Below are 71,337 nucleotides of genomic sequence, written 5' to 3' on the forward strand. Positions count from 1 at the left end.
TTGAATTTTGAGACTAAAGTACCATGGCAAAATGGAATGCAATTCAATCCATGTCTTTTAAAATTTTTAACCAAAATACATCAAATTGATTTGATGATTGCATTGCCACTTTGTATATTAAAATGCATTTTGAAAGAAAGTATTGCAAATTGTAATATTAAATTGCATAATGAATTAGCAATTGCATAATGTAATGTCTTTTAGAATTGCATATTGCAGAATGCATTCTCATTTGAATTTTGGAACTCATATGCTTCCATACCTGGAGGAAGCAAAGTGGTGAAAAATCTTGAGAAAAGGCTTGCGTGCCAGGGGGTTGTGTGTCATGGTCAATGTGGCAGAATTGAGAGTCCTCTTTAGCAGGTTTACCAAGTGAATGGAACTGATTAAGGAACTTCATCCTTGAACCTTTTGGAGAGCTAGTCCTAAACAAACGTTATTGTTTTTTATAGAGGCAGTACATTTGTAATAGCCTATCTCCTTAAAGGTGCACTATGAGATCCTGCTTGATCTTAGCGAGATTTCATTTGTATCTCAAATCGTATGTTTCTCCCCTTGATCAGCTTGCTGTCTGTCCACTGAATACGATGTGAAAAAACCCGATATCAAAAGACAACACAGGGGCTGTGATCCTCAAAACAAACGTTAACAACAATAGGGGCGCAGGATGTGCACCAAAACAATAACAAACCAAAGATTCTAGAACAGAGCCAGATTGATCAGTTATTACGTCAAAAGAATGAAGCTCTGAGTTCGACGTCAGGCGCGCCACTGTGGTAAACTCAGCGCAACATTTCAGACACAGTTCAGTCATAAACCCACCTAAACAGTTGTTTTTGCCGTTGTCAGCTGTTTTTTTTTTTTTGTTTGTTTGTTTACTCGGTAATGAACTGCAAGATCTGGCCGTGTGAAAGGCACGATTTATAATTTTTTCAACTTTCCACTGAATAAGGAGGTAATAGCCTAGGCCTTTACTTAGTCAGATAGGCTAATGTAGGCCTATAAATGCGCTGGATAGATCACATCAATTCCCATTGGGAGATTCTGTTAAGCTAGCTAGCAGGCAAACTAACTTAGCTACGTTATATTATCATCTTTTTTTCTTATTTTCTATCCGTAGGCTAAGTTAACCTTTGTTTACGGCCACTGGCGCATTACCAATCACTATATAATGTATAGGCTAAGTCAAGTAACATGGTAGCCTACGACAACCACTATAAGCCTAGGCCAAAACGGGAGTCCAGAACAGGACCGAACAGGTGTTGTGAGTAATGAAGAAGCAGTGATCATAATCAAAATTGTAAAACACGCTGCATATGCTGCTTCCAGTGAAAGCTTGTCGTGCAGTCTGTGAAAGCACAAAAAAACACAAGCTTGATGCCTGTAGCGGTCGTTTGCAAGAAGCCTATGCCATAGCTTAATTTAAGACCGATCCAATTGCATCATGTTGTAGCCTATCTTTCGTTGTCGACTGACTTGAGAGAATAGGTTCATTGTAGCCCATATTCTCTTATTTCTCTCAACTGCAACATTGACAGACAGCCTAGCCTACTAACCACGACAGCCTAGCGTATCCTTGAAGTTAACTTGGTCTAACGGTAGTCTTTTTCATAATTGGCTGCTGTGCTCTGTCGCTCATAGACAGTAGGCTAAAGATGTCGCTCGCTCCCTTTCATTAGGCTCTAGGCCTAGGCTACTGTGCGCAAAGTGTCGAGGCCACATACAGTCGAGTCGGGACATAAAATAGTTTGACGAAGTTTAAGGCATGTTTAGTAGGATATGGCAGCGCTATCCATAGACTATCAGACTGTTTATTTAAGGATTTCCGATGTTGTGGAAGGAAATTCGTTGGGGTCCTCCTCGTCATATTTTAATAACAAATAAAGCTAATTTCCCTCACTAGACCTAGGCCACTGGTATTTATGGGGGATTAAAAGGGGGGAAATCGTTAAAACAGAGACGTTGATTATCCCTTACACAATACTCATTTGGACAACGTTACACAGCTAAGTTACAGCTAAGTTACGTTTAGTTTTGTTCAAGCATTACATCTGATGTTAAAGAGTGTTGTAATGCTAGTCTAACGTTCCGACAAGCACACAAATTGTCTACTTAGCTTGTTATTGCCCATCTGGAATCTCCTCTAGCTTTCCTGCCTCCATCTTCCATTCTTTCTCTTTTCGTTGTTTAAAAGAACTTGCGATATCCACGATGAGTATTTGAGTTAGTGATTTAGCGTCACATTGTGTTCTGATAACCATAATAGATAGCCGAGTAAAAGAAAACAACAAGTAGCCTACTTGCGCGCCTGCGTGCGTAATCTCTCCTGCTCAAATGAAATATGTGCGCGTGGATATACAGTAGCTCTGCATTAAGTTAATTTTGATAACGTGTTGACAAACTTCATATAGAAAATTGTAAATAGCCTGATGGCATGGCATGCGGCTAATGGGATACTGTGCATAGTTGGGAAGTTATGGTAGGCCAATTTGATGTGAATACACACGCACAAGGGTAATTTTCTTTCCTTGATGAGTAGTCTCAAGGTACGCACACTGCGTACGGCCGTACGCCTGCAGGCGCCACTGCTGGCTATAACCAGAGACACTTGCTTGAAAAAGACTTTGCTATAACTCAGCTGACAGTCAGTCCGACAGAAGGGGGAAGCATAGAACGTTGATGTCGGATTTGCAACAATTTATTCCGACTCCACAACGAACATTCTAAAATCCTGCGCCCCTTGCGTTTGTTTTGTTTTGGTGTTTATGGAACGTTAACAGAAGTGACGTCAAAAAGGATCTCATAGTGCACCTTTAATACACAATATCTCCATAAAACCCTCATTATGAGCCAACAATAGCAGGAGGAATATGGCCACAAAGCAATATCTGAGAAACATTATGCAAACTAAGAGATATGGTCAGCTGAAAACCAACAAACAGCAAATAAAGAACATAAAACACACCCTTGTTGCTTATAGTGTTATTTTATGTGTTTATTGTCCATGGTGTCCATTTGTGATATGTGTGGCTGAGGTTTGTGTGTGGATAGTGCTGTGTGTATGCTGCAGATGGTTCCAACGAAAGGAACAACATTGCAAATGGTAAAATGACTGAACATAAAAGTAAAGAAGACAGAATTACTTATTGAGGGAGTTTTACTATCATTCAAGAATGAAGGTGCGCCATGGTTTAGACCTTTTAACATACATGTAGTGTTCACATTAGGCAAATGACTGTCCCACATTAGGAAGCTACACATTTTCTCAGACAGTTTGGCACAAAGAGCACTGATGTACTGTATATATATTTTTTATGAATGTGTAATCTGCATTTTCTCTTTTGATTTGATAAGGACACCCCCTGAGGGTTTCAAAAAGGTATTGGGTGTGGATTTAATGTTGTCTTCACCTCGTAATGTTCTACAGAAGTCCGAAAAGCAAAAAAAATGTCCCACACAGCTATGGAGATGGCCTTGTCTTGGGGAGATGGGCTGCAAGCAGGGCCGAGGGTACAGTAGGGGCAGGTGGAGGTCTCATAATCAGGTGGAAGAGATGAGGACATCTAAGAAGGCTTCACACATCAGTGCGAATTTCTGTTTTTACATGCTCAACTCCCAGCACTCTCAACACACCATTTCTGTATCCGAATCTACAGCAACCAGAGATAAGAGGTAGCCTATACTGCACCTCACATGGACTAAACTAAATTATAATGTTGTGATTAGATATTGTTGTTAATGACATATTATTATATATAATATCATATTATATGTCATATTATATGACATATAATGACATATATAATGATGACTGCTCGTTCAGTTACGTCCCTGGGACCTTGTCCACACTTTTTATATGCAGTGGGTGGAGTTACAGTTAGGCTCAGAATGATTTTATGATTCTACACATTCAACTGACTGGCATAAGGAACTAGAAACCGACGAGCTAGCTGTGTTCAAATGACTCCAGGAGGGTTCACCACCTGATGCCAGCCAACTTAAACCTGTTAAGCCAGTCGTCTTGACTAGGTAAGTGTAGCATAACGAAATATTTTATTTATTCATTGTAACATGTTTCATCACAGAATAGGCCTACACGGAAATATATAAATGTAGGCTATTTAAAAGAATATATGCCTATATATATATATATATATATATATATATATATATATATATATATATATATATTTCTCCCGGAAAATTGCAGTAAATTGCACGACCGTCCAACTTAATTCGTCTCGTCTTATTATAAAATGTTTTCCCATTTGGCATAAACTCTGGTAACGCCTAGAATCTGAGGCAGTAGCCTAGGTCACGCGCACTTTACTGCGCAGCTCTCGCAAACATCGAATGTTCTGATGGTTGGCTAAATATAGCGATAGCGATTGATGATTTCACACCCCAGTGTCTGTATTTAAGTTATGTGTTGTTGATACACAATATGCTACTTTGAGTTCTCGAAACTTAAACTGACAAATGTTCAAATGTTGGAATTATAGGCATTAGGGGCCTAGCCTATATTAAAGTTGTTATGCTGTAGCCTAATTGTTTTGACGGGATTAGGCTTTTTTATTATTATTATTATTTTTTTTTTTATCTCTACATCAGTTTCGGTTTCTCACCTCAGCCTTCAAAACAGTGCGCAGAAATGGCGACGGATACTGCATCACTGGCCGGCCTAGAGGAAGAACTCACTTGCAGTATCTGCATGACTACGTTTGAAAACCCAGTTTCTCTCCCTTGTGGTCATAACTTCTGTCAAGGCTGTTTGGATGTGGCATGGAAAGAAAATGCCCCCCTGGCATGTCCTCAGTGCAGGCACAATTACTCTAGCAAACCCGAGCTGAAGAAAAACACTGTCCTAAGCGCTATTGTTGCGGCCATTACAATGAAGTCATCTTCATCGGAGTCAGACCATTGCAAAGATGTACCAGTCAAGCAGGAACCAGATGTTATCCAATGTGATACCTGCAGGGAGGTAAAAGCATTTAAAACCTGCCTTACATGCATGGCCTCGTTCTGTGAGGAACATCTGAAGCCGCACGAGGAAAATCCTGTTTTCCGCGCGCACCAACTGACCGACCCTTCAGGAGACCTGCAGGAGCGCATTTGCCAGGACCATCACAAGATCAAAGAGTTCTTCTGCAAGCAACATGAGTGCAGTATCTGCAGCACCTGTCTGCAGGCGCATCGAGGTTGCGACTACACCACCCCACAGGAAAGACGAGAACAGAAAGAGGTCTGTCAATTATTAATGTTTAGGAGACAGTAAACGCAAAGTCAATAGGCTACATCAGCTCTTAACTCTAAAGACCTTGGATTTTCACGTGGCTGCCATACAAACAATGTTACATATTAGGCTACATTAAATTTAGGTTAGACATTCAAATATAGGCTATAGCCTATAGGCAAATAAATATAATCAAATATAGGCAAATAAAGGCTATAGCCCTACACAGTAGCCTACCAGAAAAATGAGTAACAAGCAAATTGGTAACTGTGCACTTAAAGCAAATTAGTAACATGTTCACATATTGCAAAGCTTGTGGGTTACACAATGAATAATACATTGAATATTATGTAAGGAATACCAATGTGAAGGTTGTGTTTCTCTGTTCATTAGTCTGAGATAAGTGGTATGTTGAGTTTGCTTGAGAGGAAGATCAACAAGAACAACATTGTTATCGCCCAAATGGGGCAGCAGGAGTTGGAACTACAGGTAAGTGTGCGCTGATCACATTGTATGTGTTCAAAGGTATAAGAAAAGCATCTACCTGCCAGAAAATTGTGAAATTGTTTTGTAGGATGATGCGGTTTCTCGTAAGAAGATGGTGAGCACAAAATATCAGCTCATAAGGGATCTGATCGACAGGGATGAGCAAGATGCTTTGAAAGCTGTGGATAAGGAATTGGAGAGTGGTCAGACCAAGCTCCAGTCTCTAAGGAAGACATTTGGTCAGAATGTGGAGAGGATGAGCCAAACCAAAGTGAAGCTCAACGACCTTCTGTCAAGAGCGGATTCGTTGTCCTTCCTGCAGGTATACGGTGTGGTATCAAATCAGAAGGGGAGAAATGATACACATTATTGATCAGGAAACACTAGAATATAATCATGAAAATGTGCATTGTGTACATACTGAAGGACTGATATGTAAAGTTCTAGAAATGCTCTTTCACGGCATCTCATCTTTGTTTCAGGCTTCAGTCCAACTTCCCTTCAACACCAAATTTGACCCTTACTGCCCCCGTATGAACACAGACTCTGAAGCTGTGACAGCCTATCAATCCTCTGCTGTTGCTGTGAAGCAGCTACTGGACAAAATTCTGAGTGTACCAGCAGAAAACCGCATCTCACTTCTTGCAGGTATGTGTTTCTGTATATGTCCGCAGCCATCTTTCAAAATATGTTTGCACATGACAGCGCCATTCTTTTCTCTATGAAACTAATATCAGACAGAAGATAGGTGTAATGTAACTTCCTCCCACAACAAATACATATGTGTTTGAGCATACAATTGATGTCAATTGACAAGGTCAAATTCAAAGTCAACTTTATTTGTATAGCACAGTAGCCTATTATACACAATGGTCATTCAAAGTGTTTTAAAATATTATAACTAGTATTTAATCGGATGTCATTTAAAACCTTGACCAGCGCAGTTTCAGTACTGTGATGTTGACGAAAACCTGACTGATGGTTCACGAATAGTGAATTCATATTTGTGTAGTTAAAACAGTATTTGTGTAGTTAGTGTAGTTAGGTTTAAAAACGACCTTTTCAAGAACAGCTGCAGGTTTCTCTTTTTCAGTAAAGGTTGATTACAGCAGTATGTAATGTATGTAATGTATTTGCCATGCCTTTCAAATAATTCTAATGTTCAATTTTGCAGATTTTGAGATGGTTCTTGTCAAAGGTGATATTCCCTCATACTTCACTTGTTGTTTTTGATTAGCAAAACAACCAGACATTTTACAGTGCTGGACTCATCAAATCACCCAGTGGATTAAATCAGTAGGCTTAAAGAGCACATAGAATGGATGAATTGTATATTGCACTGTGTTCTGTGATGTTAAAATAGTATATTCAACTTTGATTTAAAAAAATAAAATAAACTCAATTGCAATTAAACTAATTAATTAATTAAAACCATATAGGCTAGGTATTGAAATGGTCTGTTTGACTAAATGGCGCCCTCTTTGGCAGCCCCAATTGAACTTCAATGGCTTTGCGATGTCTGACATCACAAGCAGGCTCTTTTCTAATTTGCCCATTTTTTTTGTGTCTATTTCTAAGTTCAAGATTTTCATATGAAGGAGGGCACAACTATGACTCATGTTCATCATAGCTCTTTGTTTATGCACAACCTCTTATAATTCATGAAAATCAAGAAAAAAATATTTATATTTATCTATGTCACCTTTAAGCATTGCAGCATAACATTTACATTGGCATATTTGAATCTGCAAGTTATTGACAAATGTACTTATGGGCCTACATTTGTCTTAATTGGCTACTTGTTCTTCTCCTCAGGAACCTCCTCGGGTTCTTCTCAGGCGGTGCATGGCAACCCAGGTGCTCCCTTTAGACCAGGTGGACAGAGGATGAATCCGACACATCCAAGTACGTCAACAGAACAGAGAGTCACCGTAGCCTACAAATTCATACACAATGCATGGGGCCTAAGAATATGGATTTGTATGAAGTATTGTAAACCTGGTGCACCATCATCACATGAAGCAAAAAGACAAGAAGCAATAAACAGGAAAACAAAGCATGTAGAATAAGCAATGCAATGCAACTTGCCATAGTTAGCTTCAAGCACCAGGATGTCCTTATATTGGCAAAGATAATAATGATATATTTTGGCATCACATTGCCAGGTTTGTCTTCACGTTAATCACTGTCTGACTCTTACTGTCTGTTTCTGACTGTTTCAGACAAGAAGCCAGACCACATGAGGGGGCAAAATGACCAAAGGGGAGAAAGTAAGACCTCGGCATCTTTTACACCATTCTGTCTTATTCCGTAGCCTACTTAAAGAGGACATAGAATGGATGAACTGAGTACTGTACTGTGTTCTCTGATGTTAGAATAGTATATATTCAACTTTGATTTATAAAAAGAAGCTCAATTACAATTAACAAGCCCAATTAAAACCTTATAGTTAGACTGGGTATTGAAATGGTCCTTTTGACTAAATGGGGCCCTCTTTGGCAACCCCAATTGAACTCCAATGGCTTTGCGATATTTGACATCACAAGTAGCCTAGGCTTTGTTCTAATTCGCCCATTTTTTTAGTGGCTTTTACTAAGTTCAAGTTTTTCATACGAAGGAGGGCACAGCCATGCCTCATGCTGATAGCTCTTTGGTTATGCACAACCTCTCCTAATTCATCAAAACCAACACAAAAATGGTTTCCATTCTATGTCTCCTTGTCTGCTTTGCATAATTATGCTACCTTGCAGCATTTTTAAATGGCTTTCTATTTGGACATTTCAGAATCAAACTGGCAACATGATAAAGGTACTGTATGTCTGGAAATGTGTGTTGTGAGCTGTTGGATTTGGCTATGAAATTACAATTTGGCAATGAAATGACAATAAACAGAATTGAAACAGTTGAAACAACATGTTTTCTGGAAGCACAAAATGTCATTCTCACCTGTAACATAATGAAATTAGTTTGCTCTGTGGCCTCTGTGTATAGTCAAACATACTCGAGGCTGTGTTTATTTGCCTTTCGGGTGGAGGACATTCATATGCTTTAGCAGCCATGATCTCTAGCCCTCATCATGATAAGACTAAACCTAGTGTGACCTTACCATATGAGTCCAATCATTCATCGTCAATGAAGAAGTCAACAGTAAGTCAAAAAGAAAAATGTGGAATGTTATGTTGGAGATTATGAAGTTTCTGTCTTCTCGCTAATACAGTAGGTTTTATTACAATATCCAAAGTCTGAATATTCCTTTTTTACTACTTCAGACAAGAAGCCAGATCCAAACAAATGGCAAAAGAAGGCAGAAAGTAAGACCTCGTCATCTTGCATGTTTTGATTATTAATTGTTTCGCATTGTATGCCTCTAACTCATTTCTTAAATGCATCCTTCTTAAATGGCTTATATTTCTGCAGAATCAGAGCACCACCATCGTGACAGAGGTACAGTAGGTCTGGAAATCTTTTCCCTGAGGTGTTTGGTAACAAAATAGCATTTACATTAGATCACATTTAGTCTTTTTGCGAAAGGCTTTTATCCCAAGCCTGAATGGACATGTCGGCCATACCAGTCATCCACCAGTCAGCAGCATTGAAAGCAGGCTGGACACACCGAAAGTGATTTCCATTAGCAGCCTAATTGACCCTTCCAGAGCCACGCCCTAAAACCGCCACAGGCCAATCGTGGCTTAGCAACCCGTAACTAGGCAAGCAAGGCCTGGCAAGCTTTCGAGTTTTTGCCATGTTAACCTATGGAGACTGCATAGCCTGTGGGCCATTAAGGGCATTTATTTGGATGTGTGGTGCCCCCAAACACGTGAAATCACGGTGAAATAACATGTTGAACTATAAAGACATGATATAGTTTGAAATACGTATTTTTCTAACTTTAAATTTTGCATATTGCGTGATATTTCCATAACCGCGAGATACGTTTCACGATGGCGGCAAAAAGTTCTTAACAGACATTCAACGAGACGTATGTATAACCCGTCAGCAATTCTGTCTAAAATAATACCTAGTTGAAGTACCAATCATGTTATGTTGTCAAATATTGACGTTATGGAAGTATAGCTTAAAACGTTATGCTAGTTTTGTCCCCCGCCCGTTTCATTTGTACTAGCCTGGAGGAACCATCGAAAACAACGCGTACCTTCGACTTTTGCTTAAATAACTCATGAACGGTTTTGTTCAGAGCTGAAAATGCAACTGTAGTTGACAGAGGACAGATGTAGCTCGCTAGTGACCAAATATGAGCTTTCAGTGTGGTGCGATGTCTTTGTAAATTACATTTGTTTAAAAAATCCCGTGTCTCCTCCATTGTAATAGACAGGCAAGGTGCGAAAGTTTGACAGGCGTAGCAACAGTAACTATGGAGGGCGGGACTTCTGGAAGGGTCAATTGGTTTGCCTGGCCTAATCACACATAATCAAGACTCCAACTATTTGTCTTCCAGGTGGCATTTTGTAACCACAGCAGGGCATGATAAGATAGCTTTGTGGCTCAGGCTGACCCATGATGCTGATATGTCTGATATGTCTTTCCTGTTACTGCCCCTAGATCATGGAGAGGCGGCACCCAAACAGCCGCCTACCACACCCTCTGGATATTCTCGGCCAGCTAATACTCCATCTCAGCGTGGAAAATGACCAGCTAAGCCAGTGGTCCCTAGTAGGGCCAGCTCACTATACCTGGCTCTAAGAGAGAGCCAGAGACTCGGAGTATGTCAGTAACCATAAATACAGCAGCTGCAGTTTACCTAAAGCCTACCTTACACTGACAGACTTTAACAAGATTCTTGAAAGTTTACCAAAAGCCTACCTTACCAACATCGCCTGATGTTGGTAACCAATCTCAGAACATCCAAGAAGTTTCCGTTGCCTTCTTGCGTCTACATTTGACGCCAAAGGATTTACACTGATGTCAATGGCAGCCCTTAGCGTTGCATATGAAAGCGCGGGGGCACCTCATGCGTCCTCGTTTGACGAGTTGGGTGAGCTATGCGCATTTGATAGACATCCGTGGCGCCCAATGAACGGATCTGGGCATTTTTTTGCCAGACCACGTCTCATTTGAGAACTAATGGTAACTAATGCCCCTCATTCAAGCTTTACTCAAAAGACTACAATCCGTCAAGAATCTTTCCCAAATCTTGTCAAAGTCTGTCAGTGTAAGGTAGGCTTTAGCTGAATATTAATCATTACATTTAATCATATGCTGTTGCAATCTAAGACCATCGTTAACTGTGTTTATATTGGCATCATGCCATATCAATATAAAATGTAGTTCAACATGGAAATAGCTTTAATGAAATAATACTAATAAAAACATTAAAAACATAAAAACAATGGTATATTTTATTCAAACTGTGCGACCTCTGAACTCTGTGTCTTTGCATACACAGCTCAAGTTGTTAACAAGCAATATCCTACAAATAAACTGCTCACAAAAAGAAAGGAAACTTGACTTTGGCCCATTATATCTCCCCTTTAGTAATACCAACCAGTTAAGTGTTTCATATCATTTTTAACGCTGATTTGTCACCTTTACAATGAGGTATAGCTTGTAAGCATAGGGCAATCATGGAATGAGCAACACAAGCAAGCGTGTAAGTAGTGCCAACGAAAAATGTGCCAAAATGGCCTGTTATGCTGTTGGAATTCACCTTTGTTACTTCAAGCATTGACGATTGCACTCTCCCACAGAAATGAGGAAAACAAAACATGTTAGGCATACATTTGTTCATTTTATACTCAGTGTCAGGGTCCTCAGTAGCGTGTAGAGGATCCATATGCAGCCACAACAGCTTGGCACCTTCTTCTCATGAAGGTCCCAACCTGGCTACATTCTGCTGTGGGATGGCATTCCATTCCTCGATAAGGATCTGTTGTAAGTCAGCCAACCTGGTTTTGTTGGTGACTCTGGCACGTACAGCACGCCCAAGCTGATCCCACAAGTGTTCACGGCAGGCCATTCGATCCTTTCCACTCCCAAATTCTGGAGGTACTCTCTGATGATCCCAGCTCTATGGGGGTGAGTGTTGTTATCCTGGAGGATGGCAATTGGTCCCATATTCTGGAGATATGGAATTGCCACTGGCTCCAGAATCTCATCCCGGTATCTAACTGCATGATGATTGCCTTCAATGATAACAAGGTCTGTCTTTCCAGTTAGGGAGATGTCACACCACAGCAGAATGTAGCCAGGTTTGTGACCTGCATGAGAAGAAGGTGCCAAGCTGTTGTGGCTGCATATGGATCCTCTACACGCTACTGAGGACCCTGACACTGAGTATAAAATGAACAAATGTATGCCTAACATGTTTTGTTTTCCTCATTTCTGTGGGAGAGTGCAATTGTCAATGCTTGAAGTAACAAAGGTGAAGTCCAACAGCATAACAGGCCATTTTGGCACATTTTTCGTTGGCACTACTTACACGTTTGCTTGTGTTGCTCATTCCATGATTGCCCTATGCTTACAAGCTATACCTCATTGTACAGTAAGGGTGACAAATCAACGATAAAAATTATATGAAACACTTTACTGGTTGGTATTACTAAAGGGGAGATATAATGGGCCAAAGTCAAGTTTCCTTACTTTTTGTGAGTGGTTTAAATTGAAGTCATTATAATTTTCACTCACATGGTGAGAACTGTGTGAAGCCTCTTCGTATGAACATTGAACGAGTGAAAAATAGAAAAAAATATCCCAGAAAGTCCCAGAAATATGACTTGAATAAAAGTTAGGCCTATTAACAATCAATTGCAGCAATTAACTGGAACCAATCACAAACGGGCTTCAACCAATCAGATCTTTGGTCTGATTGGTTGAAGGACTATCCAAATGTGTACAAAGTCATTTGTACAATGCCCGTTGATCATGCCTCTTGTGCAGTAGAAATACAGCGCAGACTCCCCAAGCTAATGTTCGATTTTGAAAGATTGAGCTTAGTCTGGTGATAGCCAGGCTAGTGCACTTATTCAGGAGGAATGGAAATTATTATATTAACCATATAATTAAATGGTATTTTTTTAATCACACAAGAGAATGATTTTCTGAACAATCATATAAACAGGCCCCACAGCCCCTACTACTTAAACTGTTGCGTTTATTTGATTTCATGTTTGTCTTGTTTTGAGGTCATTGAATTAGAGTGCATGCACATCTACAAATAAGATATAACAGCACACAGTTTTATAAACTCCCAGAGAGTGTTTAATTATAGGCTACAGTGTTTTGACCAGAGGTCTATGTAAGACCTCTTACACATGGCCATATCACACAAGACCTGCTAAACATCTGCCAGAAACTGTCCAGTTACCTGAGCCAGTTTGAAAGCAGTTGGAAAGAATATAAAGTTGTAAGACTTTGAACAATAAAAGCAAAACATCCATATCAAACATGTAATTCCTCTTCACAAATATGATAGGGGTGGATCTTTACTTGATCAAACATGTTTTCCTCTTCATAAATGATAATTTGCTGTGGATTTGTACCATATCAAACATGTTTTCCTATATGATACTAGTGCAGAGCCCGTAGATGAGGCATTTTTTGTTCGTATAACTGCACTGCACACACTCGTGCCATTAGGATGACACCCACCAAATTTGAGCGCAGTCGGATGAGTGGTTCGAGAGTTATGCGTGGAACAGACAGACAGAGTGACACACATCATCATCATCATCATCATCATTTTTATTTGTCAGACTCAAGGTCCATAGAAGAACACACAAACAGCCCTACAGTACATAAAAAAAATAAAAAAAAACCCAACAACTTCCCCCACACATTTTCATAAAAGACATTCATACCAGTACCTCCACATTGGTGACTGGTAACGAATTGTGCTATATCTGGGATTGGTCAGCAATATAGCAATGTAATTCTGTGACATATTTAGGCGACAGATAAATGTATACATTAGGTTCCTCAACAATGCTCTGAAGGTTCTGACACCTGCATTACAAAACAGGCCACTAGCACTACAGCTCCTAGGCTTCTTCAGTAATATCCTAAGGCAGTCATTATAAGCAACCTGTAGCCTCTGTAGACTGGCCTTTTTAAACTTTGCCCATAGGGCTGCAGTGTATAGTGGAGTACAGTATGCTTTAAAAAGCTGAATTTTTACTTTGTCAGAGCACATTTGGAATTTCCTTTTCAAAATATTAGCTTGGGCATAAAGCATGCGACACTGTCTATATATGTCATCATCATCAGACATCTGATCTGTGATGTAGTGACCCAGGTATTTTGTTTTCTTACAGACTCCCAACACTTGTCCTGACAGATAGAAATCTGGAAAACACAGCTCTTTGTCCCCTTTAGTTCTACATAACACAACATCACTTTTTTTGCATTGTATCATATTTCATCCCATAGTCAGAACAAATGTTCAGTAATTGCTGAAAACCAGCACTGCTGGGAGAGAGAATGGCCAAGTCATCAGCATACATGAGATGATTTACAAGAGTGTTCCCAATCAGACAACCAGTTTGGCATTCATTTAGTTGCTGAGATAGTTCATCCATGTACAAGTTAAAAAGAGCAGGTGAGAGTAGCCCCCCTGACGCACTCCATTACTTACACCAAAGGGAGTAGAGTCACTGTTACCCCACTTAACACACATTCTCTGTTTAGAGTACCAATAGGTCAGGATTCTTATAATACTTTCAGGTGCACCCCTTTGCTTCATTTTTTTAAAAGCTTAAAATTATTAACTCTATCAAATGCTTTAGAGGCATCAATAAAACCAATTAGAACAGAGGAATTCTGCCTCATATATGTATGTGTTGCCTCCTTCACAGCATAAATACACAACTCTGTACCAAGCTTTGCTTTGAAACCAAACTAATTTTGGCTGGTGGTCAGATATTGATTAAGGCAATCAAGTAAAATCTTCTCCAGGATTTTTGACACTACACTGGCTAAGGCTATTGGCCTATAGTTATCCACACTACCAATCTTACCTGCCTTGTCTTTGATGACTGGCACTAAAGTGACAGCCAACATAGAACTAGGCAGCAGTCCATGTGCCATAAGGCCAGTAAAACATATGGCAAGCAGCGCTGCAGCCTTAGGGGTGGCAAACTTGACGTGTTCTGCTGTGATGTGATCAGAGCCACTCGCTTTATTGTCAGCTAGCTGTTTTATTGCATGATGTACTTCACTGAAAGTAATTAGCGTATCCTTATTGGTAATATTGCTCACTTCATATGGATCACTCTTAACACAGTTGAATAAGGCAGAGTAGTGTTTCTTCCACAGCTCAGCTATATTATCACTCCCAGAAACTCCTTCTAGGACATCAGGATGACACAGACAGATGTTTCTTGCATTTATATAGATGATGTGTTTTTTTTACCATGTCAATCATGAGGTCTTTGCAGGAAAGCCATGATGCGTATCTATCAGAGTTAGAGTAATTACACATGGTTTGACCTAGTCACCTGACTTGGCCTTTGTGATACGTAAAGCCAAGACACTGACCACACTGAGTCCAGTCTGACTTTTTCTGTTGATCAATACATTTTTATTTTGATGTATTAAACTTTATCTTTATAATAGCCCTCACGGCTCAATGGCCCTGGAGAGCTGGGTCAGCTTCCGCTGGTCACTGATTACGTGCAGTTTTCTGCTGTTGAACTGCTCAGGACCTGGATGGAAGACAGTAAGATTTCGGGTTAAAGAAGGAAATGGGTGAGAATGTGGTTACCTTGTAGATGGTGAAGATGTGATGATTGTAAAGTGTCCAGCAAGTAAATATCAGATGTCCTGCAAGTCAACAGTACATGTGTACTTACATGAGGGCTTCTGTATATTGAGAAGGCCAGTGCCTTTCTTTGAACGGCCAGTTTCTGGTGAAATGGGTACTGTAAAGGGAAGGGTGGCAACATATTTGTTTGTTTGCATGTTTTCATCATAAACCCCTGAAGAGTGTTTGCCTCACAAATCATTGATAATAGGAAAGATATGGTTATGCTTACAGTAGGGCTGATTCCGGCAGTCTTTCACAACCTTTAAGGTTTTGGCAAATAATTTCTGTAATATTACAAAAAAAGAATAATCAAACAGTAGAAAGAATGATGGAAAACAATTTTACATTTTTATTTTACTTTTATTCTATTCAAAGGCACCCATAAGTTTAACCTTAACATAACATTTCCAGAATCATTTTGATGGCATATAAACTCATAACATGACAAACGGCACTTCTGCCATTGTCTGAGCGGTCTTCTGTAGATTACCAACCTCCTAACTTTTTAGTTTTGGGTGATTATGGGTAATATTGCATTCCCTCAATATTATATCAGAGATTTGTTCATACTTGATTGCAAAAAATGCATCTCAAGTTTGTTTATTTTTGTGCTTCTCAAACCAAAGGGGGACCCCGAGGGCAAATCTTCTTAAGGGTGCCTTTACAAAAACACAGGTTTAAAAAAAAAAAAAAAAAAAAAGAACTCACCATTTTCTCAAAGTTGACAAGATTGTCTTGTCTTGTTTTGTTCCCTTCATTTATGAATGTTAGGTCTGTTATTAACAGAAGATAAGAAGGTATGAAAGATTCAGACCTATAGTCAATATGACAAACAGAAAGTGGCTGTATGTAATAGAGTGCAATATAGTTAAGCTGTGTCAATATTACCTTTTAAAATGAGGGGCAGGTACGGGATATATGGCGGGTCCAGTTTAGCCACCACTTTCCTCAATGCGTCATGGTTTCTGAATGGATCCTGCGTTCAAGTACAAAATGTAGTAGGCTATGTTGCATTTATACTTGTAGGCAAAATCAGAAACAAACTTCATCTAAATCTTTTGCTCAATACACAGTAGAATTGACATATTAGTTCAGAATAAAAAATCTAGTCAAGTATATAGCACCTGATCGCTAAACAATCCCTCAGTATAATATACTTGTAAAGATATTTGACTGAACTCACCAGTATGAGCTCATATTTCCTGAACTGCTTCAGCTGTAGTTTTGGCACTTTCTGTGAGGCATTTGAGAGAAAATTCTCAAGATGTGTTCATAACTGAAACCTATTTTGTGCGAGTCATTTAATAAATCTATAGATCAGAGAGAATTCAACTTAAACCATACCTTCCAGGTGTTGTGCAGTCTGGACACTGCACTGTTTGTCAGGCCATACATTACAGCCATGAATGAGTTCATATTTTTTTCATGATATAGGCTGAAAAGAGGAGAAAACAAGGATCATGCATCTACTACCACGTAAGCTAAACACACATGTGGAACCATCTCACAAAGCAAGCTGTGAATGACAAGTGCCCATGTTAGAATTTTCATTATGGATCTCTAAAATAAACTGTGATCGAAGGAAACGGTTCCTTCTCCATAATAGTGTCTGCACGGTCAAACTCACATGGAGGCCATATGGATGAACTTCCTCATCAGCTGAGCTCGCTTGGAGAGCTCTGCACACAGACAGAGTTCTGTGGCCACCCAGTACACCACCACATTGAAGCGGCGTATGAAGCGCTCCAAGTTAGCTGTTGGACTGTTGGGGAATAGTTTTGACCCCAACACGTAATAGAGTAGCTCCGTCTAGTTGGATGGACGTGGTAGAAAGGGAAGGACAAGAGAATGGAGTTGGTAGATAGTGTAAACGGACCAATAAAAGAGTCGACATTCTAAATACGTAATGGTTGCTAAACAGTTTAGTGACTATATGATGTGCTCTTTGGGTTACCAAGGGATAAGTAAAGTATAGATGGTGACATGAAAAACAAAGTCAACCTCGTATAGTTCACAGACAGAGCTCTTGCCCTCCCTCCCCTCCCCTCTCCAGTTCCCCTATGGTTCTCCCCTCTAGTTCCCCTATGGTTCTCCCCTCGAGATCCCCTATGGTTCTCCCCTCCCTATAGTTCCCCTAAGGTTCTCACCTCATGCATGGCATTAAAGAGCTCCCAGTCATAGCTGGTGAGCTGGACTGCCAAGGCCTTGGCGCTCATGTTCTCCACTGCGTTTGTGTTTGCCTTTGGGCCGAGCTGTACCTGCAGGGGCGTCTGTGAAGATCACACACACACTTTAGCTCTCTGAATACAATACACTTGCAGGACTAGCACCATTACTGTTATTTTCTTTTGTATAAATCTCAACATTGCCAGGGCTCCCTCAAACTCAGATTTCAGACCTCACTGATTTCTATGGTCCATAGATTCCAACAGTGTGTCTGTATAAATGAGTGTAGATTCAGAGGGCACTCACCAGCTCAGCAGCCTGGCTGGCAGAGCAGAGGAACAGCCTCTCATTGATGCTCAGAAAGGAGACGGCCCTGGCATCCATCTTGAGCAGCTCCCTCACTGGAGTGGGTTACAATACAGGCATTTCAAAACGAACAAACTAACAAACCTCTTCAATAAACTGTTTGGTTATTTGTTCCTAGCTCCAGATCAGGTGGAATAGAAACAACACAACTCCTCTTCAACAAAGTGTTTGAGTGTTGGTCTCACCTCCAGTGGACTGCACCCTCACTAGCAAGCTGTCTCCTGCTGGGGCTTTCACGGCTGCCATGACGTCCTCGACAGAGGCGTGGAGGGGCATCGTCACAGACACAAAGCTGTGGTCCTGACTGTAGACATTCACCAGCACTGCAAAGAAGAGTCTCTAAGGTGATGGTCTGATCCGTTTAATTTATTTACTTTTTAATCATGTAATGGGAGCAACATAACTTTATACACAGAGGAACTGCAATCAGTAGGTTCAGTGGTCAGGAATAAAAAAAAACGCAACACACCTTTGTCCTTTATCCTGATTGGCTGGGTTGTTTGGTTTATGTTCCAAACCAGAGGCCGATTAAACACACGTCTCTGAGAGATATCATGAATCAATGATCGTTATAGGGCAGATGTCATTAATGATCTACTTCACCATAGAGTGAAATGAAGTGAAATGTACTTTATGTAAGAAGACTAAAAGGTAGTTTAATACATTTTAGAATATTGTGAGTTTTTCACTTACCCTATTTGAGGGCTGATTCTTCATCCATTGTCCATTGTTCATCCTGGAAAAAGCATTGAAGATATGATTATATCTATATTATCACTATTGCACATCTTTCAGGGGCTAAAGGAAGTGATATGCACATCGAGGATGTGTATCGTTGATTGTCGAGGTACATGACATCCCTGCATGGCACGCTGATATTGCAGTTATTGTCATGCGCCATATGCATGGGACACAGACAGAGGAGCCAACAACTTCCTTAAGGTTTCCAACTGTGTGTGTGTGTGTGTGTGTGTGTGTGTGTGTGTGTGTCTGTGTGTGTATTACTCACAAAATGGGTCTTCTTGCCCTGATGTAATCTCTCAGCATGCGGAGATGTGCATAGCCCTTCACCTGTCTTGACAGCTTCTGTTTTAAGAGAGCGCAAAAGCAAATGTTGCAAATAGCAAATAAAGGCATACATGTTCAGAAGTGATTTAATGAAATTTAGCTTAATAACCTGCACTTTTGGGCAAATTGTTAATGATCATTGAGGAGAAAGAAAAAAAACTTTTCTCACACGACACACCTACTCAGCCCTCACCACACAGACCCACTGGGTCAAACAAACATCATTACCTCGAAGAAGAGAACCACTGCAGGGATATCCAGCAGGAGAAGGCCATACAGTGTCACCCACTGGACGACCAGCGTCACTACTCTCTCTTTGACTTGCACCAGCCCAGTGTCCACTGATTGCTCAGAATTGATAGTGAAATGATCGTTAAGGAAGTGTGACCTCTGACTTAACCAACACTGCCCTTGCTTTCCTCTCAGAAACAAAGAAAACCTAAACCTATAGGGACATTTTTATAGTATAGCAGTTTCTGTCTAAACTATTTCTGTTACTAAAAACAATCGTCAGTGGCAGTTGTTTGTTTTGGAAGGATATCAGTTCAGCAGGGCGGAGCACAACTCTTCAGATGTCATGAATACATGATATGTGAGCAGGAAACTGCACACAAATGGATCTGCAGAACAATACAGCAAAACAATGATCATAATCACTCTATAAACACTCTACGAACTAAATGTTTTAGCACATAAAAAATCAGAGAAGTTTCAGACATCTATGTAACTGGTATGGGGTTTCACACCAGCTGCCTTCACACAGGAAGTGACTTACCCATCTGGTCATCTGGAGTGTCCAGGGTCATTGAGAAGAGCAGGAACTGGAGAATTTTCTCAGGTGTTCCCGACTTTACCAAGAACCTGATAAAGACAACAGGTTTCATGCAAGGCACAGACAGAGATGGGGCCATAGAACACGTGGCTTGGATTAAAGTGATGAGGCTATTTTTGGTCAGTGAATTGAGCAATTCATCAGATCAGTAGTTATTTCCCTCACACCAGAGCTTTTGTTTGATTTCCATTGTTTGTACAGTGATTCGTCATAGCTAGGTTATAGCCCAGTCAGAGTACTCACTTATTATTGCTGCAGGATGCAGGTTCTGGTGCACCTGGAGCAAACATCAGGTCGGAGCTCCTCTTTAGGATGAGTGCTGGCACACCCTTCTCCTCAACGTGCACCATGTTTGCATTCACATCCTTCAATACATGCACATAAGGTACATTCACAACTCAACCAAAACAAATGTACATGAACAAACACACACATGCACTGTAATTCAAGCATGTAGTCATGCAGGGCCATTCCCTTTAGGACTCTTACCTTGAGGATACTCATAAAATCCCTATTTCCTACTCGGAGGAAATTGCGGACGCGCTCTTGCCTGATCACTTGAGGCCTGAAAGGGACCAGCAGGTCCTGTCCCTCATGCAGGGTAGTCATCACACCCTACGGAGGAAAAACATGCTCATGATGCACCCCTTACTTCAAGTCTCTCACACTTTGTTGTTTTAGTCTCCAACAAACATTTTCATCTTTTTCCGCTATGCCAACAACCAGTGGACCCCTCTGTTGGTGGGTAGTGGATTTAGGCCTACCTTGCGGTTGGAGATGATATTACGAAGGCCCTTCCAGATGACATAATTGGAGGTCCCATTGACACCCTGACTGATCACTAAAACACAATGAAAGCATAGGTCATACTCTTGTTTTCTTGTGTCTACATCCAACATATCTCTCCAGCTTTGTGGCATAGCAATGGTACAGTGGCATAGCAATGTTAAATCCATGATAAGAAATAGCTTTCATTAGTGTGCCATTTGTTCACACTTACAGACTATGCCCGTCCTGATTTCAAGGACCGTAATAGCAGCCAGTTCCTTACGGAGCTGTAAAGATCAACAGAACACATGTTAACAACTGAACAGGCCTTTAGACTAGGCCTACACACACTCAATGGTGTTTCTGTTTAGTTCTGCCTGTCTAACCTTCTCTGCCTGAAATCTCCACTGCAGATTTTGCCGACTGATCTCCATCAGACGGGTCACTCTCTCCTCCTGCTTTCTCTCCTGTTCCAGTGCTCTCTCCTTCTCCACATCTATCTCCACACTGTCCCCTCTAGATGACTTGTCACTAGCAGGGTTCTGGGTTTCCTGGACAGGTTGCTTGACCCTGCTTTGGCTCTCCAACTCAATTTTGAGTCGGGCCAGTTCATCCCGGCGCCATGTCTCCCGTCGTAACCTCGCTCTCTTTAGCAGGTCTGTATATTCATGGTCCTCTTCCTCAGTCTCTGTCTCTGCCCTAAGGCAGCAGAAGAAACAAAGAGCCCTCTTTAAATGTGACATTTCCCTCACATTGTTAGAAGAAACTGAGCACAAACTACAACCTTGGAGTGAATCCCTACATTTCATATTATGATGTCATTGAGTTTCCTTTATTACATCATAGAATGTGTCTGCATGGTTACTGTAACTAGGCGGAAGTAGACCAAAACCAGTAGAATGTTCACCTTAAGCTGGCATTCTGAAACTGATGATGCAATAATTCTTCAAAACAAGGCTGTTGCGTTATGAGAGGCCATAAATATCAGATATTCTCTCACACACACTATCAAACTGCTCACATTGCGTTGTTTGCTCATATGTGTATGTTCATAAACACCGCATTGGACTCTAAGAGCGCCGCCATATTGCTTGGGGCAATATCGGCCGATAGATCAATGGAAGCCTATGGAGAAACAGGTGTCTCTGAGTGGAAATGATCGGAGTACAGACCCTGTGGGCTTTGTACAAATCCACCTTCTAAACATATGGGAATGGCCTTGCAGGGGCGCAGATGGGGACGGGGACGGGGGGATGTGTCCCCCTCAGATTCTGATTGACCTCGATCTGTCCCCCCCACTTGCAGGGCAAAAAAAATTGAAAATTTGAGTATTGGTTACAGCGAGATGAGACCTTTATTGCACAAAAGAGCAGAAGTTGGGCTTTCCAATGATACTAGACACTTGTCTGTACGATCAAGTAAGACCGTTTAAATAAAATCATGAAATTAACCCTATGAGCCCGACGGACGCAAAGTGCGTCAAAAAACACACCCATTCTTCTTTGTTACATTGCTCCGCGATTATTAGTCACAGCGAGATGAGACGATATATTGCACGAAAGAGCTGAACCGGGGCTTTCCAACGAGACTAAACACTTGTCTGTACGATCAAGTATGAAAATAAAATAAAACCCTGAAGTCAAATCAAAGTATATCATATTTACAGTCTATATTGCTCTGCATTCACCCGCGCTTCCAGAACTCTCGCTGGAAATTACACGCGAACCCGGCATCGCACAGTCATGACACGCATATCAAATGAAAGAGGAGAAACAGAGCTTTCCATTGATACCAAATAAATCGATCCTTTTGTAGCCTATTATAAAAACAGACGAAGTGATAAACAAATAACAATGTCATATAGCTTCGGCTACCATTACTCTCGTTTGATTTAGGCTACTCGTGAAACCGCCATCAGAAAGATTTGGCACGCATATCAGATGAAAGAGGAGAGCTAGAGCTATCCACAGATACCAAATACAACATTCTAGGCCATAAAACAGACGAAGTGACAGCAAAATAATAAGTTCATTTAGTTCCACTTACCCCATGTTTTTGTGTGGCATAGCCTATGTTCATAATCCAACGTTATCATGTGTTTCTCTATGGCAAGTCACGTTCATAATACGGTTTTGAGATCCTAGCAAACTCCTGTTTGGTATCCAATTCAAGACTCGTATTGCATCCAAATTTATTTGACAAATAAAAACTTTTTTGCCTTTACTTTCTTCATTGCAATGCAGTAAAAATATTATAGAGAATCATCATCTGTGCACATCATGTGTGCTACCACGCAAACAAGTCAGGTCAGATCAGCTACAAATATGGAGCGCTAAAAGTGTAAAAAGTCATTTTTCATGGCTAAATAAAAATTGCCATTAAAGGCACACACCACATATTTCTGTCAATTGCTTAGCCCCAAGGTATCCCTCCACCATTGCCATTTCCAGGGCAGTCATGCCTACACAAACATGAAAGCCATGTCAAGCTGCCAGCTTGCTGTGGTGAGATACACATCAAAATGTAAGAATTTGTATAGCATGCTTTTTGAATTTTTAAATCAAATCAATGCAGGTATTAATGCATGATGTTGTATGTGTGTATTGTATATTGTATATATTGTATATGTGTAGGCCTATATTGTATTGTGCATATATATATATATATATATATATATATATATATATATATGTATATATAGTGTTATATATATATATATATATATATATATATATATATATATATATATATATATATATAGGCTATATATATGTAACACTCCCACTAAGCAGACTATTTAAGTCAAATGTATGGCAACCTACTGACAGGCCTAAGCAATACACACACACGGGGAGGCACTTACATGGGATGCACCAGGCAGGATATGTCTAAGGGTTTTCTCACCTAGGGTGTCTAAAAGGCCTGGGATAGCCTATGGAAATGGCTATTATAAAATGCTGTATTATTACACCTCCCTTGAATATTTAAAAACAGTGTGAGCCAACACTTTGAGTTAACCTCAAAGAATTTATCTCTGGATACTGAAGGTCAGACATTAAATAATCATTAGCTTATTAACTGAATGGTAGATGACACCATACATCACTCAAAAACACCCCGTTAATGTTTTACCTGTAAATGTTAGCATACGGCCCCAAAAGCCAAATGAGCAGTCAAGAGAACACCCAACGACAGAGGTTATATTAAATGCCAATGATGACATTTATTTTACCCAACACTCAAATAACTGTCACTGGAATCTCACATACACATGACATAACAGTAAAAAGAAAAACTAGAAATGCAATTCCAAGGAATTATCAGTGCATGAAAATGCAAAAATATATAGATAGATAATGTAGATATGGTTACTAAGGTGTAGCTAGGGTCAACATGGTGGTTGCATAGTTTAAAGAAAGTTGATGTGTGAAGGTAGACAGTTTAAAGCTTAAACATTCCAGTTGTAACTTAACTAATGATTTCTAAAAGGTATGTTAAAATGTTAACTATGTTAAGAGTCATTGCATGAGAAAACCAGGCAGAGGTGGGAAGATGGGGGTCGGCCAAATCGGCTCATACTTTGTATATGTGATAAGTATGTGGAACTATGAACAGCCATATAATTAAAACCCTCCAGCTGTTTTTTGTTATGGAGTTCTGGGACCCCTCTCAGAGACCCTCAAAAATCCAACAATTCATGGCTGAAAATGACTGAAATTGCCATTTCTACCCTGATTATCTTGATAAAGATATGAACATAAGCTTTTGCAGGTTACGTAAACATACAGTATTACACTGGGCAGTCAGTTTGGAGCTTTTCTTTCTGCTTTTAACATTCCTTTTTAACCCCCACCCCCCTCTGTCTGTCCGTCCATATCAGGCACATGACGCAGGCGAACCTGAAGAGCTCCACCTTCTGGTTGAAGGCGAGCGTTGGAGCCACAGTGTTTGTGGTGCTGGGCTTTGCCATGTACAGAGCCATGCTCAGGTCCCGGTGATTGAGCCCCCAACGACCCCTTCCTGCACGTCTCTCCCCTCGCCCAACACAAGCAAACATTCTCCAAACGAAGACGTACTGTATAGTATATATTCATATTTCCCCATGAAATTATGTAAATATGGGAATCATTATGGATAATAAGCTTTCGCACATCAGCTATAATGCAGAAATGGGCTCATCAAGCATTCAGTTGTTGTTTGAGGTTAGCTTTTCAGGCAGGTTTCTGAATGCTGCAAATGAGCCAGAGGTGATGACCAATGTTAGTACTCTGATGGTCCAATTAGACCAGAAGACATTCAGTTCACTCAGCTGTTTTAAGACATTGTAAACTTGAAAGAGCTGAATGAACCAGCTCTGCCTTTACTGTCCAGTCAGGCATTCCTCCCGTGCACCCTGACACCATGTGGACATTGACATGCTTTAACACGTGACCTACATTTGTTAGACTGGAGGTGCATGCAGTGCCAGCTCCTCAGACACTTACTGTAGTCTAGTGATCTCGCAAAGAGATCAATGACAAACTACATTCCTCTGTGTTGTGAAAGAGATCCCTGTCCCCCACCTGATGAACACCATCAGCTGAGAGTTTGTTCCAAGTTAGATTTAGTTTCTTTTTCATACCTTCCAAAGTTTACAATAAATGGGTACACACACACACACACACACACACACACACACACACACACACACACACACACACACACACACACACACACACATCCAGTGTAGAACATGAAACTGTGAAAGTTTTTCAACAGATCATCTAAGACTTTTTGTGCAAGCATGCACTAAAACTATAGATTGATATTTTCCAACTGTAAAGCTGCAGTTGGCAAGTGTGGCAGATTGAGGGGACTTTACCAACACTTTGAATGTATGCAGCTCTCATGCCTCTACCACCAAGCACCCTCCCATCGAGTTTGTACTTAGTGACTGTGGACAAACTGTGATTGACAGTCAGATCTGCCAGCGATCATACAGCCCTGCGCTTATTGGACCAGAAGAACTGGGAGCGGTGGATTTTTGCAAAACAAATAACAGGCTATAGGTGGAGGTAGAAGCACAAGGGTTTTTTCTAAAACCATCTGTTGTTCTGTCTGAGCACACTGTCGGTTTCAATGAATATGATCAAAAACATCTTGCCAACTGAAGCTTTAATCTTGAATGTCAAGTTATAACATTTTGTTTAGAACATTTCGACTTAATTGTCAACATTTCAACTTTATTCTCAATGATGCAAAATATTTAATCTCATTTTACCCCCTCATGTGGCAATCTACCATCAATAAACCAGAAAACGTTAAACAACAAGGTAATTCAGAAGCTCTAGGGACAATGTAGAACATTATTTTTGCTATGCAGTTTCCATGATGAAGCACATGAATATATAAAATATATTTCACAGACTTGTCATACATTAATCAATATACAGTATAGAAATATCAGCAATCTTGGTCTTCACTTTCAGTTGTTAAGCAGTAGTTCATTTTTACATTCTTCACTGAGATACAACAATGTACCTTTTATTCTCTCACTTATTTGTTCATACAGGTATGAATTAGATGTCGCATCAATAAGTTAAAAACACACAGAGTGTCGTGAAAAATCAATAAGTTCACACAGTATCCATGCACATTTCTTAAAGGTGCCTTAGGTGTTACATGTATGCAGGAATCCCACAAATGAAATAATGTTTGTCACTACATGGGTAATCATGCCAGCTAGAGAATGTTTCACCTTTATCAGCAGCAATGAGAACACAGTCCTCATCGTCACGATTGGGTTGTCTTTGATCCCAGTAGCTTGTGGACAACTGTGTGTTGTCCATCCATTCCCACACACCCTGCTTGTACACCAGTCCAATCCAGGCCCTGTATATTTCCAATCCATAAATGAAAACTTGCTCCTCTTTGCTGTTGATGATCACCAGGTCTCCTCCACTGTCTTTGCATTGTTGTCTGCTTTCAGACCACGTTCTTATTGAAGAGGAGATGAAGTAACATTTGGTATTAAAGTATCTCCATCCTGAGGGACATCTCTTTTCCAGTTTAGAGATTCTGGTTTGAAGCTGGTCATTGGCTTTGAGTAGCTGGTCCATCTGTCTGGTCAGGTTGGTATTACTGGCCAATGCCTGATCTCTTTCCATGCTGATATTCACATTGCTTCCAGAGGAACATCTCTTTTCCAGTTTAGAGATTCTGTCTTGAAGCTGGTCATTGCTGCTGAGTAGCTGGTCCAGCTCTCTGGTCAGGTCGGTATTACTGGCCAATACCTGGTCTCTTTCCACGGTGATCTTCACATGGCTTGCTAGCAGGTGCTCCCTCTCAGCCTGTAGCTGGCATTTCTCTAGAAAGTATTTAATACCCAATCCTATGTTGAGTGCTAGCAGCAGAACACACAGCAGTCTCAGACACACAGTGACCCATCTAGAGTAGTTCTTCACCGCTCCAGAGGGTTTGGAGGCTGTAACCCTCTCAGGTCTGCCACACGGTTTCTCATTGGCGTAGATTTTCTCCTGTGTTCCTGAATTTACTTGAGAAGTGGGACTCATATGAAAGTTCTCAGGGTTTGCGTTAGCGTATTTTCCCTCTTCTGCCATGTCTCTCTGCTCTGCCTCTCTCTGTCTGGCACTGCAGGGCCGGATTAACCATTAGGGCAACTGGGCACTTGCCCAGGGGTACAGGATCAGTGAGGGACCCTGGGCACAGTCAGAATATTATGTTCAATCATGTTACAAATGCAGTCCTCATTCCCTGACCATATTATGCAGATTTGTGCAACCCATTGCACTATGGGGCCATGAACATGCCCCCAGAGTGTCTGCCTGGCAGCTCTAGCTGTTGGCTGCAGCAACTCGAGCTCGGTAGAGACGATTTCGTTGGAGAATGAGAACTGTAGAGTAGAGAAACTTTATTGTCCCCATGGGGAAATTATTTCTCAGCAAATGGGGCTTGGACATGACCTAATACAGTATCAATAACAATAACAACCCCCAAGCACATTGACATTACACATTAAGCCCAAGACATGACAGGGACGGTGGGACATTTAAACATGAAACATTTAGACAAATAGGAAAAAACTGTTTCTACACATGGCATCAATGCATAGTGACCAGTAATGTACTGAGGCTGTTTGAGTGAGGAAAGAATAATAATAATAATAATAATAATAATAATAAATATAATACTAAAATGTACAATGATAAATGTACAAATGTACAGATGTGCAAAGTTGTTGAATGTACAGATGTGACGTCTTGCTCAAGCCCGCTGAGCAGGGTACGGCACAATTTAAATCCAGTGTTTTACCTTGTAGGCCTATGTTTATTAAAAAGGCTAATTGCTTGTGGGATGAATGATGATGTGGGGAAGGAGGTGAGCTGCTCTGACTGAAGAATGCCCTCAAGTGTGCGCACAACTTTGTGTCTTTTGTATTTTATAGTTTAGAAGAGCTTACTATGGTCCATGCTATGACATGTTATTCCTGTTGAGTCTTAAAATATAAGACAGACATTCTAATCTTATTCAGGCCTTTTGCCAATAAGGGCAGACTGCTGTATTTATTGCATTGCATGCAGTTTTTAAAACTCTTTCACTTTTGCAGGTTACATAAACATATTACACTGGGCAGTCAGTTTAGGATCAAGCAGCTTTTCATTCTGATTGTAATATTCTTTTTTAACCCCAGCCCCTCTGTCTGTCTGTCCATATCAGGCACATGACGCAGGCGGACCTGAAGAGCTCCACCTTCTGGTTGAAGGTGAGCATTGGAGCCACAGTGTACAGTTAAGACTTCAGAAAGAGTTTCCACTTAGAAGAAGCTACTGTATGTGTAATTTTGTACGTCCGGTGAGTAATGCTCTGCCCTCTGTGGTAATATTATATTTATACTGACTTGATGGAGTCAATGCCCACTCTATGTTGAGTTTCTCTTCTCAGTTGTCTGTCTCTTGGCTCTTAAAGACTCTTGAAACAGGTGAGAGGAGACCTTGGGTAGCCTTGTGAATAATGTACAGTGTTAGTGTATGTACATTATATATTTATCTTATCTGTCCCCATGAAATTCTGTAAAAATCATGATGGATGATAAGCTTTCATACATCAGCTGCAATCCACAAATGGGCCCTCAAATATTCAGTTGTTTGAGGTTGAGAGTTTGTTCATTTTTTGTTTCCTTGTCAAATGGGTGCTGCTAAAGCCATGACTGATCCGTTGTGGTTGTGGTTGTAGCTTTTCAAACTAAAGCTGCTACACCGTGCAACTGAGAGAGTGCAGTGGGGGTGAAGGGTGATGTGTATGCATTGTGCACACAGTCCAGTCCACAGCTTTTCACCTGTTTAGCCGTCATGGCTGCCGTACCTGATTATACCCTGGATTATAACATTTCAATAACCATAGCCATAATACCATCTTGACATTTCCATCTGAAAGCTCATTCCATACTCTTTCTGGAGATGTGTTCAATTCATTGGTATAGCTTGTCATACCTCTACAATGGGGAGATACATCATCCAAATTGATTAATTTTCAGTTTTGTGTTACAATACTTCCAACAAAAAAGCAATATAGACACCTCTTAATTACTTTCTGACACAGCTTAAAACACTTATGTAGAGAGGCATAACCATTTGCCAAACATTGTTTATAAATTGTGTAATGGGGCTCCCAATGTGGGGGTGTGAAAGAAATCTGCCATTTTTCTTCTGATTTCACAAGATTGAAACAGTCAGCATCAACACATACATCCTACGAATGAATATGTGGAATCTATAGGTAGCAATCATTATTCACAGAAAATTTGAAGTCTTTAGCTTGAACACTGAGAGACATCTGAACTTTGCAGATTTAGATGAGGGTGCCAATGTGCCAAAAATCAGAAGGGGGGGTACCATGTTCAAAAAATGTTTTTTCTCTGGATGGATTAGGTATACCAATCTAATATTTTGGCTAAGTTAGTTTAAATGTTTACTCTTTGTGGTAAAATTTTGAAGGAATCTGAGATGGTCAAGCAGAAGGCATTTGTTGAATTAATGTAGAATGACCCAGTAGCCTGGGCTTTTAGCTGGATTGTTAGCGCGCTCGACTCCCGATCTGAGGTGCTACTGGTTAGCGGGTTGGAGTCCGGGCATGTGCAGGGATGGACCGCGGTGGTTCCACACAACGCTATACTCCTATGAACCAGTGTTGAGCAGTGTATAATAATCTGTACAAAAACACCTGAAGCAGCAGCCGCACCTCGGTGCTCAGGCCCTCGTAATTTACATAGAGCAAGTTTTTGGAAGTGTTAAAATCCTAACTTGTTAGACCACAGCAAAGCTTAAAAAAAAAAAGTAATTCAAGTGATTCTGTTGCAGAGTTGCCATTACAATAGGACCATCTTTTTGAAGGACGAGTAGACTCCCAAAACCCTTACCCCCTTGAAACATTGAGTAGAAACAAAGGATCATTACTGTACACGCAAGCAATATGGCAGTAGAATTTTAAACTAGCAATTTTTGCCAAGTCTTAAGTAAAACCTCAAGAAAAGCAGCTTGAACGAATGACCTCAGACAGCTTAAATTCCAAGTACACATTTTAATATATGCATTAAATAACACCTATTTGAATAAAAAGACAAAGGACAGTCTCTTCACTGACCAAAAGGAACACCATAGTTGCCTCCAAAGACAGGCACCCATTGTTTCTGTGGAGGAAGCTTGGCAGCTGTAGTAGGTGCTTCAGTAGCTGGGGCCACAGGGTGGAAGCCTCCAAAAATGGGCTGCATCCATTGATTCTGTGGAGGAGGTTCAGCAGCTTCTGTAGTTGGTGCAACAGTAGCCACAGGCATTACAGGGTGGTAGCCTCCAAAAATGGGATGCATCCATTGATTCTGTGGAGGAGGTTCAGCAGCTTCTGTAGTTGGTGCAACAGTAGCCACAGGCATTACAGGGTGGAAGCCTCCAAAAATGGGCTGCATCCATTGATTCTGTGGAGGAGGTTCAGCAGCTTCTGTAGTTGGTGCAACAGTAGCCACAGGCATTACAGGGTGGTAGCCTCCAAAAATGGGATGCATCCATTGATTCTGTGGAGGAGGTTCAGCAGCTTCTGTAGTTGGTGCAACAGTAGCTGGAGCCACAGGCATTACAGGGTGGAAGCCTCCAAAAATGGGATGCACCCATTGATTATTTGAAGGAAGTTCAGCGGCTTCTGTAGTTGGTGCAACAGTAGCCACAGGCATTACAGGGTGGAAGCCTCCAAAAATGGGATGAACCCACGGATTCTGTGGAGGAAGCTTGGCAGCTGTGGTGGGTGCTTCAGTAACTGGAGCCACAGGCATTACAGGGTGGAAGCCTCCAAAAATGGGCTGCATCCATTGATTCTGTGGAGGAAGCTTGGCAGCTGTAGTAGGTGCTTCAGTAGCTGGGGCCACAGGCATTACAGGGTGGAAGCCTCCAAAAATGGGATGCACCCATTGATTCTTTGAAGGAAGTTCAGCGGCTTCTGTAGTTGGTGCAACAGTAGCCACAGGCATTACAGGGTGGAAGCCTCCAAAAATGGGATGCACCCACGGATTCTGTGGAGGAAGCTTGGCAGCTGTAGTAGGTGCTTCAGTAGCTGGGGCCACAGGGTGGAAGCCTCCAAAAATGGGCTGCATCCATTGATTCTGTGGAGGAGGTTCAGCAGCTTCTGTAGTTGGTGCAACAGTAGCCACAGGCATTACAGGGTGGAAGCCTCCAAAAATGGGCTGCATCCATTGATTCTGTGGAGGAGGTTCAGCAGCTTCTGTAGTTGGTGCAACAGTAGCCACAGGCATTACAGGGTGGAAGCCTCCAAAAATGGGATGCACCCACGGATTCTGTGGAGGAAGCTTGGCAGCTGTAGTAGGTGCTTCGGTAGCTGGAGGGGGAGCCACTGGCATTAGAGGGGGGAAGCCTCCAAAAATGGGCGGCATCCACCAATTCTGTGGAGGAAGCGGTGCTTCTGTAGCTGGAGTAGTAGATACAACTGGAGAGACTTGGCCTGAGCTTGATACAGGGCAGGAGAGGGTTACTGGATTGCCATTCCACAACAGTTGTAGCAAGTGGTTATTGCCCTGGAGGAAGATAAAATAATGCAGTCACACACCTTGCCCAACAAACCTGAAACATGACCACATGAATTTAAATCTTTAACTACTTGGGGGTCCTTTTGACCAACTTCAGGAACACTTCTGGTTAAAGAGCTGTACAACCATTATGGCCACTCCTAAGCTCACATGTCTGTTTGCAAGGGACCAAATCGTATTGAAATAGTTACCATGTACACCCATTAGCCCCTAGCCCTCTGGTGAACTGATTGGACTTCACCCATGAAAGCTTAAGTCATTCAAGCTACTGAAGTCAATTCATGAAATATGCCAACAAGTGCCTGAAGAGGGCAACAAAAATACTGAAACATACAGCGAGACACATGAGATTGCTCCATGCAAACAATGCTAAAAACTACCTGGTGCAGCAAAGGTAACTTTAACAATACCTTCTGTTAAAATAGTTCATATAAACAAGCCAGCCAAGGATTTTTTTAACAGGCCTACTTTTACAAATTAAGCCTACCTTACTCATTCAAGGGTCACTCAAAAGACTACAGTCTTTCAAGAATCCTTCCCAAATCTTGTCAGTGTAAGGTAGGCTTAAGTCACATTCAAGTGACCGCAAGACTTATTTTTATTTTGTTTAAACTTCACAAGTTCAGTTGAGAATGTGCAGTCAAATTACCCCTAAAAACATACCAAACCCACAATGCCATTTTAAGAAAGTTAAGGCATGTGTGAAACTAATCTTCCATTCAATGGATCAAGTAAGGGGCTCTTTTGTCATTAACAATTGTCAGACCATTTAAGCATCTTGATTTTATTTCAAGGTGCCATTTCAGGGATTGCGTGATTAAGGGGGAATTAAAAGAAAAGGGGTGAATTCAGTAGGGCATTTTCCTTACATTTCTACTTTTAAACAAAACCCCCAACCCCCTAAATTTCAGGTCAAAAGTAAGACATTTATGATATGGGGTTTTGTTACGTACTGTAGTGACTGATGGCATCTGAGGTAACGTTACTCCAACAACAAAAAAGAAACATTAAATCCTGATGGAACAGGTAGCCTACCTGTTCTACAACATCACAGCCATCAAGAGGGGCAAGAAACTTAAGGCCCACAGCAGTCCTTTTCACAGAGTAGCCACAGTCTCGTGGTAGCTGGCTTAGTGAGAGTGGCTTGCCACCTGTGGAGTAGAAGAGAGAAAATGTCTGGTCTTAAATTATTGTTGCCAATACCACCAGAAAAGGTATCAGCTGAATTAAGCTACTAATGTCAAAATGATCGTGTACACTGAAGGAAGAAAAAAAAAGCCATCCTATACATTTCTTACCTTTGTATAACTGGAGTGAAGAGCACCCAGGGCCTTGTGCTGAGAACTTCATGAGGTCATTAGTGCATACTAACTTCGGTCGCATACGACTCCAGGCCCTATAGTCATCAATCTTGCTTTGTCCACCCAACAGGCCTGGATGGGAAAAGTCGGCTTGAATGTTAACCGAGCCATCATTTGTAGGGTTTTCGCCAACATATCGGCTCTCATATTCCAGATTTCGACCCAGTGAAATATCCCCGGTTCCGAAAGTAATTGTTCCAGTGTGAATATCCTTGGACCTCTCCTCACGATGCAGCTCATCTTTTTGCACTATTCCCAGGCTTATACCACATACTTGACCAATGTAAGGGAGCATGAGACACAAAAATAAAATACCCCTGTTTGGTTTAAGCCTCATTTCTATAAGAGTTGTAGCCTACAACCAGAGAGCTGTATAAGATTGGTCTCACAACTCCTCCAGTAGCCTATAAATAGAGCTACTCAATTACCACAAATTGAAATGAGACCAGCGACCAAGCCTCTGATCAGGTTTTAATTGATGATGCAGCTGAACACTTGAACAGTCTAGGCCTACTATTCATGGGGTGGCTCTCAAACTCTGTACTCGATCTTCGATGCTCTATCCTCCAGGCTCGTTCCCACTGATCTATAACTAACACTGGTTAGACTATCCCATTGTTGCCGCCAAATCATTCTTTATGTAGATCAGTGAGGACGAGGACCGAGTAAGGAAGGGAGGATGTATAAAAGACTAAATGAGAGGCATCCATGGGTTTCATCAGGTCCCTTTCCACAGGTGTATACAATCAAGCACCTAGATTATCAGTACAGACTGCATAGACCTCTGAAGTTCGCCTACAAAAAGGATCCAAAGCTGCCATCTTTGCCCATATAAGGAGATCCGGGAGTTAATTGAAGCTAACTGCCTATGGCAAGTTGCATGGTAAGTTAGCTCTGGGGTAGCAAAGATCAAAGTGTGCTGTCTTCACCTACCGAAGATCCACAAAACTGTGTAGGGAAAAACGTCTGCATTCCCCAATGTCATCATCCCCGTGAGAGTTTAACAGGTGCGATAATTGAAAATCCCCATGTTATTTTCCCATAGAAAAAATCTCAAGATACCGGATCTCCTTATTTGGGCAAAGATGGTGGCTTTTTTGTAGGCGAACTTCAGAGGTCTATGGTGCAAGCTAGATTAACACACCTGTGGAAAGGGACCTGATAAAACCCAGGATTATGTCTCTGGGCATTTATTTATAACTTGCATCTCCTTTTTGTGCAATTGATATGCATATATCTCCTACTCTTATAAATGAACTCATAAATGAGTGTGTGCATGTGTGAGTTTGCTTTTGTGTATAAAAATGTGTGCGTGTGTTTGGATGCGTGCGTGCGTGTTTGTGGATGTGTGGAATCTGTGGATGTGTGGTTATCTCTGTGTGTGAATCTGTTGATGTGTGTGTGCATACGTGCGTGTGTGTGTGTGAGAGAGTTGACAGTATCATTCCCAGCAACCCTTTGCTAAATAGCACCATCTGCAGGCCGTTGGGTGACCAGTCACTAAAGTGACCAGTAGGCCAGTGTTTCTTAACTGGTGGGTCGGGACCCAAAAATGGGTCGCGGAACCGTTCTGGGTGGGTCACAGAGCTTTTATTTTCTAATATTGTACCATCACTTTAACAGGCTTTATTCGTAGCCAATGTCAGTCATTATCATGGACATAAGCAATGTTTATTTGACCGGTCATGTTAGACATAACTTTAGTGGTAAACGCAAATGTAATGCCAAATGTTCCAGACAAGTAGGTCTACAGGCACTTTGTAGGTTACCATGTAGCTCACATCCTTTGGTTTGAACACTAGATAAATATATGGGTCGCGACTTTATGAACATAGGAAATTGTGGGTTCCAAAGCCAGACCAGTTAAGAACCACTGCAGTAGGCTACACATACATATATTTATTATATAGCCCCCCATGGATGGAATCCCACAAAACGTGGCATACTCCCAGAGGATGTCAGGTTAATAATACGCATGACATTTTGTGCAGTTCATAACATCTCATCTGAGGATAGGAGTGATTAAAGCAATATTATATTGCATATTATTTATTTATTTATTTTTCTTTATTGTGCAAACAAGAAGTTACAAGGACAAAAAATATAACACGAATACAAACAATCAACAAAATTCAATTAACCACGTCCTCTCGGGGATTATTGCTCAATTAAGAATATAGACATTGAACTTCACAGGTTAGCAGTAATGTCCATGTTTTACAAATTCAACAAACAATTTTCTAAATTAGATTTTTCTTCTCCTTCTATCTCTGCAAGTCCAAAAAGGTAAACAAAACAGTAAAATCTGGCAACATAAAATGTTAACATGTTATTATCAATGAATAGAAATAGAAAAAAAATATTTGCCCTGATGATTTTCTAATTTTGTAAATCAGAAAACAATATGAAGCACGTTGAGAGCAAAAAAGTTAGATACACTCTGGCATAGACTTCATCGGAAACAACTCATCATATGCGGGAGGCTGGGAGCACTCATAAGTGGGCACTGGCACTGCAGTCCTTTGCTTCTTGATCTGGCAGGTCATGGTTACGGCCATGATTACCCCAATGAGCTGAGGATTACGAAGCAAAACGTGTTATGTTTGTCATGTTTATGTTATTAGGCTATTATGCCCACATGTGATTATGAGCCAGAGCAGGACAACAGGCACTGGCAGACATTTCATCATTATCACTATAAGATGTTTTACGTCTGTCTACATTTTGACATCAATTTGATAATTGTCAATTTTGTGCATAAACAAGAAAATATTAGCGAATAATCTATGTAAATATTTGATGTTTTACATCAGGAAAACAGGAAATAATTGACCAAAATCAAGAATGAAAGTTTTTACCGCCACAATAGCCAATCCAAAAAGAATCCCAGTTAGAACATCCATTATCACATATTCCTCCACCGGGAAAGGAAGACATGGCTAAAAATAATATGAAGGACAAAATTAGAAATTGAATTGCGGTCGATGTTGAATTTTGTGCATGACACTCCCCATTGCATTCTAGGAATCAATTTAAGCCATCAATAGGCCTAGTTATGCTAAAGGGGTCACTTGTGCTTTATTTTGTATTTATTATATAGCCCCCCATGGATGAAATTCCACAAAACTTGGCATACTCCCAGAGGCTGTCAGGTTTATAATACACATCACATTTTGTGCAGTTCATAACATCTCATCTGAAGATAGGAGCGATTAAAGCAACTGGTTCATTTGAGTATAGCATCAAGTCAGTCACACTTGAGGGATATTGATCTGGCCAGTTATGTAACAGAGGTGATTGTGAATCAGGTTGACCTGCTTTGATGTCAATGAAATTTACCACAGGTGTATTAGAGGGCCAACTGTGGGATGACCCCCAAAACAAGAATGGCTTTACAGGTGGTGGCAACTGGTAATTTTTCCATCTTAATCCTTCTTGACTGATTTTTCACTAGTTTTGCATTTGGATAGGGTCAGTGTTACTACTGGTAGCATAAGCCAGTATCTGGAGCCTACAGAGGTTGCACAGGGTAATCCAACTCCTCCAGAGTGGCACACCAATATACTTTCCATTGCCAAAAAGATTGCTGTGTCTCCCACTGCAGTCTCAAGAGCATGGAAGAGATTCCAGGAGACAGGCAGTTGCTCTAGGAGGGCAGAGTGGTAGAAGGTCCTTAACCCAGTAGCAGGATCAGTATCTGCTCCTTTGTGCAAGGAGGAACAGTAGGAGCCCTGCCTATAGCCTTACAGAATGACCTCTAGCAGGTCACTGGTGTGAATGTCCACTGTCAGACTTCATTAAGGTGGCCTGAGGGTCCGATGGCCTCTAGAGACCTGTGCTCACTGCCCAGCACCGTGGAGCTCAATTTACATTGGCCATAGAATGCAATATTGGCAGGTCTAACACTAACATCCTGTGCTTTTCACAGATGAGAGCAGGTTCACCATGAGCACATGACAGACATGAAAGGGTCTGGAGATGTTGTGGACGATGTTCTGCAACATCATTCACCATGACTGGTTTGGTGGTGGGTCAGTAATGGTCTACAGAGGCATACCCTTGCAGAACAGGGCAGTGAACACAGGTCCCTCTAGAGGCCATTGGGCCCTCAGGTCACTCTTGACAATGTGGCCAGAGACATTCACACCAGCGGCCTGCTGGAGGTCATTCTAGCTCTAGCAAAGCTCCTACTGTCCCTCCTTGCACAATGAAGCAGATACTGGTCCTGCTACTGGGTTAAGGACCTTTTACCACTCTGCCCTGCTCTCCTAGATCAACTGCCAGTCTCCTGGAATCTTTTCCATGCTCTTGAGACTGCAATGGAAGACATAGCAATCTTTTCGGCAATACTTTGCTATACTCCTATGAACCAGTGTTGAGCAGCGTATAATATCTGTACAAAAACACCTGAAGCAACCGCCCCTCGGTGCTCGGGCCCTCGTAATTTACATAGAGCAAGTTTTTGGAAGTGTTAAAATCCTAACTTGTTAGAACACAAAGCTAAAAAAAAAAAAAAAAAAAGTAATTCAAGTGATTCTGTTGCAGAGTTGCCATTACAATAGGACCATCTTTTTGAAGGACGAGTAGACTCACAAAACCCTTACCCCCTTGAAACATTGAGTGTCTAAAGACTTCAACTAAATTGTGGTGAAACCTGGATCATTATTGTACACAAGGCAGCTTGAACAAATGACCTCAGACAACTTAAATTCCAAGTACACATTTTAATATATGCATTAAATAACACCTATTTGAATAAAAAGACAATGGACAGTCTCTTCACTGACCAAAAGGAACACCATAGTTGCCTCCAAAGACAGGCACCCATTGTTTCTGTGGAGGAAGCTGGGCAGCTTCTGTAGTTGGTGCTTCAGTAGCTGGAGCCACAGGCATTACAGGGTGGAAGCCTCCAAAAATGGGCTGCATCCATTGATTCTGTGGAGGAGGTTCAGCAGCTTCTGTAGTTGGTGCTTCAGTAGCTGGAGCCACAGGCATTACAGGGTTGAAGCCTCCAAAAATGGGATGCACCCATTGATTCTGTGGAGGAAGTTCAGCGGCTTCTGTAGTTGGTGCAACAGTAGCCACAGGCATTACAGGGTGGAAGCCTCCAAAAATGGGCTGCATCCATTGATTCTGTGGAGGAGGTTCAGCAGCTTCTGTAGTTGGTGCTTCAGTAGCCACAGGCATTACAGGGTGGAAGCCTCCAAAAATGGGATGCACCCATTGATTCTTTGAAGGATGTTCAGCGGCTTCTGTAGTTGGTGCAACAGTAGCCACAGGCATTACAGGGTTGAAGCCTCCAAAAATGGGATGCACCCATTGATTCTGTGGAGGAAGTTCAGCGGCTTCTGTAGTTGGTGCAACAGTAGCCACAGGCATTACAGGGTGGAAGCCTCCAAAAATGGGATGCACCCACGGATTCTGTGGAGGAAGCTTGGCAGCTGTGGTAGGTGCTTCAGTAACTGGAGCCACAGGCATTACAGGGTGGAAGCCTCCAAAAATGGGATGCACCCATTGATTCTGTGGAGGAAGTTCAGCGGCTTCTGTAGTTGGTGCAACAGTAGCCACAGGCATTACAGGGTGGAAGCCTCCAAAAATGGGATGCATCCATTGATTCTGTGGAGGAGGTTCAGCAGCTTCTGTAGTTGGTGCAACAGTAGCCACAGGCATTACAGGGTGGTAGCCTCCAAAAATGGGATGCATCCATTGATTCTGTGGAGGAGGTTCAGCAGCTTCTGTAGTTGGTGCAACAGTAGCCACAGGCATTACAGGGTGGAAGCCTCCAAAAATGGGATGCATCCATTGATTCTGTGTAGGAGGTTCAGCAGCTTCTGTAGTTGGTGCAACAGTAGCCACAGGCATTACAGGGTGAAAGCCTCCAAAAATGGGATGCACCCACGGATTCTGTGGAGGAAGCTTGGCAGCTGTGGTAGGTGCTTCAGTAGCTGGAGCCACAGGCATTACAGGGTGGAAGCCTCCAAAAATGGGATGCACCCATTGATTCTTTGGAGGAAGTTCAGCGGCTTCTGTAGTTGGTGCAGCAGTAGACACAGGCATTACAGGGTGGAAGCCTCCAAAAATGGGCTGCATCCATTGATTCTGTGGAGGAAGCTTGGCAGCTGTAGTAGGTGCTTCGGTAGCTGGAGGGGGAGCCACTGGCATTAGAGGGGGGAAGCCTCCAAAAATGGGATGCATCCACCAATTCTGTGGAGGAAGCGGTGCTTCTGTAGCTGGAGTAGTAGATACAACTGGAGAGACTTGGCCTGAGCTTGATACAGGGCAGGAGAGGGTTACTGGATTGCCATTCCACAACAGCTGTAGCAAGTGGTTATTGCCCTGGAGGAAGATAAAATAATGCAGTTACACACCTTGCCCAACAAACCTGAAACATGACCACATGAATTTAAATCTTTAACTACTTGGGGGTGCTTTTGCCCAACTTCAGGAACACTTCTGGTTAAAGAGCCATACAACCATTATGGCCACTCCTACTGTATGCTCACATGTCTGTTTGCAAGGGACCACATCGTATTGAAATAGTTACCATGTACACCCATTAGCCCCTAGCCCTCTGGTGAACTGATTGGACTTCGCCCAAGAAAGCTTAAGTCATTCAAGCTACTGAAGTCAATTCATGAAATATGCCAACAAGTACCTGAAGAGGGCAACAAAAATACTGAAACATACAGCGAGAGACACGGGATTGCTCCATGCAAACAATGCTAAAAACTACCTGGTGCAGCAAAGGTAACTTTATTTAACAATACCTTCTGTTAAAATAGTTCATATAAACAAGCCAGCCAAGGATTTTTTTAACAGGCCTACTTTTACAAATTAAGCCTACCTTACTCATTCAAGGGTCACTCACAAGACTACAGTCTTTCAAGAATCCTTCCCAAATCTTGTCAGTGTAAGGTAGGCTTAAGTCACGTTCAAGTGACCGCAAGACTTATTTTTATTTTGTTTAAACTTCACAAGTTCAGTTGAGAATGTGCAGTCAAATTACCCGTAAAAACATACCAAACCCACAACGCCATTTTAAGAAAGTTAAGGCATGTGTGAAACTAATCTTCCATTCAATGGATCAAGTAAGGGGCTCCTTTGTCATTAACAATTGTCAGACCATTTAAGCATCTTGATTTTATTTCCAGGTGCCATTTCAGGGATTGCGTGATTAAGGGGGAATTAAAAGAAAAGGGGTGAATTCAGTAGGGCATTTTCCTTACATTTCTACTTTTAAACAAAAACCCCAACCCCCTCAATTTCAGGTCAAAAGTAAGACATTTATGATATGGGGTTTTGTTACGTAGTGACTGATGGCATCTGAGGTAACGTTACTCCAACAACAAAAGAAACATTAAATCCTGATGGAACAGGTAGCCTACCTGTTCTACAACATCACAGCCATCAAGAGGGGCAAGAAACTTAAGGCCCACAGCAGTCCTTTTCACAGAGTAGCCACAGTCTCGTGGTAGCTGGCTTAGTGAGAGTGGCTTGCCACCTGTGGAGTAGAAGAGAGAAAATGTCTGGTCTTAAATTATTGTTGCCAATACCACCAGAAAAGGTATCAGCTGAATTAAGCTACTAATGTCAAAATGATCGTGTACACTGAAGGAAGAAAAAAAAACCATCCAATACATTTCTTACCTTTGTATAACTGGAGTGAAGAGCACCCAGGGCCTTGTGCTGAGAACTTCATGAGGTCATTAGTGCATACCAACTTCGGTCGCATACGACTCCAGGCCCTAATGTCATCAATCTTGCTTTGTCCACCCAACAGGCCTGGATGGGAAAAGTCGGCTTGAATGTTAACCGAGCCATCATTTGTAGGGTTTTCGCCAACATATCGGCTCTCATATTCCAGATTTCGACCCAGTGAAATATTCCCGGTTCCGAAAGTAATTGTTCCAGTGTGAATATCCTTGGACCTCTCCTCACGATGCAGCTCATCTTTTTGCACTATTCCCAGGCTTATGCCACATACTTGACCAATGTAAGGGAGCACGAGACACAAAAATAAAATACCCCTGTTTGGTTTAAGCCTCATTTCTATAAGAGTTGTAGCCTACAACCAGAGAGCTGTATAAGCATTGGTCTCACAACTCCTCCAGTAGCCTATAAATAGAGCTACTCAATTACCACAAATTGATATGAGACCAGCGACCAAGCCTCTGATCAGGTTTTAATTGATGATGCAGCTGAACACTTGAACAGTCTAGGCCTACTATTCATGGGGTGGCTCTCAAACTCTACTCGATCTTCGATGCTCTATCCTCCAGGCTCGTTCCCACTGATCTATAACTAACACTGGTTAGACTATCCCATTGTTGCCGCCCCATCATTCTTTATGTAGATCAGTGAGGACGAGGACCGAGTAAGGAAGGGAGGATGTATAAAAGACTAAATGAGAGGCATCCATGGGTTTCATCAGGTCCCTTTCCACAGGTGTATACAATCAAGCACCTAGATTATCAGTACAGACTGCATATGGTGCCTTCATGTGCTATGGTAATTATGGTAAATACCAAAAGCCGAGGTCAAAAATGCACATGAACACCATCTCATGTGGTATTTTCCACTGGGCAACTCGTAGAATATTTTGATGGACGAGTTGCCGAGATGAGATAACCTTTGACATTTTCAACATGGCGGAGAGCAACGGAAGAGTTGTGAGTGGTAGCATTGTTTACTACTAAACATTGTTTGCTACTGTTAGCAGATGTTTTTTGCAGCCTATACAATGTTGTGTCATTGACAATTAATATAATGCTTTGACACTCAGTGTACATTTTTAAAAAGCTGTTATGGTTTGGTATTGCCTACCCAGAGCTATATGCTAGCTAGTGATGAGTGACAGCTAATTTCCTTATTTCCTAACAGTACGTCAACAAAGCACTTGAACACAGCACACTGGTAACTACCAGGGGGGTATTTCACAAAACCAAGATAGGGGATTTAGACAGGCTTACTGGGTTATCCTGGATGAACATAGCCTTGACTTGGTTTCACAGAAGAGATCACATATAAGTTACCATGGGAATTTATACTTGGAAGCTAGCCTGCTCCCGACCAGGCTAACAGCCAAGCTAAGTTAATTCTAATGGTAATTACATTATCTGATTGGTTCTGCTAGCTGTCAGTCAAATCAGACCTCCATGCGATTTTTTCAAAGAGCTGTATTCCATTTATATATTATTTGCTACTTGTATTTACTCGCAAAACACAGCAGAATGGCTGCCTATACCATATGGGTGTCATTTAAATTATGGTGGCCTTATAATACTCGTTGTTTGCTTCTTTTTTGACGGACGTTTGATGAATAGCCTACTGTAGTAGTTGGTTGGAAGTGGAGGGGACATTTTTCGAAGGTGTTTTCAACTAATTCGGCTTTTAAGACAAATTAAGATAATATAGGACATACTTTGTGCATCTTTGCGGTGGCAAAGAGCTTTCTTAATGACGTTGCGTGCTGAGACAAGGAAGCTCTCACACGTGGGTGCATACGTAAATTTGCATTCAGTTGATCTGCCACACCTACTCCCGTTATGTAACAGAAATACTCATGATACCCATCCAAAAAAGTACAACTTTACCTCGTTGTTAGTCTATGTCAAAAGCGGTTGTTCACTTTGTGTGCAAGACGCTATTTTTCGCGTCTTTTTTATTCCCACCGTGAGTTATTTGGGGGAGAAACGAGAACGCGCACACATACCGAATAACTTACACCTGTCTTGACCTAGCCGCCTCAACTCATCTGCGCTCAGCATTAGTGAAACGTATTTAGCATGTTTACTTTGACCAGGCTTGGTCAACCGCGCGTGTCGTCACTTATCTTGGATCTACTTACTCTGGTTTTGTGAAATAGGCCCCAGGGGGGTATTTCACAAAACCAAGATAGGGGATTTAGACAGGCTTACTGGGTTATCCTGGATGAACATAGCCTTGACTTGGTTTCACAGAAGAGATCACATATAAGTTACCATGGGAATTTATACTTGGAAGCTAGCCTGCTCCCGACCAGGCTAACAGCCAAGCTAAGTTAATTCTAATGGTAATTACATTATCTGATTGGTTCTGCTAGCTGTCAGTCAAATCAGACCTCCATGCGATTTTTTCAAAGAGCTGTATTCCATTTATTTGCTACTTGTATTTACTCGCAAAACACAGCAGAATGGCTGCCTATACCATATGGGTGTCATTTAAATTATGGTGGCCTTATAATACTCGTTGTTTGCTTCTTTTTTGACGGACGTTTGATGAATAGCCTACTGTAGTAGTTGGTTGGAAGTGGAGGGGACATTTTTCGAAGGTGTTTTCAACTAATTCGGCCTTTAAGACAAATTAAGATAATATAGGACATACTTTGTGCATCTTTGCGGTGGCAAAGAGCTTTCTTAATGACGTTGCGTGCTGAGACAAGGAAGCTCTCACACGTGGGTGCATACGTAAATTTGCATTCAGTTGATCTGCCACACCTACTCCCGCTATGTAACAGAAATACTCATGATTCCCATCCAAAAAAGTACAACTTTACCTCGTTGTTAGTCTATATCAAAAGCGGTTGTTCACTTTGTGTGCAATACGCTATTTTTCGCGTCTTTTTTATTCCCACCGTGAGTTATTTGGGGGAGAAACGAGAACGCGCACACATACCGAATAACTTACACCTGTCTTGACCTAGCCGCCTCAACTCATCTGCGCTCAGCATTAGTGAAACGTATTTAGCATGTTTACTTTGACCAGGCTTGGTCAACCGCGTGTGTCGTCACTTATCTTGGATCTACTTACTCTGGTTTTGTGAAATAGGCCCCAGGGGCCTATTGCACAAAACTAGGATAAGGGATTAACCCGGGATATCTTGGTTATCCTGGCTCAATTTATCCGTGATCCAGTTGCACAAAAGCGGGATAGGGGGCAGCAGGATATGTTATGGTATAAGTTACCATGGCGATTTATTCTGTGGAGCTAGCCTGCTCCTGACCAGGCTAACATCCAAGATAAGTTGATTCTAATGGTAATTACATTATCTGATTGGTTCAGCTAGCTGTCATTCAAATGAGACCTCCACGTGATTTTTTTTTAAAGAGCTGTAGATTCCATTTATATATTATTTGCTACATGCATTTACTCGCAAAACACAGCAGAATATCTGCCTAATACCATATGGATGTCATTTAAATTATGGTGGCCTTATAATTAATAACATAGCCTACTCGTTGTTTGCTTCTTTTTTGACAGATGTTTGATGAATAGGCTGCTGTAGGCTGGTAGTTGATTGGAAGTGGAGGGGACATTTTTCGAAGGTGTTTTCAACTAATTCGGCTTTTAAGACAAATTAAGATACTTTGTGCATTGCGGTGGCAAAGCGCTTCCTTAATGACGTTGCGTGCCGAGACAAGGAAGCTCTCACACGTGGGTGCATACGTAAATTTGCATTCAGTTGATCTGCCACACCTACTCCCGCTATGTAACAGAAATAATCATGAACCCCCATCCAAAAAAGTAAAACTTTACCTCGTTGTTAGTCTATATCAAAAGCGGTTGTTCACTTTGTGTGCAAGACGCTATTTTTCGCGTCTTTTTTTATTCCAACCGCGAGTTATTGGGGGAGAAACGAGAACGCGCACATACACCGAATAACTTACACCTGGCTTGATGAATCCGTGTCTGCTCATCCTGGATTGGTCTTTGTGCAACCAATTCAGCCGGTATGCTCTTGTTTAGGATTCAGTGATCGCGGCTCAGTAACTTATCCCGGATGTCTTAATTCTGCTTTTGTGCAACAGGCCCCAGGTCACAAATGGAAAATACCATATTTTCCATAGCACGTGAATGCAGCAATAGACCTCTGAAGTTCGCCTACAAAAAGGATCCAAAGCTGCCATCTTTGCCCATATAAGGAGATCCGGGAGTTAATTGAAGCTAACTGCCTATGGCAAGTTGCATGGTACTGTAAGTTAGCTCTGGGGTAGCAAAGATCAAAGTGTGCTGTCTTCACCTACCGAAGATCACAGTATCCACTGTGATCCACAAAACTGTGTAGGGAAAAACGTCTGCATTCCCCAATGTCATCATCCCCGTGAAAGTTTAACAGGTGCGATAATTGAAAATCCCCATGTTATTTTCCCATAGAAAAAATCTCAAGATACCCGATCTCCTTATTTGGGCAAAGATGGTGGCTTTTTTGTAGGCGAACTTCAGAGGTCTATGGTGCAAGCTAGATTAACACACCTGTGGAAAGGGACCTGATAAAACCCAGGATTATGTCTCTGGGCATTTATTTATAACTTGCATCTCCTTTTTGTGCAATTGATATGCATATATCTCCTACTCTTATAAATGAACTCATATAAATGAGTGTGTGCATGTGTGAGTTTGCTTTTGTGTATAAAAATGTGTGCGTGTGTTTGGATGCGTGCGTGCGTGTTTGTGGATGTGTGGAATCTGTGGATGTGTGGTTATCTCTCTGTGTGAATCTGTTGATGTGTGTGTGCATACGTGCGTGTGTGTGTGTGAGAGAGTTGACAGTATCATTCCCAGCAACCCTTTGCTAAATAGCACCATCTGCAGGCCGTTGGGTGACCAGTCACTAAAGTGACCAGTAGGCCAGTGTTTCTTAACTGGTGGGTCGGGACCCAAAAATGGGTCGCGGAACCGTTCTGGGTGGGTCACAGAGCTTTTATTTTCTAATATTGTACCATCACTTTAACAGGCTTTATTCGTAGCCAATGTCAGTCATTATCATGGACATAAGCAATGTTTATTTGACCGGTCATGTTAGACATAACTTTAGTGGTAAACGCAAATGTAATGCCAAATGTTCCAGACAAGTAGGTCTACAGGCACTTTGTAGGTTACCATGTAGCTCACATCCTTTGGTTTGAACACTAGATAAATATATGGGTCGCGACTTTATGAACATAGGAAGTTGTGGGTTCCAAAGCCAGACCAGTTAAGAACCACTGCAGTAGGCTACACATAAATATATTTATTATATAGCCCCCCATGGATGGAATCCCACAAAACGTGGCATACTCCCAGAGGATGTCAGGTTAATAATACGCATGACATTTTGTGCAGTTCATAACATCTCATCTGAGGATAGGAGTGATTAAAGCAATATTATATTGCATTTTGTTTATTTATTTATTTTTCTTTATTGTGCAAACAAGAAGTTACAAGGACAAAAAATGTAACACGAATACAAACAATCAACAAAATTCAATTAACCACGTCCTCTCGGGGATTATTGCTCAATTAAGAATATAGACATTGAACTTCACAGGTTAGCAGTAATGTCCATGTTTTACAAATTCAACAAACAATTTTCTAAATTAGATTTTTCTTCTCCTTCTATCTCTGCAAGTCCAAAAAGGTAAACAAAACAGTAAAATCTGTTATTATCAATGAATAGAAATAGAAAAAAAATATTTGCCCTGATGATTTTCTAATTTTGTAAATCAGAAAACAATATGAAGCACGTTGAGAGCAAAAAAGTTAGATACACTCTGGCATAGACTTCATTGGAAACAACTCATCATATGCGGGAGGCTGGGAGCACTCATAAGTGGGCACTGGCACTGCAGTCCTTTGCTTCTTGATCTGGCAGGTCATGGTTACGGCCATGATTACCCCAATGAGCTGAGGATTACGAAGCAAAATGTGTTATGTTTGTCATGTTTATGTTATTAGCCTATTATGCCCACATGTGATTATGAGCCAGAGCAGGACAACAGGCACTGGCAGACATTTCATTATTATCACTGTAAGATGTTTTACGTCTGTCTACATTTTGACATCAATTTGATAATTGTCAATTTTGTGCATAAACAAGAAAATATTAGCGAATAATCTATGTAAATATTTAATGTTTTACATCAGGAAAACAGTTCTAGGGTTGTACACCGCACTCTCCAAAGCCAAGGTGCCAGAAAAACGTCTGTAAGATATAGGGAAAAAAAGTCTCTGCACACTTGGATCCATGCAAAAAAGTGTCTTTACTTATACCAAGCTTTCGGTCCTTAGACCTTCATCAGGGCATTGCACACCACACACAGAGCAGTACATTTAATAGCCTAACAAGGGTTCAATTAGTACAATCAATCAAACGGGACACACCTGTCTGATTACTCATGACCTCTTGGGAGATGTAGTCCAGTAGACATATTTGTAGTCTGTCTAATACATGTCAGTGGCATACACTAGGTAACTGAGGTGATTTTGAATTAACAATATCCTCAAATGTGCAATTACAATAAACAAAATAAAAAAGTACAAAAACACAAATAAACAGAGTCATTTTGATACAACCAGGAGTGTAGAACTGCATAAACATCAGACATTTAGTCATCATACAATGCAGTTCATTCAGTTCCAAACAGTATTACAGTAACACACTCATATCAAAATCAGTATTTAAACCTTTTGGGTGGAGTGAATCCAAGGTGTGTATCCAAAACGATTCCCTCTGGCATAATTTCTTATCAATGTCACCCCCTCTGGGCAGCTTCACTTGTTCGATACCCTGGAAGCCAAGGTTAGGAGACAGTATGAGAATGTTCATTAAAATGACAGGCTACCGGGTAGTTGGGATCAGATCGTCTAATTGAGCTTTTGTGTTCGCTGATTCTTTGTTTTAAACAGTGTGTGGTTTTTCCCACATATATCTTATCACATGGGCACTTTAACATATAAATAACATTTCTAGTGTTACATGTGATGAAGCCTTTCACAGAGAAACTCTTACCCGTCCTAGGGTGTCTAAAGTCTCTTGTCTTATGTGTATTGTTGCATTGAGCACAATTACCACATGGATGATTTCCATCTTTGAGTGGTGCCAGAAGGCTTTGCTTTGGTTCTGTATGTATACTCGCCTTCACTACCTTATTGCGGAGATTAGGACCCCGTCTAAATACGAATAAGGGCGGCTCCTTGAATTTGTCTTGAAGGAAGGGGTCATCTTTAATTAGAGGCCAGTACTTCATGATAGTATTTTTAATCATTTGGGCAGATGGGCTATATGTTGTGATACATGAAACAGAAAATGCCTTGTCCCTTTTAACACTTTTTTTTAATAAGTCAACTCGAGATGTAGATAAAGCTGTATTGTATGCTTCCTCAATGCAAGCTGAGGGATATCCCCTTGCTACAAAGCGTTGTTTCATATCTTCAGCATTCTCAATGAAGTCTTCAGTAGAATGACAAATACGCCTCAGTCTATAGAATTGGCTTTTTGGGAGGCCATATTTCAATGTTTTAGGATGTGCACTACTTGCCAAGAGGAGTGTATTACGGTCTGTCTCCTTCCGGTAAAGTGAGGTAAGGAGTTTTCCTTCCTCTATTTTAATCCACATATCAAGAAAATGTACACATTTAGAGTCAAACTCCACTGAAAATGTTAAGTCTGGGATCATTGCATTGAGGTGAGTTGTAAATTCAGTCAATTGGGCTTGTGACCCTTTGAAAAGGCATACAACATCATCAAGATATCTAATATCTGATAATATTATGATAAAAGGGATTAGTATTCTCATTAAAGATAAACTGTTGTTCAAAGTACCCAACATATAGATTTGCATAGCTGGGGGCAAAATTGCTCCCCATGCTTGTCCCCTTGACCTGTCGAAAGTACTCCCCCTGATGGAAAGAGAAGAAGTTTAACTTAAGAATGAGTGTTGCTAGATCACAAATAAATGCACTAGGAGGGTTTAGATCCTCCAAACGATCTTGTAGATAATATTCAAGTGCAATTATCCCCCGGTCTTGAGATATATTTGTGTACAGACTTTCCACATCAAAGGTGGCTAGGAAAATGTCAGGAGGGAGTTCCTGTAATTCAGATAGTTTGTTTATTACGTCTGTAGAGTCTCTCACATATGCAGGAAGCTTTTGAACATATGGTTTAATAAAATGATCTACATAATTTGACAACGGTTCTAATAATGACTCATTACTGGCCACTATAGGTCTACCCTTCGGATTTGTAAGGCTTTTGTGAATCTTCGGGAGCATATAAAATACAGGTGTAACTGGATGCTTTTTGTTCAGATATTCAAATTCATCTTTATTGATCCACTTTTGTTCAAAGGCTTGACTCGTGAGATCCCAAATTATTTTTTGGAAATCAGAAGTGGGATTATTTTGAAGCTTTCTATAAAATTGATCATCATTTAGTTGGCGATAAGCTTCCTTTACATAGTCAGCAGTATTCAGGATGACTATGCCCCCCCCCCCCCCCCCCCCCTTATCAGCTGGTTTTATAATAAATTCTTTATCATCTGCCAATTCTTTAATGGCGTTTGTTTCCTCTTTGCTGAGATTGTAATTGGGGTAGTAAGGCATAGATGTAAAAGTCTCAAAAATCTCCTGTTCAACCACTCTACAGAAAGTTTCAATGGAAGGGTTAGAAACATTGGGTACAAATGAACTTTTTGGTTTGAACAATGATCTAGCAGAAGCTTGATTTTCATTCTCAGTCCCAAACATAGACCTTAGTTTTATTTTTCTGAAGAACAGAAACAAGTCAGTCTTAATTTCAAAGGCATTAGTCTGATAGGAACAAAACTCAGTCCTTTGCTTAAACCTGAGAGATGGTGAGGTGTAAGTACCTTATCTGACAAGTTTATGATTGGGTTGTCTTCCGTTGACATGTCATCCGTCCGCGGGTGGTTCCGCCTCTTCCCCCTCCTCGTCTTCCTCGATTTCCTTTTACGTTTTTTGGAATCTCCTTTTGCTGATATCGATGTCCATTCGATTGGGGGTCTTCGATAATCAACAGCATCAGATCCATGGAGCATTTATTCAGGATCCATGGATCTGATGCTGTTGATTATCGAAGATGTATCAAACCAGAAAAAGGACATTGAAAAACAGATTGAAAACCAGGAAACAAATATGAAAGAGGAATTGGGGGAGAATTTCACTCAGATTTGTGATTCCACCAAACAGACTCTGATGGAATTTGAAGAGTACTTAATGACCACCAAATTGAGGAAATATAGAAGAGATGCCAATGACTATCAACATGGGAATGTATATAAATGGATGAATAGAAATGAGTCTCAAGGAGGCCCAACACAGCAACATCATCGGCAACGTTCCAATTCCTTCTCCACTGAAAGTGACCTTCCCAGCGAGACTGACTCCCACCAGAGTATTCATCACCCCCAATCGAATGGACATCGATATCAGCAAAAGGAGATTCCAAAAAACGTAAAAGGAAATCGAGGAAGACGAGGAGGGGGAAGAGGCGGAACCACCCGCGGACGGATGACACGTCAACGGAAGACAACCCAATCATAAACTTGTCAGATAAGGTACTTACACCTCACCATCTCTCAGGTTTAAGCAAAGGACTGAGTTTTGTTCCCACCTATCAGACTAATGCCTTTGAAATTAAGACTGACTTGTTTCTGTTCTTCAGAAAAATAAAACTAAGGTCTATGTTTGGGACTGAGAATGAAAATCAAGCTTCTGCTAGATCATTGTTCAAACCAAAAAGTTCATTTGTACCCAATGTTTCTAACCCTTCCATTGAAACTTTCTGTAGAGTGGTTGAACAGGAGATTTTTGAGACTTTTACATCTATGCCTTACTACCCCAATTACAATCTCAGCAAAGAGGAAACAAACGCCATTAAAGAATTGGCAGAAGATAAAGAATTTATTATAAAACCAGCTGATAAGGGGGGGGGCCATAGTCATCCTGAATACTGCTGACTATGTAAAGGAAGCTTATCGCCAACTAAATGATGATCAATTTTATAGAAAGCTTCAAAATAATCCCACTTCTGATTTCCAAAAAATAATTTGGGATCTCACGAGTCAAGCCTTTGAACAAAAGTGGATCAATAAAGATGAATTTGAATATCTGAACAAAAAGCATCCAGTTACACCTGTATTTTATATGCTCCCGAAGATTCACAAAAGCCTTACAAATCCGAAGGGTAGACCTATAGTGGCCAGTAATGAGTCATTATTAGAACCGTTGTCAAATTATGTAGATCATTTTATTAAACCATATGTTCAAAAGCTTCCTGCATATGTGAGAGACTCTACAGACGTAATAAACAAACTATCTGAATTACAGGAACTCCCTCCTGACATTTTCCTAGCCACCTTTGATGTGGAAAGTCTGTACACAAATATATCTCAAGACCGGGAGATAATTGCACTTGAATATTATCTACAAGATCGTTTGGAGGATCTAAACCCTCCTAGTGCATTTATTTGTGATCTAGCAACACTCATTCTTAAGTTAAACTTCTTCTCTTTCCATCAGGGGGAGTACTTTCTACAGGTCAAGGGGACAAGCATGGGGAGCAATTTTGCCCCCAGCTATGCAAATCTATATGTTGGGTACTTTGAACAACAGTTTATCTTTAATGAGAATACTAATCCCTTTTATCATAATATTATCAGATATTATAGATATCTTGATGATGTTCTATGCCTTTTCAAAGGGTCACAAGCCCAATTGACTGAATTTACAACTCACCTCAATGCAATGAGCCCAGACTTAAAATTTTCAGTGGAGTTTGACTCTAAATGTGTACATTTTCTTGATATGTGGATTAAAATAGAGGAAGGAAAACTCCTTACCTCACTTTACCGGAAGGAGACAGACCGTAATACACTCCTCTTGGCAAGTAGTGCACATCCTAAAACATTGAAATATGGCCTCCCAAAAAGCCAATTCTATAGACTGAGGCGTATTTGTCATTCTACTGAAGACTTCATTGAGAATGCTGAAGATATGAAACAACGCTTTGTAGCAAGGGGATATCCCTCAGCTTGCATTGAGGAAGCATACAATACAGCTTTATCTACATCTCGAGTTGACTTATTAAAAAAAAGTGTTAAAAGGGACAAGGCATTTTCTGTTTCATGTATCACAACATATAGCCCATCTGCCCAAATGATTAAAAATACTATCATGAAGTACTGGCCTCTAATTAAAGATGACCCCTTCCTTCAAGACAAATTCAAGGAGCCGCCCTTATTCGTATTTAGACGGGGTCCTAATCTCCGCAATAAGGTAGTGAAGGCGAGTATACATACAGAACCAAAGCAAAGCCTTCTGGCACCACTCAAAGATGGAAATCATCCATGTGGTAATTGTGCTCAATGCAACAATACACATAAGACAAGAGACTTTAGACACCCTAGGACGGGTAAGAGTTTCTCTGTGAAAGGCTTCATCACATGTAACACTAGAAATGTTATTTATATGTTAAAGTGCCCATGTGATAAGATATATGTGGGAAAAACCACACGCTGTTTAAAACAAAGAATCAGCGAACACAAAAGCTCAATTAGACGATCTGATCCCAACTACCCGGTAGCCTGTCATTTTAATGAACATTCTCATACTGTCTCCTCCCTTCGCTTCCAGGGTATCGAACAAGTGAAGCTGCCCAGAGGGGGTGACATTGATAAGAAATTATGCCAGAGGGAATCGTTTTGGATACACACCTTGGATTCACTCCACCCAAAAGGTTTAAATACTGATTTTGATATGAGTGTGTTACTGTAATACTGTTAGGAACTGAATGAACTGCATTGTATGATGACTAAATGTCTGATGTTTATGCAGTTCTACACTCCTGGTTGTATCAAAATGACTCTGTTTATTTGTGTTTTTGTACTTTTTTATTTTGTTTATTGTAATTGCACATTTGAGGATATTGTTAATTCAAAATCACCTCAGTTACCTAGTGTATGCCACTGACATGTATTAGACAGACTACAAATATGTCTACTGGACTACATCTCCCAAGAGGTCATGAGTAATCAGACAGGTGTGTCCCGTTTGATTGATTGTACTAATTGAACCCTTGTTAGGCTATTAAATGTACTGCTCTGTGTGTGGTGTGCAATGCCCTGATGAAGGTCTAAGGACTGAAAGCTTGGTATAAGTAAAGACACTTTTTTGCATGGATCCAAGTGTGCAGAGACTTTTTTTCCTACATCAGGAAAACAGGAAATAAATGACCAAAATCAAGAATGAAAGTTTTTACCGCCACAATAGCCAATCCAAAAAGAATCCCAGTTAGAACATCCATTATCACATATTCCTCCATCGGGAAAGGAAGACACGGCTAAAAATAATATGAAGGACTACAAATTAGAAATTGAACTGAGGTCGATGTTGAATTTTGTGCATGACACTCCCCATTGCATTCTTGGAATCAATTTAAGCTATCAATAGGCCTAGTTATGCTAAAGGAGTCACTTGTGCTCTAACCTCTACACAAATGGAGATCAGTGCTCACAGAACAGCACTGTAGAATCAGCGAAACCTTCAGAAAACTTCAGATGACTGAACCCAATGCCAGATACGGTGCACACAGATTACTTTAAGACTTTTCAATAAGTTCAAATAACGTTTTGACGTAGAGGGTCTTTGTCAGAGTCAACCAAACTGTTATTTGTTATTCGGGTGCTTTGGTTTTCTGCTTGGGCTCAGCCATCAACAGTTAGCTTTGACCCCCTGGAAGTCTTAAATCTAACTCTGAATACAGCATTGTTTTCTATGAAGTTGAGTTCACATCAAGTTAGCATAAGACCTCTGATTTCAGAAACACTAAAACTAATGCCCAGCCTTTTCAGACTACAGTACTGTATGTGTGACAAAACATCTATTAACAAGCTTTTGGTGTAGCCTAGTCATAGTGTGTGTCATGTTTGTTCATATTCATCATACCTCACTGTAGACCTCGGTGTACGTCTCTGTGTGAAAATACTGCAAATATGAAGAAAAGTCAAATCAATGTCATTTTCAAGATCAGGATTTATCTGGGCTTACTCATATGATATAAAGCATATTTTATAGGATATAAAAACATCATCACAGATTTTGTCGGAGACACTGCTACCTTATAGCATTTCAGAGTACCCCAGTAGGGTTCTGGACAGATGCAAGATTCTGGAATCTGTGAACCCCAGTCCTGGTAGCTACAGCACTCAAGCTGTAAACAAATGAATAAAAATGACTTTAATTGTCTTACATTAGGAGGACCAAAATATACGTATTTTGTCAAATCCATTATCCTCGCGATCATCTAATGTAGTTCTGTGTCCTGTTTTAGTATTTAAACAACTCTGATGTTGTCACAGTCATGGATCTGTAAAGGGGAAATAAACACAGTGGCTTCCTTTGGACTAAGCCTAAACAATCCCAGCCAATTAGCATAGCATCGTCAGGTGCATGGAAGGGAGGTGAGTATTTTAATTGACTGCTGAGCTCAAACATCAACAACCTTTTGCAAAACTGACACTGGATTGCTGTCTAAAATTCAACTCCAGTTGTATTATTGACTATGTCTGAATATGTAATGTTTAAATAGTATCATACTCATTTAATGTCATACCAGAGCCCGTCTACGGAGAGCCTTGCCACTCGATATTAAGTCCCATTGTAATGACTTTTGGTTGCAGTTCCACCAGAATTCCACTGGGGGCAGTTCTCCCCTTACTAGACATTCTCTGGTCATACTGTACAACTGAAATGCAAATAACTATAAGATGATTACTTACATTGTATTTTTCTTGGAACTGTTGAACATACGTACTCACGGCATCGCTTGACAGAATGTTTAGAAATAAAATATTTAGTATGTGCATTTATAAAAAATATGACACTTTGAAAACTGAATGCTTCATCTGGTATAGAAAATATATGGGAAATCCATACCTCATTAACAATTAAATCACCAGTAGTCAGACTTGGTTTTTGTAATAATATAAATATATAATGTCCTGCTATTAAAGACTACTGAGTTTAACAACTCTTACCATATGCTTTGTGCCAATGGAGAAAACAGCCCCATCAGACAAATGATCATGCCAATGCTCACAAGAACAGAAAACTGTCCAAATAAAAGAGAATACCCGTTTAAAGTGCGGATTGCACTTCACATTTTCGATTTTTCTTTTTTACATTTTTGACACCATGCTTATAGAGTTAACTCATCTACTACCAGCTTAAATAGAAACTGAACAGCAGTATGTGGGCTGATGTCACATATTTACCAAGATTAGAAGCCGTCTCTTCTCTCTGTATGCACCGCAGGCTCCCACGAAGGAGATCCCTGCTATAAGTCCCCCAAACAGGGATGCTGGCCAGAAATTCCAATATCCCTCTCTCTGGCAAACATTTGGGGATAAAATAAAGTTTTGTAAGTTTGTAAGTTTGTAAGTAAGTTTTGGCCTGAACAGTATGCGAAATAAATCTAAACTACAGCACATAGTGTTGCCATTCCCATTCTCATAATGTGTCCTTACCAAGGTCATAATCATAACAGTCATTCCACCTCAATTCAACAAATGACCATCTTCTGCTTGACCATCTCAGATTTGCTTAAAATGTTTACCACTTGAAGAGTAACCATTTAAACTAACTTAGCCAAAATATTAGCTTAATATACCTAATACTGTACATCCAGAGAATGTTTGAAGGTGGTACCCCCCTTCTGATTTGTGGCACATTTGCGCCCTCATCTAAATCTGCAGCAAAGTTGAGATGTCATTATCTCATAAAGTGTTCAAGCTAAAGACTTCATATTTTCTGTGAATAATGATTGCTACCTATTATTCCACAAGGACATTTGCAAGCCGAATGTGTTGATATTGACAGTGTAACAATCTTGTGAAATCAGAAGAAACATTGCAGAATCTTTTCAAACCCCCACATTGGGAGCCCCATTACACAATTTATAAACAAAATGTTTGGCAAATGGTTATGCCTCTCTACAGATGTGTTTAAACTGTCTTTGAAAGAGTGATTAAGAAGTGCCTATGTTGCATTTTTGTTGGTATTATTGAAACACTAAACTGAAAAATTATAAATTTTGATGATATTTCATCTCCCCATTACAGAGGTATGACAAGCTATACTAATGAAATGAATGCATCTCCAGAAAGAGTATGAAATGGGCTTTCAGACTGTGACATTTCAAGATGGTATCATGGCTGCAGTTATTGAAATTTTATTTTTGAAATATTGGTATATAGAGAAAAGCAGGGGCCCTAATACTGATCCCTGAGGCACACCTGTGGTGAGGTCATGAGACTCTGGTACCTACTTTTTTGGACCAAATAGTTTGCCGTGCAACACCTGAACTGGACACTTTGATAATTTGTTTGAGTTTGTGGTGGTTTCATTTCATTTTGGGCCCATTTTGTTTGTTTGTTGGTTTGTTTTCGTCGTGCATCACCGTGGGGTTTTCCCTGCACATTCAGACATGGACATCCAGAGCGAGCTGGACGCCTTGGACAGGCAAGAGCGAGGTGTCCCAACGGCAAGGTAAGCTGGGCGCCCCTTTGGCTTCTTATTCACACAAAGCTTGAACATACTGACTGACATGTCCTCTGCACACATCCATGAGGGGGATTAAGGTCTGAGCAACGGCGTAATTTCCCTAGACGTGTAACGAAGTTTGCTAGACCAGGATTCCCAAATAATATACTTAGGCCCACTAACAATGCTAGATAATGATTAAAAAACTCTAAATACATAATAGACCAAATAAATAAATAAATAATTTACTTTTTACTGTGTCTGACGGTGACAAACAAAGTAACTGGAAAATGCCTATTTTATATATTTTTTAAAAAAATGGGGAGGTTGCACTGGTACACTGCTGAGCAGCTGAGACCTTGGACCATAATGATATACATGTACCTTCGGATTTTGTAATATAACTAACTATGTTTTCAAAACCTGTTACATTTCCATAATTCTGTACTCTTGGAAAAGGAAAACATATATAAACATCTCACTGTTCATGAATTTGTGGACACATATATCATGTTGACTACTGGCTAGAGTCCTTACCATTGCCATAGTCCTTGAAACATTTACCCGTACAACAATCCCAGCACCTGTCAGCTGGGAATGAAACCAAATGAAAACATTCACAAACTATACAGACAGGGAGATTGGAAGCTGTTACAGTTGGTAAAGACATTACAGTAAAAGTCAATTACTCTGTCATGAGCATCTGTTTTTATCTGTTTTTTATTTGCATTATAATTTTGTAGCACTTTGAGATTGACCATAGTATAAAGTGCACTACAAATAAAATGTATTATTATCATTATTATGAGAATGAAAACATATCTCCATTCATGTAGATTATAAAATAAATGAGTCACTTACAACGAAAAGTGCATTGAAGACGATGAAGGTCCATTTGAAACATTTGTTAATCGAAGCCATTGTAATGCTTTTAAGTATGTCCTGGTGTGATCTTAACTTCTTGAAAGTCTGAAATATTGCAGTCAGACTGTTCCAGTAAATTCTCAGTTGTAATGACAAGCTGTTTTTTCCAAGTTAACAGCATTGACATCTCATGACATCGGCACTGCTAGAGTTAATTTCAACTGCATGTTTATGAGAGGATATGGATGTCACAGAACTTTTATGTTGCTCAACAAGGTGAAAGAACGTATCTCTTGGAGAAATCACAGATCTATGAGAGAGGAAATAATAATCTGCCATCAAATTCAGTGAGATTCCCCTACCTCTAAATTTGAGGTTTAAATCATGGGGAAAACATGTGCAACAGTTGCTTTCACAGATCTATGTATATTATGTTTCATCAACACAGAAGAGAATACTTGTGTGAACATTTAAAGGTAAACTATGCAATGTTTTTCAGTTAATCAATTCGTTCCATACTGTTATATATGATTAAATCAGTCATTACCGGTCGAACTGTGTTTTTTTTGGCCGCCCTAGTGGTCTGTAGCGGTAGAACCACACTTGCAACTTCAGGAGACATCGGGCCAACGCACCCATATACCTCTGAAGTTCGCCTACAAAAAAGCTACCATCTTTGCCCAAATAAGGAGATCCGGTATCTTGAGATTTTTTCTGTGGGAAAATAATATGGGGATTTTTAATTATCGCACCTGTTAAACTCTCGCTGGGATGATGACATTGGAAATGCAGACGTTTTTCGCTACGCAGTTTTGTCCACTGCCGTCTGGTGGATACTGTGATCTTCGGTAGGTGAAGACAGCACCAGAGACTATAAAGGTTTATAAAGCGAGACGAGTCATATGAGGGTCAATCCTGGTGTCCCTGTGACGTAGTGCCAATCCCATTTAGGAGGCAAACGGGAGGCAAACGGGAGAAATAAACCTTATCTCGGATTATGACCATTCCCTTAGCCCTACATTCAGCAATGCAAGTAACGAACCGACATTCTACAAGGCACACGTCTTTCTAACATTCCCACATTGAAATTGTATTTTCCAGCGTGATAAATACATAGAAAAATAACTTTGTTCACGACCTGTCCCTCCTGACCTGACCTGTCTCCGCTAATTGAGCAGGCCACCTGTTATCAACGGCACACTGCTTCTGCTGCTTCTACACTGGTCTAAACCGATTACTCGTCACTGATCACGCCCAGATAGGAGGCAGAAGTGGGCACCATTTCATTCCATTGAAAACCTCCTCTATGACTCATCTTCCTTATACGATCTTTGACGGCACACTTTGATCTTTGCTACCCCAGAGCTAACTTAGGGCGTATTCATACCAGGAAGGTCCGTTAGTTCACTTGCTTTGGTCCGGACCATTTTTTTTTCTTTTTTTCTTTTTAGTGCGATTCGCTTTCACACTGTGATTAATTGCAACCGGACCAGAATTTATAAACAAAAGCACATGTGCTAAGGTCGCTCAACCATTGGCTGGTAAATGTGTAGGTGGGGTGAAGAATAGGAAGCCAAAGTCAAAGTTGGCCCACATAAATAGGCCTTCTATGTTTGCGTACTGTACTCGTTATTATCCTAGCAATATAGTTTATACAGTTAGCTTTGCAGAAGTGCTTGAGCGTCAAGACTCTTTGATGCAAGTTTAACAATATCATGCTCGTAATTTTGCAACGACGAAGACGTGCAGCAAAACAGCTGAGAAGAGCTCTCATGTGTGTCCAACATGCTAACAGCAGGCCTACAGAAGACGGAACGAGTAGGAGATGCTAAATCAAATTATTGTTGCCAAAAAAACGTTAGCCCACTGCTGCTTACAGCTGTTGTGCGTCACGGAGCTATCCTACATTTCCCATAATGCACGTAAACTACGGGAGCTCGTCAAGCCCAAAAAAAGGTAGATTTCTGCAACTGGGTCGGATCGAGGTCGGGCTGCTTTCACACCATAAACGAACCGCACCAGGGTTCGATAGGAACCGCTCCGAGACCACCTCCTCAGCTGGGTCTCGGTCCGCTTGTGTGGTGGGCACCAGAGTTCGAGTGATTGTATTCACACCAGTCAAAAAGGTCCGAACCAAGCAAGAAACGAACTTGAGTTCGTTTTAATCGAACTAAACAAGGCAGGTGTGAATACAGCTTTACAATGCAACTTGCCATAGGCAGTTAGCTTCAATTAACTCCCGGATCTCCTTAAATGAGCAAAGATGGCAGCTTTGGATCCTTTTTGTAGGCGAATTTCAGAGGTCTATGCTCTACTCCAGGAAGTGTCATGTAAAGTCTCATGAAAAGGCACGGCAGACTGACCGATTGAGGAGATTTGTAAAATATACTCGCTAGAGCTGTAGGGGAAGCTCTGTAGATATATGCAAGCATAAAACGAGCGAAAAAGTGAAAGCGAAACCGGCGATGAAATTGCCAATCCTGCATAGTATACCTTTAACTACACTGAAAGTGGACAAATGTACATGCTCGAGCACATAATCTCCATTTTGAAGTACAGGCTATAAATACAATCAGTTGCTAGACTTGAAAGTACTAGGGCAGAGCCCATAGATGTGGCATTTGTTGTTCGTATAACATGAAATTTGGCACTGCACACACTCGTGCCATTAGGATGACACCCATGTTATGCGTGGAACAGACAGACCGAGTGACATACAGACAGACGTTCCTTGCATTAATAGATAGATTATTAGACCTAATATTGTAGTTGGTCTAACCATAATCTACTGTATAACATCCTAACAGTTACCACAATATGACAACTTACTACAACATGCTAAAATAAACATAGGGCAACTTTGTTGAGTGTTGCTGGAATTAAATGCTTCCTGTATACTTACATTGCTGGTACATTTTAGAGCAGTAGAGCAGAGCTACATAACCTCATTTCACTCTGATGTCCTCCAATTAAAGCTATGCCTTTTGAATGACTTGACGTTTGGTAGCCCAGTTAACGGTTTACAGCGTGGTTTTCTGCCTGAACTTTCTGCAGCACCTGAAGAGCCGTGTAATAAAGGGAGCTCTTTCCAGATACGACTTTGAGAGGACGTCCACTCACGCCGTTGATTGACCTTTGAGTTTTGGTCGTCTGATTGCCAGGCTATCACCAGGCCAAGCTCAATCTTTCTGCACTTTATTTATACTGCACAAGAGGAGTGATCAATGGGCATAGTTCAAATTACTCTGTAGTCTACGCTTAGATAGTAATTCAACCAATCAGACCAACAATCCGGGTAGCCTAGTCAGTTTGTGATTGGCCCACACAAATGTGTAAGACAGCAGGTGAGATAAGATACATGTGCAGGTTTAGCCTACCTGACACTGACAAACTTTACCAAAATTTGGGAAAGATTCTTGAAAGATTGTAGTCTTTTGAGTAAAGTTTGAATGAGGGGCATGAGTTAAAAGACTACAATCTTTCAAGAATCTTTCCCAAATCATGTCAAAGTCTGTCGGTGTAAGGTAGGCTTTAGACGCACCTTTATTATCTGGGTCAGCAAATTATTAACAAACTTATCCTGCTTATTTGTTGTGATCACAGCAATCTGCAGAGGTAGGAAAGTCCAACTTCAGAAAGTGAAAGTCCAACCCATATACTGTAGTCTATGGTCCAACCATGTATTGGTCTTACCAGGGGGTCAAGGCTGTGTAGATTTGCTTTGGCATGTTAGCATACGCCATTTTCAAGTATGGCGCACTTGAAATGGCCCACATGCGCATGGGCTAAAAGTTTTTTGGAAAACATTATTTATAGCCTACAGGGCCTACAGACTAAAAATTAGCCATGAGGTGAGGGAGCCCCTGTCACTCGTTATAGAGGTCTGGGAGAGAGAGCAAAGGAAGAAAGAGCCCATTAATGTTGCTGCTTGTGTTCTACAGATGTGGGAAAAGTTGCAGCAGATGTCAACTCTGGCCCAGACACAGAAGGGTCAAAAGGCCTGGTCGTACCAAACCCTCTCACTAATATCGTACAGAGGGTCTGGACCTACTTCAATCAGAATCGATTTCAGGCAGGTGAACTCTGTTGAAGTTTGAAACAAACTATTGGGCCTGATTTTACCCAATCGTTAACGTTGGGTCGTGACAGCTATAGAGACTACAACGCGCATATGCTCGACACCCGCCTCCCCCATCACCCCGTTCGCTGATTGGTCCGGATGGAATGCATCCTGAGAAATCGAGTTCAATGGGATCAAACCCAGGTAATGGTGAAGGGAAATGAAAATTGAGCGGAAGCTTACGGAGGGCTATGCCAGGTTAAGTCAGCATGCCAAAGACGTTTTTCTGTTGGTCAGAAGGTTTTAGTGATAAATAATGCCTAGTCATGAGAGTAAATTACTTGTGAAGTGGCAAGGCCCATTTATGATAATGAAAATTGGGCCAACTACTACCGATGAGGCGATCCAAAGTCCTCCATGTCAATCGGTTGAGGGAATGGGTCTCCTGACCTGAAAGAGGGGCAGAGTCATTGGTAATCAGACGGGTGGATAAAGCTCAGAGGGCATAATAAAGATCTCAGCACTTCAACATTTTATGATGTTACTACGGTTGCGATCACTATCATTCATTCATATCACAGTCTGTAGCCAAGGCTGCAGACAAAAAGGGCTACACTAAACATTTTCAGTAAATCACGATTAGTAACATGATATTGATGTTCCTTAATAATATTAATATAGCCACGGATGTGTATGGGAACCAAATATACGGGCCATAATAATAAGTGGCCACAAAACATTTTCCCCCTTAGATACACTGTATTAAAATGCATACCGTTCAAACATGTCTACACTCACCTTGTGTCTTTTCTCTCATTTGGGCCACAGATTACTAGACTGCAAGATATTTCGAGACAACCAGAAATTATTAGCCATATGATTATTTATTTCAGTATAAATATTAATACTTTGAACCTTATGATGTGATAGCTGGAATGATGTCGGCTGTGGAGGCAGTTGGTGACCTTACTTTCCTTGTTAACTCTTCAAATGGAGCTATTTTTTTTCTAGCAAAGCCCACTTGTTAGCAGTCAGTGTACTGGGCCGGTCATGGCCAGCGAGGACTCGCTTCTGTTCCAGAAGACTCTCTATCATCAAGTAGGTACTATTACACCTTGTTTTGACGTCTTGTTACAGGCGTTTAGGTTGCATTTGCATTTGCATCTGGAGCTGGATATCTTGCAGCCGTGAAAGTGGAGGATTTAAAATGTCCCACATGTTGTCTACCGATTGCAATGGCATCGCTCACACTCCACTGTGACAGCTAGTCCCTCGTTGACTACAAGCTGCAGTGTGTGAGCAAAGCAGCCTAAGCTCTGCACCCTCGTGGTGTTCATGGCCTTTTTCATGTTACTTGCATTGTCCCTGAGTATGACATGCACTTTATTCAATGGAATATGCCACTGGTCAAGCATCTCCTTAATTGCAGCCGAGATGGTATCACTGGTGTGTGTGTGTGTGTGAACCATGGAAGTTTTTAGCTTGAAGCATTGCACTGTGCGGTGTACAGCTCATGTCCAACCAGTGGACAGTTAAATTTAAAAGCAGAACTCCACATATCTGTAGTGAAGCTCATTGCCTTTATATCTTCAATCTCTTTTGAGATGTGTCTGCACGCTTTTTTGTACAGTTCCGGCAGTGTGATCTCGTAACAATACTTGCGTGATGGAAGAGAGTATACCTTGGCCCCTAAGTATTCCAGGGACAGAAGCCTCATCTTCAACAGCTGACATTGGTTGTGCTTCTAAAACAATGGATTCTAGAACTTTCTGTGTTATTGCCAATGTTTTCACGTCGTTGAAGTGCATCCACCAAAGTTAGGCTTGCTGTTGCACTGATGAATATTGATGCCATTTAGCAGCAGAGAGAGAGAGCCATGTTTACATTAGCAGTGTATGCAGTGATGACAACAGCAGTTAGCTCTCTAGGCAGAAAAAAGGGTCTGCATGTCACCAACACGAACTCAACATGGTGTCTGTCCAAAATAGGGCTGTTGTTACACCAACCTTCATGCACGTAGATGCCCGCCTCCTGGAGTGGCATCAGGGATTTAAAGTAAGTAGGCCTAGGCTATGTACGGCCATGTCTCTGTGATAACGAACATACAGCAACGCGAACAGAACGAAGCAACTGATGTTACTGAATCTGAATCAGTTAGATAACTTTGGCTATTTCGTAATGGGTCGGGTAATCATCCCAGCTGGAGAGAGAACGATCAGGTTGCCTTGGATCCCAGTAGCTTGTGGACATAGACCGCTGAAGTTCGCCTACAAAAAGGATCCAAAGCTGCCATCTTTGCCCATGTAAGGAGATCCGGGAGTTAATTGAAGCTAACTGCCTATGGCAAGTTGCATGGTAAGTTAGCTCTGGGGTAGCAAAGATCAAAGTGTGCCGTCTTCACCTACCGAAGATCACAGTATCCACTAGATGGCAGTGGACAAAACTATGTAGTGAAAAACGTCTGCATTTCCAATGTCATCATCCCCGCTAGAGTTTAACAGGTGCGATAATTGAAAATCCCCATGTTATTTTCCCATAGAAAAAATCTCAAGATACCAGATCTCCTTATTTGGGCAAAGATAGTGGCTTTTTTGTAGGCGAACTTCAGAGGTCTGTTGGCGTGTCATCCAGCTTTCCACCCACCCTTGTTCCACTGTCCAATCCAAACCGGGATCCCCTATACTAGGCTGCATGTAGGCCTACTCAGTTTATTTCCCGATGAGGTGACTTGTTCTCAAACGGTGTGTGAGTGTTAGATGTAGGTACATTTTCCCCTGGCAAGAGATAATTGAACAGGTACGTTCTCTGTTTATTTGCATAGGATATTTTAGATGCTGCTGTCTCTTTGCTTATGAACGGTGAAGATATACAATCAGTGCTTATAACAACCCTTGGATGTCTGGATGTTCTCCTTTCACTGAAGTTGTAAGTGCAATCACGGTCAATATAAATTGCTTTTTAAAAGAGGAATTTACAAAAACAACACCTCTTTATCATAGAGGTTCAACTAGGGGTACAGCATGGCAGATGAGATGTTTCATGGATGGTGTGTGGATGAACATTAATTATTATTTATGAATCTAACCTAAGCTTAAATGTAATGCAAGGTATGACCAGGTAGTCACTACAACAACCATTCACCCTGGTAGACCTGCAGAAGAAATCAGTTGTACAGTAGGCCTACTTTGGTATTAGTACCCTAGGGATTTATGACTCGTTAAAGCCATCTACACAAACCACAGGAAACAAGACTGAGAGCATGCGAGTAACATTTATTTCAGGTCTTTATGATTCTCAAGCATACATATCAATTATGATACATGTCTGGTTCTATATAAATCTATATTTAGGGTGAATGATTTAGGATACATACTGTACATACAGTAGATTTTAGTGAGTAGCCTAAGTGTTACAGCCAGTTTGTTCACAGACTGTAACATAATGTGAGACAACAACAAATGTTAAATCAAAAAGATTATTTATTGAAAATAGAGCAAAATGGTAACCAACATATGTCTGGGAAGAAAACGTGGTATGTAATGCCATACCTTCGTGGATACGTGTTCGTATATTAGATATTTGCGAGAACAAAAAAGAGTTACTGAGATAAGGGGTGAGAAATTAAGCAATGTGCCTGTGTCAAAAGGAAATCAAGAAAAGTGGTCAAAAGCACCTACTTATAAAATGGCTCCGCAAAAACACAGACCACAAAATGCTGAGGCCTACTGCCAATATGAAAACAACATTAAAAAAGCAGTCTCTCCAGCCTCACCCTCTAAGTTGCCCGTAGGTATAGCCTACAAGGCCGAATGCCGAGTGCCGCAGGCAATTAGCCACAACTGGGTCTATAGAACCATCCCCAACCTCTCAGCTTCTCAACACATTTTGTAAGCTCGTTTACCCGTCTGGTCAGGTAGGAATTACTGTGTGATAGCTGGTTTACCTGTCGGGACAGGTAGGAATTACTGGCTGATAGCTGGTTTATCCGTCTGTAGAGGTTGTGATTATTGGCGTTTAGCTGGTTTACCCGTGTGGACAGGTAGGCATTACTGGAGTATAGCTGGTTTACATGTCTGATGAGGGCGGCATTACTGGCTGATAGCTGGTTTACCCGTCTGGACTGGTAGACATTACTGGCTGAGAGCTGGTTTACCCGTCTGGAGAGGTCGACATTGCTTGCTTGTAGCTGGTTTACCTGTCTGGACAGGTCGACATTACTGGCCAATGCCTGGTCTCTTTCTATGGTGATATTCATGTGGCTTTCTTGTAGCTGGTCCATCTCTCTGGTCAGGTTGGTATTACTGGCCAATTCCTGGTCTCTTTCCATGGTCATTTCCTCATAGTTTGCTTGTAGCTCGTCCATCTGTCTGGTCAGGTTGGTGTTACTGACTGATGCCTCGTCTCTTTCTAAGGTGACATTCGCGTAGTTTGCTAGTAGCTCGTCCATCTCTCTGGTCAGGTTGGTATTACTGTCCAATTCCTGGTCTCTTTCCATGGTGATATTCGCATGGCTTTCTCGTAGCTGGTCCAGCTGTCTGGTCAGGTTGGCATTACTGGCTGATAGCTGGTCTCTTTCCATGGTGATAATCACATACTTTGTTAGTAGCTGGTCCTGCTGTGTGGTCTGGTTACCATCCAATGCCTGGTCCCTTTCCATGGTGATCTTCTCATGGCTTGTTAGCAGGTGCTTCCTCTCAGCCTGTAGCTGGCGTTTCTCCAGAATGTATAAGATTCCCAATCCTATGCTGAGTGCTAGCAGCAGAACACACAGCAGTCCCAGACACACAGCGACCCATCTAGAGACGTTCTTCGCCGCTCCAGAGGGCTTGTCAACACATTCTTCACATCCCTCTTCTGCCATGTCTCTCCATTCTGCCATCTCTCCTGTCTGGAGATCTCAAGTGACAGTTAACAATGGTCTGTATATGTGGTGTGATGTGACACATTTATAAGCCACAACCTTGTCCACGCCCAAAATAACAGTCTCAACCCACATTGCTTGACGCAGAACACCTAAACAAATGTTGTTGTGTTCAACACATCTCTGTGTCCAAATAGGGATAATACAGTTTGTGTTATTTACTTTTTTATTTGTGAAAACAACACAATTTGCATTTTTTTAACACGTGTCCAGATAGGGACAACACATTTGTTTTAAGAGTGTAGTGACAGAACCCCTCAGGTAACATTTTAGTCATAACTATACAATTATTTAACCCATAATTTCCACTGTATGACATACACAATGAACATGTTCATTGATTTTTTTTTTTTTAAATCCCTGTGAGGTTGATGAAAAATGAAATGGAGATAACACACAAACATGAGTGAGAAACACAAACACTGACACTTAAATGCAAACAATCAGTACACAATAACATATAAATGGAAACTTGGACAGTAGTATAGAATAAGACAACAAGGGCATAAAAGCCAAAATTAAAACATGAACGTGTCAGAGAAATATGGATGCTAGACAAAATACTATTACACAAAAATCTGTAAAATTAGATTTGTTTAGATAGGTTACAAAAGCAGTTTTGTAATAAACATTTTTTGTATGCAAAGTGCAGCCTTTTTGCTCAGTCTATGTTTGGCCTAAAAATGAATTTGAGAGTGAAGCCTGCTCCGATACAATTCTTTGTACATTGTCATAATCATACTGAAAATATGACTGCCCAATCAATACTCATTGTTTAACAGAATTGGAGAAGCAGCTTATAGTTCCTTAGCTAATTTGCATGGTGTTCCTCAAATGCGTTTCAGTTTTTGTGAGATGCATGATGATCTCCCTTATCTGTGCTCATGTGCTTTCTCAACTAAAACGATGAAATCTCTGTGATCTCTGTGCAGCCTATATGCTATTTGACATGCATTCAAACACTTTTCACTACAAATGTCCAGCTTTTCCCTTTTACATTTGTCATGCACTCCTTGGTTAAAGGAAAGTAAACATAAATAAATAAAGGGGAAGTCAATTTTCCTCTACAAAGTTTTACATCTTGACGTATAGAGATAGGTGGTACATTACCTCCAGTAAAGCCCTTGGCCGGGTTTCCCAAAATTGTTAAGAAGCTCTTAAGTGCTAAGAACTTCTTAGGAGCGTTGTAAGAATGTTCTAAGAACGCTCCTAAGAAGTTCCTAGGACTTAAGAGCTTCTTAAAGATTTTGGGAAACCCGGCCATTATCTGTTCAGAACCCTTCGGTCTAAGTTATTTTAAGTCATTTTATTGGAAGGCTTTGCGATATTAAATAAATTGTGTCAAAACACAAGACTTCCATTTTCTGGTTGAAGGCAAGTGTTGTTGTTTTTTTGTCTAGCTAGTTTAATGTGTTCCAAAACTGTTGTCAAATCGTTAAGGAAAAATATAGTGAGTGATTGATACATAAATTGTTATTGACACAATAGGCACGTTGTGTCCTCAGACTATAATCTGACAACAGCTCAGGTTTCAGAATTAAGATACAAGGCTGCAGGTGGACACAACTGGTACACAGCGTATCTCTTTCGGGTAAAAGCGATCAATTATATAGTGTACATAGGAATCCGGTATGCTCTCATTTACACTACAATTTTAGCTGAATAATAAAAATATTAATGAAAAGTCGAAAAGTGTTTGATCACAGTATTGTGTGTGGGAACAATGAAAGAGAAAGACTTTATGCCACAGTGTCACCTCACTGAAAATGCGCCAATGCAAGGGTGAATTTCTTAGGTCATCAATTCACGAAAGTTATTTTGTGATTCTATAAAAAGCCTGTCGTCCAAGAAATGTTACTGAATGTATTTCGTAAGTTACTTCATGACACATAATTCATTCCGTAAACTGCTGACTCACTAAATGTATTGTAACATGTCATGAAACTGATTTGAATGGGATTCTTAAAAAACATAAAAAATGGTGGATGCAAACTATTATTTCATATTGAGGTGTGTCAGAACCCAAAATGAATATTTGAATATCTGTAGTGTAGGCTATCCAATATTAAACTAACTTCAATGAATATCGGAATATCTGTTGAATATCCACTATCAACTTCACCTCAGTTTTCGAGATTCAGTATTGTCTTAGAAATGCGTAGCCTAGAAATCTAGACGCCCCTAGCGGCAACAAATGTAGGCTAATTTGGCTGGCGGGGCAGTCTAGGCACAATCCATAGAGCCAGGGAGCTGAGAACCCGAAGCACCAGTGGGCCAATCACAGCGTGTATAGAGTCGGTGGGTGGGCTTAACATAATGGTGACTGACATGCGACCAGAAGTTGCGACAGTAACGCATCCTGTTATTTGAAAACAAGAAGATGATTCGTTTAGCGTTATCCTATTGCATGGAGAGTGAAGGTTACGCAATCTGCTACTTGAGAACAAGAAGATGATTCGTTTCGCGTTATCCTATTGCGGGGAGGGAATTTGAAAGACAACTGTTTATCCCACCCCTCCGATTGAGCCCTGTCTTCGGTGAGTGTCCAGACCCTACATCATGATGTGGGTCTGGCTCGTCAGGCTAAGAAATGCGAGCAATGTCACTGAATGCATGTCGTAAGCTATGCGGTTGACGTGCATCCCGCAATTTACGTGGACAGAATTGATTTTGACCAAAATAAAGTTTTCGTCTACGACAAATAGTGCAAGCCTTATGTCCACAAAAGGAAAAGGCCACCAGTCAATTAAAGATAAGATAAGATAAACTTTAATGTCCCAAAGAGGGAAAATTGTCTTGGCCAAGAAAGTCGCATGTTGCATAACATAGAACGCACAAGAGACTTGACACAGACATAGCCTACATTGCAGAAGCATGACATTACGTTCCATAACATAACATAGCCTAGGTGAACTGCACACTCAAGACATCTGACAAACAAGAAGCAAGCAGCACAGTAAGTAAGCTTTAGCATGTACAAGATACAACAGCATACCAGATAAATAAATAAATAAGGGAAAATTTGGCCCGCGAAACGATGTGCTCTCTTGAGTGTTTTGTGGACACGATGTAAACTAACTTGTGTGTTCCATGCATTACGGTGTAACAGGCACTCTGTCCACGAAATAAGGCATGTCACATTTGGCGCCCAGAACTCTACTCTTCAAGCCTAACATCTCAAAAAGGAGGACAAATAGCATATGCGTCCAGCTTGATGCAAGGCTGGACACCGGACAGAGCATTGAAAAACCAGACGGTCCAGCCTAAAGCCAATAGAGTCAGTACTGGATCTCATAATATAGGCTACTGCTAGAGTCAGAGCCCACCGTTGCACCGTAGCAGCATCGAGTGTTGGCACACCTTGTTTTAGGCCCTTGACAGCATGTGGTCTAGCAATAAGACAAACTTCCTGCTAAACATAGGCTACTTTAGCACTATCAAATGCACTCTGACAGTTCTCGTCTCATCACATGTCTTATCTTTGATCAAAGAATACCTTGATCTACTGTGAGGAAACAGAGATCATTGACTGTTTACATGCACTTAATTTCTAACTCACAGCTGTGATGACAAAATGCTCACTTGTTACCTAATATATTCCGTCCACTGACAGGTGCCATGTGTTTGTGTTTGTTTGTGTTGTGTTGTTGTGTGAATGTCACAATTTTAGCATGAGCTTCTCTTTTTATCGCAACAATTGGCAGAAGTTATTGATGGAGATGGTCCTCTTTTAAAGGGCAAGAGGAAGCTTTAGAGATACACTGTCCCCTGAAAAGATATATATATGTACAAAAAAGTGCTCTATTGATTTACATAGGACATTTTAGATGCTGCTGTCTCTTTGCTAATAAACTGTGAAGTTATACAGTGCTTATATCAAGTATTCACTCCCTTGGACGTTTTCTTCTTTCACTGCAGTTGTAAATGCAATCATGATCAGCATACACTGTTTTGTATTTTTACAAAAAATTGCAAAAAAACTAAAGAATGTTAATATCAATTAGTGAAAATATATAATGTAAAATAAGTGATTGCATATAGTGCCCTCCATATTGGAACACGTGCTAAAGTTGACTATAAAGTGGAATAAAAAATCATCTTTTTCCTTAAGAATCCACATGCACCCCCCCCCCCCCCCACACACACACACACACACTCTGCTAGACATAGTGATATTTAATAATACCAGAGTTTAAGAAAAAACATATGAACAAGATATAACTCATTCCCACTGTACCTAGACAACTAAGTAAATTGGTAAGTAAGCAAGTAAGTAAGTAAGTAAAGTAAGTAAGTAAATGGGATTTTATGGATTTAGGTGAAGAAAATGTACACATAATACATTTTGGTCTGCACCATGAATTCAGGGAAAACTGATCAGTATATAAATCCTTTTTTTTGTCTGAAAGCTTAAACCTTCAGGATGTGATCTAACATGACATGAGACATGTCCCTCTTCACTGGTAGAAATAACCTCTCAGTTTCAACATTTCCAATACTTCAGTTTGTCTGTAGAAACCCTCACCACACTACCAACATAGACCAGTAGAGGGCAATAGTAGTACAGTAACTTGAGTATAAATCCTAAAATAATAGAGTTTACAACTAGAAAAGCACTCAGAGAGTGCAGACCTCCGCCTGCACTGTTCTTCCTAGGTTGTCATATTTGAACCTGAACTATTCAAATCGCCACCACGTGGCAATACCATGCCATTACACCACTAAGTGAAATACATAAATTATGGATCACTCCCAAAATGTAATTGTTTCTTCCTTGGGTCATGTCTGACCTTCCCTGACAAATTCAGCGAAATCCATAGGCTATATTACTTTTTGAGTTATCTTGCCAACAAACAGACAGACAAACGCAGAGACAGACAAACGCCGGTCCCCGATGAAAACATATAGGCTACCTCCTTGGCGGAGGTAAATAAAACAATAGTATTAAAAATGGGACAGAAGATCAGTCAAAGATCTTCTCAGAGGAATTCTCAAAATAGGGATTTTACTGGCACTCATACAGTATATCAGCAAGTCCCTGATGACGTCTTCAATATATTGGGAATATCAC

The 71,337-nt window shown here is 40.9% G+C and overlaps 5 protein-coding genes and 1 long non-coding RNA gene across 15 annotated transcripts; 1 reads left to right on the forward strand and 5 right to left on the reverse strand.

Moving 5' to 3' along the window:
• The first annotated feature begins 3,926 nt into the window (after positions 1-3,926).
• On the forward strand, positions 3,927-11,067 carry LOC134092414 (E3 ubiquitin/ISG15 ligase TRIM25-like). 3 transcript variants are annotated; one of them, XM_062545271.1, is made up of 11 exons: positions 3,927-4,029; positions 4,612-5,242; positions 5,627-5,722; positions 5,808-6,041; positions 6,202-6,367; positions 6,894-6,917; positions 7,535-7,624; positions 7,942-7,989; positions 8,504-9,030; positions 9,137-9,163; positions 10,280-11,067. In XM_062545271.1, exons 2-9 carry the CDS (start codon positions 4,652-4,654, stop codon positions 8,575-8,577), a joined length of 1,323 nt encoding a protein of 440 aa, XP_062401255.1. In that variant the 5' UTR covers positions 3,927-4,029; positions 4,612-4,651; the 3' UTR covers positions 8,578-9,030; positions 9,137-9,163; positions 10,280-11,067. The 3 variants fall into 3 exon arrangements, with proteins under 3 accessions (XP_062401255.1, XP_062401247.1, XP_062401260.1); XM_062545263.1 differs by having other exon boundaries at positions 4,631-5,242; XM_062545276.1 differs by lacking the exon at positions 6,894-6,917 and having other exon boundaries at positions 4,631-5,242.
• Positions 11,068-15,254: 4,187 nt separating this feature from the next.
• LOC134075910 (rap guanine nucleotide exchange factor 4-like) lies at positions 15,255-16,893 on the reverse strand. Its single transcript, XM_062530941.1, has 7 exons — positions 16,821-16,893; positions 16,660-16,710; positions 16,365-16,452; positions 16,185-16,249; positions 15,706-15,760; positions 15,523-15,591; positions 15,255-15,375 (listed from the first exon to the last, which is right to left on the reverse strand). The coding sequence occupies exons 1-7, from the start codon at positions 16,890-16,892 to the stop codon at positions 15,290-15,292; spliced, it is 486 nt and encodes a 161-aa protein (XP_062386925.1). The 5' UTR covers position 16,893; the 3' UTR covers positions 15,255-15,289.
• Positions 16,894-25,944: 9,051 nt separating this feature from the next.
• LOC134079216 (C-type lectin domain family 4 member M-like) lies at positions 25,945-27,275 on the reverse strand. Its single transcript, XM_062535423.1, has one exon. It carries the CDS (start codon positions 27,273-27,275, stop codon positions 26,334-26,336), a length of 942 nt encoding a protein of 313 aa, XP_062391407.1. The 3' UTR covers positions 25,945-26,333.
• A 2,957-nt stretch (positions 27,276-30,232) lies between these two features.
• On the reverse strand, positions 30,233-33,519 carry LOC134092472 (uncharacterized). Of its 2 annotated transcripts, XM_062545355.1 has the most exons (4): positions 33,061-33,516; positions 32,798-32,913; positions 31,066-31,750; positions 30,233-30,390 (listed from the first exon to the last, which is right to left on the reverse strand). In XM_062545355.1, exons 1-4 carry the CDS (start codon positions 33,458-33,460, stop codon positions 30,308-30,310), a joined length of 1,284 nt encoding a protein of 427 aa, XP_062401339.1. In that variant the 5' UTR covers positions 33,461-33,516; the 3' UTR covers positions 30,233-30,307. The 2 variants fall into 2 exon arrangements, with proteins under 2 accessions (XP_062401339.1, XP_062401330.1); XM_062545346.1 differs by having other exon boundaries at positions 30,233-31,750; positions 33,061-33,519.
• A 4,313-nt stretch (positions 33,520-37,832) lies between these two features.
• Positions 37,833-41,226, reverse strand: LOC134092431 (uncharacterized). 7 transcript variants are annotated; one of them, XM_062545330.1, is made up of 4 exons: positions 40,771-41,226; positions 40,509-40,624; positions 39,177-39,459; positions 37,833-38,597 (listed from the first exon to the last, which is right to left on the reverse strand). In XM_062545330.1, the coding sequence occupies exons 1-4, from the start codon at positions 41,168-41,170 to the stop codon at positions 37,903-37,905; spliced, it is 1,494 nt and encodes a 497-aa protein (XP_062401314.1). In that variant the 5' UTR covers positions 41,171-41,226; the 3' UTR covers positions 37,833-37,902. The 7 variants fall into 7 exon arrangements, with proteins under 7 accessions (XP_062401314.1, XP_062401290.1, XP_062401321.1 ...); XM_062545306.1 differs by having other exon boundaries at positions 37,833-39,080; XM_062545337.1 differs by having other exon boundaries at positions 37,833-38,288; positions 39,057-39,459.
• A 13,691-nt stretch (positions 41,227-54,917) lies between these two features.
• On the reverse strand, positions 54,918-57,480 carry LOC134092482 (uncharacterized). The gene is made up of 4 exons (XR_009940239.1): positions 57,283-57,480; positions 56,959-57,012; positions 55,155-55,268; positions 54,918-54,991 (listed from the first exon to the last, which is right to left on the reverse strand). It is a non-coding gene; the product is annotated as an uncharacterized LOC134092482 (long non-coding RNA).
• Positions 57,481-71,337: the final 13,857 nt, after the last annotated feature.

The sequence above is a fragment of the Sardina pilchardus genome, chromosome 1 (assembly GCF_963854185.1).
Source record: "Sardina pilchardus chromosome 1, fSarPil1.1, whole genome shotgun sequence".
In the NCBI taxonomy this organism is placed as follows: Eukaryota; Metazoa; Chordata; class Actinopteri; order Clupeiformes; family Clupeidae; genus Sardina; species Sardina pilchardus.

Coding starts and splice junctions, on each gene's coding strand:
- LOC134092414 (XM_062545271.1), top strand. CDS start 4,652: ATGGCGACGGATACTGCATCACTGGCCGGCCTAGAGGAAGAACTCACT. Junction 5,723..5,807: donor AGCAGGAGTTGGAACTACAG/GTAAGTGTGCGC, acceptor ATTGTTTTGTAG/GATGATGCGGTTTCTCGTAA. Junction 6,042..6,201: donor ATTCGTTGTCCTTCCTGCAG/GTATACGGTGTG, acceptor TCTTTGTTTCAG/GCTTCAGTCCAACTTCCCTT.
- LOC134075910 (XM_062530941.1), bottom strand. CDS start 16,892: ATGAACTCATTCATGGCTGTAATGTATGGCCTGACAAACAGTGCAGTG. Junction 15,761..16,184: donor TTGTCAACTTTGAGAAAATG/GTGAGTTCTTTT, acceptor GTAATATTACAG/AAATTATTTGCCAAAACCTT. Junction 15,592..15,705: donor CTGCCGGAATCAGCCCTACT/GTAAGCATAACC, acceptor TTCCCTTTACAG/TACCCATTTCACCAGAAACT.
- LOC134079216 (XM_062535423.1), bottom strand. CDS start 27,275: ATGGCAGAAGAGGGAAAATACGCTAACGCAAACCCTGAGAACTTTCAT.
- LOC134092472 (XM_062545346.1), bottom strand. CDS start 33,460: ATGAGGCTTAAACCAAACAGGGGTATTTTATTTTTGTGTCTCATGCTC. Junction 32,914..33,060: donor TTCACTCCAGTTATACAAAG/GTAAGAAATGTA, acceptor TCTACTCCACAG/GTGGCAAGCCACTCTCACTA. Junction 31,751..32,797: donor GCTGTGATGTTGTAGAACAG/GTAGGCTACCTG, acceptor ATCTTCCTCCAG/GGCAATAACCACTTGCTACA.
- LOC134092431 (XM_062545289.1), bottom strand. CDS start 41,170: ATGAGGCTTAAACCAAACAGGGGTATTTTATTTTTGTGTCTCGTGCTC. Junction 40,625..40,770: donor TTCACTCCAGTTATACAAAG/GTAAGAAATGTA, acceptor TCTACTCCACAG/GTGGCAAGCCACTCTCACTA. Junction 39,460..40,508: donor GCTGTGATGTTGTAGAACAG/GTAGGCTACCTG, acceptor ATCTTCCTCCAG/GGCAATAACCACTTGCTACA.